This window comes from Nyctereutes procyonoides, unplaced genomic scaffold, assembly GCF_905146905.1.
Source record: "Nyctereutes procyonoides isolate TBG_1078 unplaced genomic scaffold, NYPRO_anot_genome, whole genome shotgun sequence".
In the NCBI taxonomy this organism is placed as follows: Eukaryota; Metazoa; Chordata; class Mammalia; order Carnivora; family Canidae; genus Nyctereutes; species Nyctereutes procyonoides.
Genome location: NW_026575121.1, coordinates 22,122,804 through 22,194,892, shown reverse-complemented (window position 1 = coordinate 22,194,892; position 72,089 = coordinate 22,122,804). Strand labels below are relative to the sequence as shown.

The 72,089-nt window shown below is 36.2% G+C and overlaps 1 long non-coding RNA gene across 1 annotated transcript; it reads right to left on the bottom strand.

Moving 5' to 3' along the window:
* Positions 1–18,096: 18,096 nt before the first annotated feature.
* Positions 18,097–53,647, bottom strand: LOC129516652 (uncharacterized). The gene is made up of 3 exons (XR_008665816.1): positions 53,526–53,647; positions 35,188–35,369; positions 18,097–18,467 (listed from the first exon to the last, which is right to left on the bottom strand). It is a non-coding gene; the product is annotated as an uncharacterized LOC129516652 (long non-coding RNA).
* Positions 53,648–72,089: the final 18,442 nt, after the last annotated feature.

Genomic DNA, 72,089 nt, shown 5'->3' with positions numbered 1-72,089 from the left:
TATTATATGCTCGCTCCCGTTCAAAACAATAGATTCGCTTGAAAATTTTGCATCCCAGTTCTTGTCGTTAGGTTTGCTTCATTTTTAGTGCACACCTTTCTCTGTGTTTTTAGTCCTTAACATCAGCACTAGAAACAGCCTATTGTTTTACACGGTAGAAAACAATTGCTTTGCATATAATACTCCTAGATAGAAATAAGCCTTGTTAACAAAAGCATCGTTCACCTAGTTTCTGCCATGTATTCCACTTTCATGTTTATTAGCCATAAGATAAGTAAAATAACAGGAGCAACATTTAAGTGACATACCGTGAGGACACACAACAGAAAGAACATGCCGAGTTTGAAACAATCCCAATGCGATTTCCACTCTGTTCTTTTTGAGCCTTTCACTATCTTCATGATGTCCTGAAATTAAAACTCGGAAACTTGTAGCCTCCTACTAAAATACAATATTTTTGGTTTATTCTCATATTGGCCTCAAGTATTTACTATTCCCTGTCTTCTCCTCATAATAGATGTCAAAATAGCTGATTATTATAAGAAGCTGATCTGTGGCTACTTGGCCATCTTTACCTGCATACACAAGTGCCTGAAGCTGGAGCATCTAGAGGGTAATTAGAGAGAGAAAGCTGGCAAACTTTTAAATTGGTGAACCAAGAAGGGAAAAACTAAATTGTCATTAGTTGCACATAATATATTTCTATTCTTGGTAAATGCAAAAGGACCACTTAAAAACTAATAAAACTAATGAGTATTCAGTGAAATAGCCAGATACAAGAAAACATACCAAAGTAATAGCTTTCTCAAATGCCAGCAATAATCAGTTAGGAACTCATTCACTCACTCACACACACACACACACACACACACACACACAATTTCAAAGAAAAAAAAAACTATTGGATACTTGGGAATGAATTTCAGAAATTAGAGAAACATGTAAATGAACAAAATAACAAATAGTAAAGAAGTATTAAGTTAAATGGCCTAATAAAATGTACTATATTACTGGAAAGGGAGAACCAATAATACAAATATGTTAGTTATCCTGAAATAAACATGTTCTTTCAATGTAATCTCCTTCTAAACAGAAGCAAGAAGTAAATATACATGTACTGACATGAAAGTCCATTCTATGTATATTATTAGTTGAAAAAAAGCAAGATGTAGAATAATATCTGATCTTTTATTAGTCATCTGAAGTTGTAAATATGTAGACTACATAGGATGTACATTCATTTTTCTTCCTTTCTCTGTGTGTGCATTTACTCAGGAATGGAATAATCCACACCAAACTTTTAATATTGGTGATTGCTGAGAAACAGGAGCCAGAAAAACATTTTATATATTATGATCTTCTGTGTTGCTTGAAATTCGTATGATGACCATACTATCTTTAAAAATATGAATAGGGATCCCTGGGTGGCGCAGCGGTTTGGCGCCTGCCTTTGGCCCAGGGCGCGATCCTGGAGACCCGGGATCGAATCCCACATCGGGCTCTCGGTGCATGGAGCCTGCTTCTCCCTCTGCCTGTGTCTCTGCCTCTCTCTCTCTCTCTCTGTGACTATCATGAATAAATAAAAAAATAAAATAAAAAAATAAAAATATGAATAAATCAGCGAAGGAACCAAATGGAAATATGTCATATAAGAGGACATAAAGGAATAATTTTTGGCACCTCTGGTGGCTTCCAAATCTGTTTTGAGAAAGGCAATAAAGAATGCCGAAATGTCCCCCAATGATGGCAACGTCTAAATCCCTGGAATCTGTGCATAGATTACCTTACATAGTAAAGGGGACAGTTAAATGTGATTAATTTTAGGATATCGAGATGGGGAGAGAGGTTATTCTTGATTATCCTAATGGGCCCTGTGTAATCACAAGGGTCTGCACAGGAAGGAGGCAGAGGAAGATTTAACTATAGAGAGAAGGCAATGTGAAGACAGAAGCAGACATTAGTGAAGCAGCCATGAGCCAAAGAATGTCAGCAACCTCCAAAATCAGGAAGAACTAAGGACAGGTTCTCTCATGGAGGCTCCAGCAGGAATAAGCACTGCCAATACCTTGATGTTAGCCCTGTAGGGCTTATTTTGAACTTCTAGCCTCCAGAACCGATACAATATATTTGTACTATTTTAAGCCACTAAGTATGTGTAATTTGTCATAGAAGCGACAAGAAAATGAACGCAAGGGAAAAAATGTACTGAGTCAAATCCGGTACATGGTTAGGGTAACCAGGTAACTTGCATGGCCAAAAACCTATAAATTGATGAGCTTGAGTAAATTTGGTGATGCTGAGCAAGAGGGAAAAAAGAATGAAAATGAGAATCACTATGGTAAGGGTAGAACAAGCATTTAAATAAGCAGAAAAGTTAAATGAAAATCTGGGATAAGACCGAGTCAAAGTGAAAGACCAAGACGGTTATCAGGTCAATCAGTCAGGAGATGAATGAACAAGTATTGAGTGTTACTATACTTCAGACTTGGGTTGGAAATGTGAGAAATGTATGTGCCTTTACAGAGTTGCCAGTTAGAAAAAGACAAACCATTGAATGATTTTAGACAGTTGTGCAATATGATCACTTAATTTGTAGAATGATTACTTTGGCACGATTGAGGGAGACTGGCTTGGAAAAACAATATTAACCACAAGAAGAACAGGAGCCTATGATCCATGTGGAAGCTACGGGAAAAGGCTAGACCAGAAGTAAGAAAAGATTAGGCCAGAGTACCCATAGCAGTTAAAGGTCAAGGATGAACTGTGCCCATCATATCTTGTCTGGACCCCAAAGGCCTCTCAAGAGATGAGAAAGGGGGCCTGGAGTTACAGATGTCCCCAAAAGAATACTTTTATCCTTCTAAACAGAACATTACACCAAATGAGAGAAAAAAAATTTGTATTGAACACATCTGAGTCAAACAAGAATTCTTTGCCAAACTAATGCCACTTCATTTCTGATCATTCTTGTAACAATCATTGATCTACTTCTAACGCTCATAATGGAGAGATGAAGAAAAATGCACACACACGTACACACAAATGCACACGTTTGTTTTGTACAAAGTTAGGCATTCTATTAAGGTTTTTAAAAATAATATCTACTTATTCAATGTCCACATTTGTTTTCATCCTGTAGTATTGGTTTTAAAATATAAACTTTTGTGATGAGGGTGGTGTGGTCTTGTTAATCTGTTCCAAAGCCATTTCAGTGTCAGGCACACATTATACACTAATTGGATTCCTGATGCATCTTTAAAAACTAATTTCAAAACACTAAGTAATCAGAGGCTTTGTCTTCAACACAAGACATTGCATCAGCAAAAAGTGTTTATTACTCAGCCACCTGTGTTTGCACAAAGCAATTTAAGCAGACACAGTCCCTGCCCTGAGGAACTGTCTAAAGCCAGTGCCATTTTAACATTCAAAGACATCAGACAACTACACTAATGACAAACACAAGCTACTAATGTTATTAAAATATAAAAGAATCCACTTCATAATGTTACTTGAATTAAAGAATGAACTAGTGTTTTATTTGGGGAAAAGTGACATGGGAACTTGCTAAATACTCAGTAAATATTTGTTGAATAGTGCATATAACAATCTTATTTCGATTCAAGAGATGGAAAAAAAATTAAAATGCCAAAGTGTTTTCTTGATTAGACTATATTATAAGTGGCATAGTCTATATGAAGTGGTCTTTCAATAACTTACCTGAAAACCAGGTTTTATATACCTTTCTGCAAATATTAATGTATCGATTTCACCATTGTGTCTGGCATATGATATAGGTCTTAGAGAAATGCTGAGGATGCCTAATAATGAATAGCATACAATAATATCAGGACCAATTTTCTACAAGCAGAAAAGTTCCTGTTTATTCCTTCTTATTCCTTATTCCTTTAAGGCCTGCTATTTGATATTTGTGGAACATTCATTATTAATACCCTTCAATAGGAAGAATTGTTAGATCATCCTGGTTTTCCTTACAATACTTTCCCATAATACAGATTATCCCTCTTTGCTTCATATAAGGAAGTAACAAATGTTTCTTCAGAACAAAGAGAGAGATTAAATGAATTTCCAGCCGAGTCTATTTTGTGAACTCATTGTATGCAGATGTACCACACAACTCTAGGGGAGCACCACTGACATGGAAAAAGGAATACAGCTGGAAATCATACCCTCTGAGCTGTGCATCTTGGTGGTCCTGAATGAGCTAAGGTGCAGACATCACCCTCAGTGTAGACGATGACTTTTCTCACAAGATGATGTGCGTAGGAATCGTGCCCTGTTAAAGCAATCTCTTCACTGGGACACTCAGTCTCTCTTCTATTAATGTTTTTCAAAATACAGCCTTCCTGGCCTCCTTCCAGTGGAGAAAAAGCAGATTAACAAATAAACAGCAACAATAAAATATTTATGGCATCCTCATGAATCTATTCTAGGGAAAAGGAATTTTTTTCCATCAAGCCATGGAACAACTTTATTCTATAAAGTTCTGAAACTGGAATTCATCGAATTAAATTCACTTGGTCTAATCAATTTTAAAATATTGATAATCTATAATTATATTTGCTCGGTATTACATAGGAGGTTTAGAAAAATATCATAAGCATAGTTTCTGCCTTTAAAGAGTTTCCTGGGAAAATAAGAATTACAAAGTACATAGAGTGAGTTTCATCGTCAGATCTTTCACTATCAAGACACTTGGGGAAAATTCTCATAGGACACATAAGAGAGAATTTTGTAAAATCAATTATATCATCTTAAGTTTGTATCATATATTTTTAAAGTATATTAGATATATATAAGAGATAGATAGATAGATCCATCTGCTTTGCACAATGCCAGGGAAACAGAATCAATACTAGTAACTACAAATAAATAAATCAGAATCAGTAAAAGTTTCATTTGACACCTACTGTAGTAGGCTGAATAATGGTCCCAAAATATATTGTCATAATCCTCAGAACCTGTAAATATTACCTTATTTGGAAAAAACATCTTGACAGGATCTTGAAATGGGGAGATTATCCTGGTTTATTTGGATGAGACCTAAGTGTAATCACTTGCATCTACATAAGAAGGAGGCAGAGGGAGAGAAGAATGAGAAAATGGGATGTGAAGACAAAATAGATACTGGAAGATGTTATGCTGCTGAATTGAAAGATGGCGAAAGAGGCATGAGTCAAGGAGTACTGCCCTAGAAGCTGGAAATCGCAAGGAAACATTTTCTCCCTTAAACCCTCTAGAGGGTACACAGCCCTGCTGGTACCTAGATTCTTACCCAGTGAGACAGCTTTGGACTTCTGACCAAAAAGACAGAAGATAACAAGTGTTGGTGAAGATGTGGAAAGTAGGAAATCCTAGTGCGCTGTTGGTGAGAAAGGGCAGCCATTATAGAAAATAGTATGAAAATCCCTGAAAAAAATAAAACGAGATCTACCATATGATCCAGCAGCCTCACTTCTGGGTATATATCTAAAGGAAAGGAAACCAGGATCTTTCATAGATACCTGCACTGTCATGTTCATCTGCAGCATTATTCACAAGGGCCAAGCTATGAAAACAACAGGAGCGGCCGTCAATGGATGAATGCATAAGAAGATATGAAGTATATGTAACATGGAATATTGTTTAGCACGGGGAAAGAGGGAAATCCTGCCATTTGTGAAGACATGGAGGGACCCTAAGGGTATTGTCTTAGGTGAAATCAGCCTGACAGAGAAAGTCAGATACTATATGATATTCACTTATATGGGGGATCTAAAGAACTGAACTCACAGAAACAGAGTAGTATGGTGGTTGCCAGGAGCTGGGGTATTGGGGAAATTGGGAGGTGTGGGTCAAAGTGGGTCTACTTCTAGTTGAAGATGATTAAATTCTGGGGATCTAATGTTCAGCATGATGATTATACTTAACAATAGTACATTGTATACTTCAAAGTTACTAAAGGAGTAGATCTTAAATGTATTTACTAAAAAAAAAAAACATGTTAATTAAGTGAGGTGATGGACCTATGAACTAACTCTATTGCTGTGGTAATTAGCTCACAAAATATAACTGTATCAAATCATTACATTGTGCACCTGAAACTCTCACAATGTTTATGTCAATCATATCTCAATAAAGCTGGGAAAAAATAGAGATTCTAAACAGGTTTGTGTATACTTTAAGGTGGAAAGATAAAGATGATCCCAGTCTAAAGAAGTCAAGCTATGAAGAGAAGTAATGGGTTTTAAGAGAAAGATGAATTAACTTAAAACTTGTCTGGTATCGAACTCCAATTAAAAAAAATACAAAAAAAAAAGAGAAACGAAACAAAAATGTAAAAGCTGTATAATTTAAAAGAACTCACTTTTTAAGATCTGACATAGGTAATAAAATATAAATGTATTTAGTTACAGTAAAAAAAAAAAAAACTTGTGTGGTATTTCTCTTCTAAAGGGTAGAACATAAGTTCTAAGGGGTATCCTGGGTTTTTAGAGGCCTCCCTGCTGCTCAAATTTTATCACCATAACACCCCTCAAAAACACCAGCACAACACAAAAAGTTTCTTATCCTTGATATGCAAATGGATCTTCAAGATCAGTATTCACTCCAAAATAGACTAGCCCTTTAAACAATTCCTACATAGTTTTTCTTGAATTGCCAGTGAAGTTATAATACCTAGTAGCACAAGACTATTTGTGTTAATTGCCCCTTCTTACATCTAAGCATTGCTGTTAAAACCATTTCACCACCCCCACCCTCACATTCTAAACTGTAATTTCTGGCATTTGTATGTAACTTGTAATTGAGAAATATGCCAGATACAGATTCAGAGGTTGGGATTTACTAGCAGTTTAACTATCTACCCAGGTGCAAACCTAGCAATAGATTTTATCTCTCTCTTTTTTTTTTTTTTTGGAGGGGGTGGTCAACTTAGTTGTTTATTTGCCTGTACAACACAACAGAGGCTTGAATTTTAAACTAAATTCAGATCCCTAAACATTCCTTAAAATGTCTTTAAAATGATAGCACTATAATCCAGCATTGGGGGAAAAAAATCATACACAGAAAATTGCCTGTCACACACCAGGCAATGTAATCAAAGTTGGTAGAAATTGCCAAATTTCTCAGTATAGAATAAATCTTTTCAAAATCTGGACTTCACAGGGAATGGATTCATACATGATGAAGAACTATGACACAGATGCCAACAGCTATCTCAAAAAAAGCATCTGGCAGAATTGAGAGAAGGCTATTTAATTTTCAACAATATTTAAATCAATTATAATTAAAAAACAAAACAAGAATTTAGCCAAATAAGAAGTGCAGACAGAATCATGCTACTGTTTCATACTATTGGAAATCATATATTGAGGATTAAGGATACTTATATAATGAGGTTTACACATATACACATAGTAGAAACGTGGTCACATTGCTCTGATGATTGTCAATTGTCTGAGGTGATTCACAAAAATCTTTTTTACCCTGAAATTGAACTAGGTATAAGCTCAAATTGCAATTGTGACATTTAAGAGGGACAATAGGAATTTGAAAAGATAACATTATTTATTTTTGATTCATTAAATGTTCTGTCTTAAACAGAGTACATTATTCAAAACAGGATTGTGTATAACTAGATGATGTATTGGCTTCACAAAAACATGACAGTAAAATCATGATTAAAAGCTCTAGTTAGATCTCACCAGTGTTTCAAGGATTTAGGACCCATAACTCAGTGGGGTCATTCTAGTGTTGTTAGAAAAATTAGTGAAAGCTTGTCAAAAGAATACGGGTGAAAAGAGTCAGGAGTATGACATTCAACCATTGCTCTTCATATTGACAACCTTTAGGAATTAAGTTTTAATTTATTAAAGAATAATGAATTTCCATTAGAGTTATCAATTGATAAGTGGCCTTATGATTCTGAATGCTACGCTTGCACCCTGTAGGATACTGAATTTGAGAGCTCTTAGCTTAACTCTTCAAATAATACCGTATTTGAAGATACTCTTGGAAAGTTGAGCACATTTACTAAAATATGTACCTTTTCAGAAAAAGGTACACTAAGGTGGTTCCCCCCTCCTCGATATTTGAAAATTAAACATTGTCCGTAGACTGTATCCATTCCATCTGGCTATTTATTAATCTGAACAGTAATACTTTTAATCTTTGCACTTTATAAACATGTAAAATATTGAGTTGTGAAAGAAAGAAGCCGCACTTTGGAATGACAGCTATTTGGGCCTGTGCAAGACTGTTTCAAATAATCTGCAATAGAGGTTTCATATTAGTTACCATGAACTCTTAAAAAAAGAATTGTTAGGGCATCCATTCTAGTGTGACTAAGAACAAATGATTCACTTGGTTTTTCATATCAAAGAACAGTAACAACAACAACAACAAAGGAACAGTAACACTTTGTTTGGCTACTTAGTGTCTCATGCTGTTTTACTTTGACAATATGACTTCTTTGAAGCTGAGTACCTACTACTTACTGTTGCTCAATTTCCCTTTATCACCAAAAACAAGTGCCCAGGCATGAGGCAAGTCAGATAAGCATCAGCATTCACAATCTATAGTCCCAAACTCTAAACCCAAAGTTCAACTGAAGCAAAGTGTATGGACAGCTATGCCAGCAGTTCTCTGCTATGCCACAACAACACTGATCAAATGTCTAGTGTTACAGTTTAAGTTGGTATTTCTTGTCCATGAGAACCTTATCATCTCTCTTGGCCCCTCCTCTCCATCCTTTCTATAATAATAATTTCAAAAATCTGTATTTTCCTGAGTAGCTTGAAAAATACCTACAAATCTTCAGTAGTAGTCTTATAATCCTGATTTTATGCACTGCGAAGCTGCAGAAACATCTTGCTTTTCCTGGTGTATGATTCTTCTACCAAAGAGCACTCTGCACAGCCCTTGTATTTTCTTTTTCCTTTTTTATAAAAATGTTTTCTTTTTATCAAAGTAGTAAATATCCATAGGCTTAATAACAGAGATCTATGAAAACTTTTATAAAAAATAAATTTGTGGTTCACACTCATCTGTCATGGCTATTCCCCAGAGGTAGCAAATTTCATATTTACTGTTTGTTCTATGATTTTATCCATATTTCTTATTTTTTAGTCTTAGATACTATTTATCTAATACTTTAAGATAATTTTTATATATTATTATCTATTAAATTCTATCTACAGATGTTAGAGTGTTTATCTCTTTTAAATTCAAACAGCCACCAGAAACCTCATCTTCTCAATCTAACTATAACAAAAATTTTGGTTATATTATTTTCCATGATGGCCATTAGCATTATCCTTTAATTGTTGACTACTATTTATTAGTATTATGTTATTAATTAGTATTTCCTTTCTTGTATAATTTTTCCCTTCATAATTAATAGTATAGTTATTTTTTATTGGTGAGGATTTTTTTTATACTTTTCCTTAATTCATCCCCAAACTCTCCCATAGAAATAAATATCTCCTTTAATACAGCCAAACACATCAAAATTTCTACTCGTTTCTTTTTTCTTTTTTTTTTTTTTTTTAGAGAAAGTTTCACTGGAATCCGCCTGCTCCAATGAGTCGTTTCCATTATGTACCTGCTGCATGACTCTCATTTTGGGCATTTCATTGGTGCCGGTCTCCATTTCTCAAATCAACAGTTCTTCACAAATGTTTCACATTCCTTGGCTCTCAGTTCCTATTTAAGACTGAAGCACAAATAATCCCATGCATTGGAGTTCATTAATGGATGATCATTACCCTCTAATGATCAGGCAAGGGTCCATCAGCCTAGTTGACTGTGTGTAGATCTTTCCTCTTTCCAGGTTTTCATTTTTCACAGAGAAATTATCCAGTCTCAAAATGACTTGCTTCCAGTACAGAAGCAAGGTCAAGAAAGAGGTGCAAAGTACCCTGTTAGGTAAGTAGACTTCCACTTTCTGCTATTTCTGGGTGTACCGCTCTGTCTCAGTATCTCCAGAGAGGAAATGTACAGAGTTCTCGTCCGTGTTGTCTGACTCTGCAGGATGGATGAGAGGATCTTGGATAAGATCTTTTAAGATAGTCTTTCAAACAGTAGTCTGACTTTCAACCACAGCAGCACCTCTTTGTTATAACCCACTCCCATTCCAGAGATTTTCCCTAACTAAGCCACATCTTGACTATCTTCCTGAAAGCTTTGGTATTAGTTTTCTCATTTCTGCTGAGCTTTACCCACATTTTAGGTTCAAAACCTCTGTTGACAAATATGTCCTATTATCTTCTTAACTCTCTTTTCTTGGGGCGTATGTGTTTATGATTTTTAAAAATCTTTCATTGTTATATTGCCAGAGTTTCCAGGGAACACGGAAATAAAAGCATGTGCTCAGCCCACCTGTTTAACTGGCTCTCTGCTGCTTTTTTAAATCAATTTCTCATTAGTGAAAATTTCCCTCTAACTGTTGTCCTCAGTACATTGCAATGCTCTTCATTTCTTTCTTATTATAAAGCCGTGGAGGTTTCATCTCCTAGGAGATGTGCGGTACTTCTATGCAGTTTCATCGTCTTCAAGACCAATCACCTGGCTGACTATTAGGTAGTCTGAGATTAGCAACGTTTCTGCCTCCAGCCATCCAAACGGGAACTTTAGGCAAAGGCAGAAATCATCCTTATATATACGTCCATTGAAAACAATTCTTTCTGTGAGTCTGCAATGGCTTAAAGTTGAGTCCCTCCATAGACTATTTTTTATGGAACTCTTGCTTCCCTAACCCATTCTCTGTTGAGTCTCTGTTGGCACTTGCTTTCTTTCAATAGGCACAAATTTGCACCTCTCTTTTTCTCTTTGAGAATCCTGAGCTGACACTTTTTAGGAATAAGAAGATACTCATAGTACTATAGTGAGCTGCAAAAATGTATTAGCTGAAAACATGGCATCAGAATCCCTCCTTGAAATATAATAATCATTGCTGAACAAATCACACTGCTGAAACTATATAGGGAAATTGGAGATTTCAAGCTCAGATTGTGAGGAAAAAGCAACAGTATAAACTAAACTGCTCTGCATGAGTCAGAGAGGAATTTCTTTTGCACCTGACTAACCAAGGAAATGGAATCCTAGGAGATGGGAAGTTTGGGAAAGGAGTCAACAAGACTGTGGTTATTTTGTATTAATTTGAACATAAACAAGGTCATAAACTCTATCCCTGCGTTCTTTGGAAAGGAAAGAAAAATGGAATCAGGAAAAAGCACAAATGGGACTTAAATTACATCGTTAGTGTTTTATTTCTTAAGGAGAAACCTGAATTAAACATGGCAAAATGGTAGACTATTAGATCATGTAGTAGGCATGAAAGTATTCATGATGTGTCCTTCTGTGCCTTTATGTATGCTTGAAATACCTCATAATTTAAGAAAGGCAACAAAAAATATGACTAGTACCTCTGAATTGGAAAATCAGATCCATTTTACAACTTAGGGAACCAGGCCTATGGTTGAAAATTTAAAAATGTCAGCCTGATCAGAATTTTCCCAGATCATGAGACCTAGATCTAGGACTCAATCCAACATCTGTCTAAAGTTGACCTTTTATCTGAGAGGCAAATTAAGGAGGAAAAGAATATAGGAAAGTAGAAGAGAAGTAGCAGTCATCTTCTATCATAAAACAAAACAAAAAAAACAGCAGAATTATCAAAGATGAAATAGATATTAAAGAACTAACAAAAATATAATGTTCCTTTCTTGGTGCATGTTACTCTAAACAGGCAGATTTCCAGACTCTGTTGCATTTGCTTCATCCTCTACTTGATGGTCTACTTTTTTGTTATTTTGTTTTCTATGTCATGCCTTATTTCTTTATCTATTTATTTGCATGTCTTATTTCCTTATTAAGACTATTAAGTTAAAACATTATCAATTATTATCATTTCTGACTTCTCATCATTAGCACACAATTTTCTGAACTTAATTGGGGTTCAAGGATTTTTTATTATTTTTTTAAACATGGGATCCCTCTCATCATCCCACAGTTCTAGTACCTTATGGAACACACCTTAAAAATGATAAATGAGATAATTCCCTAAGGCACATTCAAGGGCTAATATTAGATGATTCCATCATTTCCTTGAAATATTGCCCCTTCCTGTGCTGGTGGTGGATGTTCTGCTGTAGCTTATTAAACAGCAGATGCTTAGGTATCCTGCTGTCATCCAGGGAGCAGGTTTATTTTGTAGCAAGTGACACTTCCAGATGGTGAACTGGATGCAATCTAGCAAGCTGTTGATGAAAAGGCTCAGGAAGTAGTGTAAGGCATTTGTGGGCAGTCCAAATTTCATTCAAAATTAGATATGAACACCATGTTTTACCCATTCAAGTGGTTTGGAGCTTAATGTCAGGGTTCAGCTTTGTCCGTTAAGCTCATAAAGGTCATGCTTCATCATTAAACTCAATACATTTCCTTCATTAGTGAGTTATCTTAGTGCAGATTTTGTAAAGAGTTGTCATTTCTGTCTTACAAATAAAAAATTGCCACATCTAGTATACTAATAGACAAATGACCTTCTCTCTTAGCTAATCCACATGAGTATTTTATCTACTCTGCAAAGCAAGGTGGATTTTTTGGTATGTCTTACTTTTATTTTCACATATTTTCAAATAAAATGAGTTATTATTAACTTTTTCTCAGCTGATTTTTCATTTTAAAATGATCATTCAAGAATGATCAAGGGCATTTAAATTACATAATTTAGGTGTCTTAAGTTGTAGACCTAAAGCAATAGAGAACTTTAAGTAAAGCATAAAAACTCCTAACTGAAGGAAACACTGAATAAGTGAGATCACTACATCATACATAAAACACATAAGAACATATTTTAGAATTTATTTGAGTTATTCTGAAACAAAGTCTGTGGCATTAGTGTAGGTTTCTTCTTCCCTCCTGGCTTCACAGGAAGAATATTCTCTAGTTGTCTCATAGTAATTGCTTTTCTAAATGATTTATATTGCGTTATGCCCAGTTATATTGTTCTAGTTTTCATAAATCCAGTAGGGTTCAGATAAAAGAAAGTAGCTAATTCGGCTTAAGAATTTACCTTTGTAAATATCATGATTCAGATATATAATATCATCCACATGCAAAGTGGCTTATTTCCAGATAAATAAGCCATGAAAAATTAGCTCTGAGTCTACACAGAAGCAAGAGAAAAATGTACAAACTTATTAGAACATCTGTATTAGTTATATATTATCATATAGCAATTTCCTCCAAGTATAGCTGCTAAGCAATGAACATTTTATTATTTCACAGTTTTTGTCTTTGCTGGTCAGGATTCTGGCCATGGTCCAGTGTGAGCTTTTGGCTTAGAGTCTTACGAGGTTGAAGTCAAAAGTGTTGGGAGTGGCTGCAGCCTCCTCTTAAGGCCCTTGTAGTTATTGTCTGAACATGGCTTCTCTCTGTAGAGTTGCCTCCAGACAAGGCTACTGCCTTCTCCCAGGGTTAGTGATCCAAGAGAGACTAAGAAACTGTAACCAATAGAAAAGTCAGAAGCTTTTTATGACCTAATCTTGGAATCTCATCATTTCTGCCATATTCTGTTCCTTAAAAGAGAATCTTAAATCCTGATTGCACTCAGGAAGAATAGATTACATAAGAGCATGGGTCATTGCTCTTGTGTTGGTTCTTGTCCAAAACCATAATATGTTTTGGATCTTAAATGACTGAAATAAATACTATTTTGAATGACTTGAAGTGTTTTTAATACATAAGATCCTCTGGGACACATGGGTGGCTCAGTGGTTTAGCGTTTGCCTTTGGCTCAGGGCATGATCCTGGAGTCCCAGGATGGAGTCCCACATTGGGTTCCATGTGGGGAGCCTGCTTCTTCCTCTGCTTATGTCTCTGTCTCTCTCTCTATCTCAAATAAATAAATAAATAAATAAATAAATAAATAAATAAATATCTTTAAAAAAATACATAAGATCCTAATTGGATGTAATTGAGGCATACAGGTCTTAAGAACAGGATTTTTTTTTTAAGATTTTATCTATTTATTCATGAGAGACGCAGAGAGAGAGCCAGAGACACAGGCAAAGGGAGAAGAAGGATCCATGGAGGAAGTCTGACATGGGACTTGATTCCAGATCCCGGGATCACACCCTGAGCCAAGGCAGATGCTCAACTGCTGAGCCACCCAGGCGTCCCAAGAACAGGAATTAATACCCAAGGAAGTCTAAAAAACCAAAAGTCTCTTGAGATAATTTTCCATTCTTCTTGTAAGCAAACCTAACTGTAATGCTACTAGAGAATTGGCTTCACATAACACTGGGAAGAGTAGATTGTTTCATCTGTGAGATTTATTTGACTCCAAAGGGAAATATTTATGTATGTGAACATTATATATGGACATAAATCTTTATGGTAAGTTATAGAAATTCTATTTGATAAAGTGCCTTTGTAATTGTCCATTACTTTTAATGCACAGAAGCAAAATAAACTTAATTATTCTAACAGTGTGAGAGACTAAAGCTTTTTTTGAACAGATGTTTTATATTTCATTATTGAATGCATTGTTCCTAACAATTTAATGATTTACATCAGTATTATCTTATTATACTTAATTTTATTTATGGTAGAAAAAAAAAACATTTTTTTGTTGTTGAACAAGGAACAATGATAAAATAGGAGATTTTAACCTACTTCTGATACATAAAATATCAACAACGAGCTGACGATCAGAAAGATACCCCTCTTTTCCTCCCTTTGATCATATTTTCTCTATTAGTTTTAAAATTTCCACTGAAACTACAATTTACATTTTATGCCATTCAAAGGGATTAATATAAAGCCATCCACCTGCAAGAGAAGCTTCAGGTCATTTATTAATTCTTATATTTCAGTTAATAAAATCTATGCTATGAAAGAATTCTAAATATTAATTCATAAGAAATATGTAGAAAATATTAGTTGCTTTACAAAGTCATTTTCCAAAATCAATACAGCCTCCCACATTAGATTGACACTCGCCCCTTTTCAAGTAATCCTAATTACCATCACATATCTAAACATTGGAAAAGTAACCTATTTCAGATCAATATTTCACGATAGATACTTTTAATGATAGCAATCCATATTGCACAGCTTTTGTTTGTTAAGCTGACACAGAAAATTAGCTCTGCTTTTTCTTGCTTATGATTTGCACTTGCACATGAACCAGATGGCAATACGAATCAGATAAAAGAATAATAAGCATAAGCTAGAGAAATCGAGATTGGTTGAAACAACAGATCATTTCAAAGATATAAAAACTCTGATGGTTAAATCCTTTTCCTTTTGCTCCTTGCATGAGCTGTCTAATGCATTTATTTCCATCTACTTTTATTGGAGAATCTGTCCATTAAATTAAACCACGGAAATGCAGGGCAGATGAGTCTTCGTTCGGGGAACTAATAAGCCTACAAAGTCACGAGCAGTACATCAGATGAGCTGTACTTTTTCACCTTTCTTACACACCTGGGAGGCATTATACAATTTTTCCTCTGAAAGGGACTTTTTTCCTTGTGCAGAGGAAATACTTTTCTTACACAGTCTCTAAATAATGAGCCACTTTAAGGTAACTGTGTGGAGAGACTTGCGTAACAGAAGTACATCACAGGATGTGTGCCATATGAAACCCAAGCTTATTACTTTGATGTACCAAATGATGCCACAACTCAAAAATTCCTAAAGATCTATCTGTTTGGCATGCAATGAAGTAAGTGACAAGTAAAGATGTTCTAATACAGCCCTGCTGTCTCCATGTCAAGGCCTGCATGAAACAGAAACCTGCTTCTCATGAAAAAAAAAAAAATCTAGTGAGGTACTTGCATGAGTGTGGATCCTTGTGAGATTATAAATAGGTGCTTACTGCATAAGAGGTTAGCTTTAACAGCACATTAAATGCAGTTAATAAGAGAACTATTCTGACAATGGATAAAAAGAACCTCTAAGAGGTTGAGCTAGTGGGTAAAGAGGGTAAGAGATGAAAATTTAAGAAAACAACAGCTTCTCAAAGTAAATGAGTATTAATGAAGTAAGTTGAGATTATTTTTTTTAAAGATTTGATTTTTAAATAATCTTTACACCCAATGTGGGGCTCGAACTCACAACCCTGAGATCAGGAGTCACATGTTCTACTGACTTAGCCAGCCAGGTGCCCCCATAAGCTGATATTTAAATATGCATAATACAGCCTATCTGCATTTATCAAATACTGATACCATACAAGTGGGAGAATTATGTGGAAATCTTTTAAAGTATTTTTTCATTATCTTCAAATTGTTCAAATGTACATTTTGATAAATTAGCTATTTATTTCAAATGAAAAAATCATCTCAATTCTGGGAGTCAGAAGAAATGTGTGTGTGTGTTAAAAAATAAACATTTTCAGGTAAGAACTAAGAAATTTTAATTGCTAAAATGCCATTTGCTAACAATACCCGATTTTTGTGGTACTGTTTGAATTGATGACTTCACACGATTATATGAAATGATTCTAATATTTTTCAGTAAGTTGAAGTGAATAAATAAAGCAAGTTGAAATAACTAAAGGGGCAGGGTAAGGTATGCACGAATATTTCACCAGCTATTGTTGGTGTCTTTTGTGCAAATTGTAGGTTAAATTCTGACAGGCTGGAGAAAGAAAGCCAATAGGAAATTGAATTCATGCAACTTTAGTCTCTATATTTTCAACTTCAGATAACATTTCTTATATGAGAACTGACTTCTATTTATACTTTTAATAATGATCATTTTAAAGCACCTATGAAAAAGTAATATTGATGAATATCATCCTGAATTGAGAAAAAGGGTTGAATGGAGTCAACAAACACTTGATAGAATTAAAGATCTGTATTTTTCCAAAAGTAATTAGCTTAAAAACAAATTTCAAAATTCTGTTAATGACTAATAGGTTAAAAATTGAAATTTGTTCCCCAGAGACAAATAGAACCAATGGTACTTAGCATCCTGAGTTTAGTGTGAAGTAGGTAAAAATAAAAACCTCTGTTATTCATTTTTAAATTTTTTGAATATTTTATTTATTTATTCATGAGAGACACAGAGAGAGAGGCAGAGACACAGGCAGAGGGAGAAGCAGGCTCCCTGTGGTTAGCCCGATGCGGGACTCAATCCCAGGACCCTGAGATCACAACCTAAGCCAAAGGCAGAAGCTCAACCACTAAGCCACCCAGGTGCCCCATCAGTTTTTAATGTTTTTGAAGTCACAGCTTTATTAATGAAAATTTTGGAAGTGTCATTTTACCTATCAGTTTGTAAAGCAAAATTGAACGCTGTTTGGATTATGTTAATAATTGGCCCAGTCTCACATAATAATCCATTCACTGCCTGCACTTTCTAAATTTTGGTCAGTATGACATATAGGTGCAATGTCCTTGGAAAATATAGGACCAAAATTGGGAAGAAGGAACTACCTGAATAGCATCCCAGACCTTTCAGTAAATTACCACATGTAGAGAAATAGGTGGTGGTATGGAAGTTTAATCACTGGCTGCTGAAGAGTGAGTAATATATTTACTTATTCACCAATTCCACTTCCAAAGAACACGTGGGGTATGTTTTGAGGCATGTATCACCTGTTAGTGTGCTTCAGAAAATAGATTAACTGGTGGGGAGTTTATAAAATGAAAGCACAACAAAAAACAGAACAGATCTAACCAACTGCTTTAATGGAGTTCAATTCTTCTATTTCAATGAAGATATTTTGAATTTCTTAAAGTTGATAATGTCATTTAAGAGTTTTTTTCTTCCACTTAAAAAAAAAAGCGAAGTAGTCACATGGCCATAGCTACAGCCTTAATATTTAAGGACTCACAGATGTATCCAGTAAGTGAGATAGAGGAATTGATTGATTTGTATTTATGGATATCCCCAAATCCCAAATCACTCAGAACAGAATGTAGCAGTGGCAGGAAAGTTGTTCTGAATTTCAAAACTTCTACATAACTGCTATATTTTCTTCTTCTAATAGTGTTTGTATATGTTACTTAGGCCTAATACATTTCATTGAAAATTATCTTTTTTTTTTTTTTTTTTTTTTGCCTCACTGAGAGAAAACAAATCTCTGGACAAAGCTCTCTGTTGTTATTTTGTCCCAATAAAAATCATGAAAAAAGGTGCCCAGTATGAAGCCTCTTTATATATGAAAAGATAAATAACTACATTTGTATAAAAATTAAACTGCTAACATATTAATTGCTGTATAAGGTCAGCTATTATAAAAAAACAAAATTAAAAACACAGTGTTATACATGGAAAGAGTATATATATTTTCTCTCTCATCATAGTCTGGAGATTAGTGGCAGGTTCAGATGATTCTGCTCCAGGAAGTAAACCAAGTTCCAGTTTCATTTCACATTTCTGCTTTGCCATTGCCAACGTGTTCTTCTCTTCTGTATTGTTGAGTGTAAGTCAACGCTCTTCTATACTGTGGCCTGTGGAGAGAGAAAAGGCCATTCAAATAAATTTCATTTAACAAGTGAGTTGGATGTTCACTCATTCTCACATTCTACTGAAGAAAGAAATGTTATAACTAACTGCAAGAGAGATTGGAAAATGTCTCAACAGTCATGTGCTCAGCAAAAATCTACTGTAATAGAAGAATGGATTTGGAGCAGTGGTGAATAAGTGGACCCAAATGCATGGGTCCTTCCTTATTCCCATATGCAGTTCATTTCACAATTTATCACATCTGGCTCAGTTTAGAATGTCTTAGTGAAGCCTAGTCATCTCCATTAAGCCTAAATATGACACTTTGCAACCTGATAATCTATAAACTAATAGAAAATTTGTATGACTACCTCTCACCCAAAATGTAGTAGCATGATCTATCAGTCTGCTATATGCAAATAACTGGCTTTGGTAACCCAGACATTTGGTTTGGTTTCGTTAGCAATAAAATTCTCTCAAAAAACTTGAGATTGTCATCGTATTTTGTTTCAGTCAGGTTTTTTGGTTGTTTTTGTTTTTGTTTTTTTCAAGTGACCATTCCCAAAGATTTCTTCTAAACATATACCTCAAGCCTACCAGTTCTTCTCTTTACTGGTTGTGGGCTTGACTTATCCACTCTCCAATGATGTGAAGGCATCTAAATGGAAGGTAGCTTGAAAGGATGCAGTTGGATGATAAGACAACACCTCCGTCTGAGCTTTATCACAGACTCCTTATTCTGCCTAAAGAGATTAGTTTGGAGTCTGGAGATATAGGTTGCAAGTGACAATCTCATCTTCTGCTATTTAGGATAAAAAAGCAGTTGGTATTTTAATACTTTTAGGGCCCAAAATAACGCTTGCTCAGTCAATATGATTGCTGATTGTAGGCAGAGATTGCGTCTTAGCAGTGCTATATTTTCTTCTATATAGAATTGCAAAACTTATCATTTCTTGTCTGATCTCAGCTCTCTTTACCAGTAATTTTGCTAAAACAACAGAACAGCCAAACACATCATTTGTCTGAGTTTTTAAAACAAATTCCAGTAAAGCTACAGATTTATAAGCATATGGTCTGCCATTGAAATTATCACAGGTGATAGCTTTACAAGTATTTCGCTGTGTCCCAATAGAAGTTGTCATCTTTGCAGCCAGAAAACTCATGTCGTCCCTTTTCACCTTCTTACAGTGATGCCTTGCCATGTGATTTAGTTTTTGTCTAGTAGCACCTCACTTCCAGATATTCTTATTGTACTTTGAAGGACAAAGTTGATTATAAATAAACAACAGAATACATTAGTTCAAACAGGGGTTATTGTTCTCAGATATGCAGTTCGAGAGGGGTTCAGACTGAAAAGCATCATGCCTCTGTGAAGTCCTTTTTTGAGGAAACCCAGGTTCTTTCCATTTGTTGCCCTTTCTTCCCCTGCAGAATCGAGCCCATCTACATGTCTGAACGAAGCTTTTCAAGCCATTTCTCATCCCCTGGACTATCTCCTTGGGTGCAGCTACTTCCTTTTGAGCAATCAGTCAAATGTTACACAGATTACATCCACTATCCATAGCCCATGAGAGAGAACATGTTCTCTTGGCTACACTTACCTGCAGAGAACCCTCCAGACAGTTTACTTGTCAGTGAGGGACTTGTAAAAGGGACTTTTTGGAGTGTGGTCAGCAGATGTATTTCAGCTGTTAGGTTTTTCAAATGTTGCCCCTGTTGCAAAGAGTGATTTTGTCTAAGGACAGCCCCATCCATGACAACCTGTATGCAGACTAGTCCATGTGGGGATACAGAGTTGGGCTCCCTCACCAAAATTGAGGTCAACTTGGAAAGCCTATTCAATTTTCAAAGCTGTCCATGGGCTCAGGTAAAGCTGCACCGAAGCATGGCTTCTCTTTCTGACCACCATTTTTCCTTCTTTGTTTCCACAGGTATTGATCCCAGGGACCCACCTCAAAAAACATCCTGCGCACTAAACTCCATCTGAGAGCCAGTTTCCTGATGAACCCAATAATCAACAATGGCAAAGTATTTCATTTGGTTAATGTATATATAAATTTATCTTTCTATAATTTAGCTAGCCACACCAAGGCAAATATAATAGATGTCCCCATGCATATCTTCCACCTGTTTCAAACTTTCCATCAATAAAGGAATTTTTCTCAAATAACGAAGTTATTCTCTCTTTGTCCTTATGACTACAGTATGAAATGAATAAGGAGAATGAGGAAAATATGTGGCTTTAATTATTTTAGAGTATATCACCATGGCTCCTTAACAACATATTTACTAAATCTGTATTCAAAAGCTAATACCTGGTAGGAGTAACCAGACAGCCTTTTGTCACTTCATTCCAAATTCATGTCAGTTTAGTAGGCAATGGTAATACTCTGACCCTCTCTGCTTCTATTTGTAAGTACTAGTTTTTGTTTAAATGGTTCATGCCAAAGCCAATACATCATATATCACTAGAGACTAAATAAGGAAAGCTTTGTCAGCCTCATAAACGATGCTTGTAAAAGAAAGAAATGCACACAGAGGAAAGAACATGAGGTCTATGAGGGTTCACAAGACAAGGAGGATTTAGCTTGCTCTTTCCTCTTCTTAGGACAAATGATGAGGGGAGAACTAAAGAGGTTGCCAGCAGACAGGGAAGTGACATTCCCTCTGACCAGGGGAAAGATGTTCCCAGAGCAGGGGAACAACAAAGGTGAGTAAATTCCTGCTAGTTGGACGATAAGACTTCATTCTGAATAGCCTATGCCATATCTATCCTGCCATTACATTTTTTTGAGGCAAATGAAGTCCAAAATTTTAATGCATTCTACATTACATAAATTACCATAGTGTGTTTTGCTGTTTTGACCTTTTCAGCATTCCTTCCATAATTTGATTGGGCAGCTATTATACTTGCTTTCTGTTTACAACATTTAACCTGAAAGGAAGAGAGATATTGAGCCAAACAAGGAAAATACTAAAATAACACAGAGACTTAATTAGAGGTATAATGTGCTGCAAGTCAGAGGACCAAAATGCCAGCAAGTCTGGAACTGCCTTGTGAATTTCTTGACTGACAGAGGCAACAAGGGGAGTGAAAGTGATCAGTAAAGTGAGGACAACCAAAACCAATTATTGGTCTTATTCAAAGGTCATTTACGTTAAAATTTTCTCTAATATATTAGATGCAATAATAAAAATGTTTTAAAAATAAATTCACAGTTGAAGAATGTGAAACGTACTGAGCTTATGATAAAATAGCTTTAGATAAGTAAGATTTGGCAGAAGAAATCTAATACATCAGGTAACATTTCTTGAGGGCCTAGAATGTATGACACGTTGTGTTAGGAACTGAGTACAAACTAATATAATACATATTTCTTTTTTGTTTTAAGATTTTATTTATTTATTTATTTATTTGACAGAGAAAGACCACAAGCAGGGGGAAGGGAAGAGGGAGAGAGATAAGCAGGCTCTTCTCTGTACAGGGACCCTGATGAGGGGCTCGATCCCAGGACCCCAGGATCATGACCTGAGCTGAAGGCAGACGTTCAACCACCTGAGCCACCCAGGAACCCCATAATACATATTTCAAACAGCATACGATCTCCACCTGAAATTTCAGACAATGAATGTGAACTGACACAATCCATACAACTGAGTGATTTTCCCCAAGAGTATTCAGCAACCTGAATGAAGAACTAGTGACAATGGACAGTCAGATTGATTGAGGGTTGAACTTTGCCAGTCCATGTAACAGAAAGATTAAGGAACAAGGAAGTTGAGGTTGTCTGTAAGATGGTGATTTTAGGGAGTTCTAAGAGTATGATGAATGGGATATAGTATGTGAAGCAGGGAAAGAAAGACACAGTTGACAGTAAGGAGAATATACAGTGTTGTAAAGGAGGAAGCAGAGATCAGTTTGGAAATAAGTGTAATAGAAATGCCGAGAAAACAGTACCCACAATTCTGATGTTGAGCAAGAAAGACAGGGATGTGAGGCATGGTAGTAGTAGCTGACTTTACCTTTGTGAGTATAACAGAGAAAGAATTCTGAGAAAGGTCACTACATCAGAGTATGTAAATCTTAATTTTTGAAAGACAATTTAAACAAACTAATAAGAAAACTGTCTTTAACCCATCCCAATGCCCTAATTATATTCTATATTTTATTTAGTTAATTTATTTTTTTAATTTGTTATAATCCACTAGATGTGCAATGCCTGCCATTGTGAAATGACTCTAAAAGTTTAAAAATGATTATAAAATTAGCTCCCCCAAATATAGCAATCCCCATTCATTGGAATTAGTATTACTTTGTAGCCCGAGTCTAGATACAAAAGTGGTATATGGTTGAATGACTTTAGATTTCTTTAGTTGATGGTATTTCTAAATCGTTGATTTATGATTCTCATATAAATCAACATAGGCACATTCTTTGAAAATAAGATATGAGGTCAGCCCCAGTGGTGCAGAGGTTTAGCGCAGCCTGTAGCTGAGGGTGTGATCCTGGAGACCTGGGATCGAGTCCCATGTCAGACTCCCTCTATGGAGCCTGATTCTCCCTCTGCCTATGTCTCTGTCTCTCTCTCTCTCTGTGTTTCTATGAATAAATAAAAAGAAAGATATGAATTAAATCATTAATATTCTTTAGATTTGCCTGCCAGAAATTTGTTTTCTAAACTTCTAAAAATAATACAAAACATATTCTACTATTTCATATTATTGCATGCTAGTAGTGCAAATACTCTGGAAAGGCTTTCTACAAAATAAATAACTAAATACATATATGCATACATACACACAAAAACACAAATTCATAATTAAAACTTATCATATTCTAGAAGGCTTTCAAGAGGTAAAGGCAATCTCTACAAGTCCTATTTTCATTTTTTTAAACGATTTATTTATTTATTCCTGAAGGACAGAGAGAGATAGAGAGAGAGAGGCAGAGACATAGGCCGAGGGAGAAGCAGGCTCCCCACAGGGAACCCAATGTGGGACTCAATCCGGATTCTGGGATCATGCCCTAAGCCAAAGGCAAATGCGCAACCACTGAGCCACCCAGGTGTCCCCAGCAATAAATATAATTTATTTTCAAAAGAGGGAACTGAGATTTCATCTCTGAGAAGATAGTAGATATACTTTTCGCTATTCCTCCCTCTAATTATATCTAAATTCCTGACGTTGCATATAAAGCAAATGTGAGGATGGGGCACCTGGGTGGCTTAAGTTGGTTAACCATCTGACTCTTGATTTTGGCTTTATGGTCTCAGGGTGGTGAGATTGAGCTCCACACTTAGTGCACAGTTTGCTTGAAAGTCTCTGCCTCTCTCTCTGCCCCCCTCCTGCTCCCATGCTCTCTTTCTCTAAAATAAAATTTAAAAATACAATAAAGCAAACATAAGAATAATCGTTAAATGTAGAGAGAAAAAAGCAAACTAACTAGAGACCAGGGGCCTAAGGAAGAACAAGGCAGTAAGTTCCCTAGGGTTTCTTTTTGCCTCATATATCCAAGATTTGGAGGTGAAGAAGCAACAACCCAGAATGCTAATGGGTGCTGATAAAAAAAAAAAAAAGCCGGCTCTTTCTAGCTAAAAGAGCAAGAAAAGTGCAACATAGCAAGACAATATTGTTAAATGTTGACTGCTCTATACCAACCAATACCAGAAAAATAAAATAAATAAAATAAAATAAAATAAACTGTGGTTCCATCCTTAAGAGCAAAGGTTTAGTCAGGAGTCTAGAATTTCACTTTTACCAGGAACTAATAAGGCACTAACTTCTTGCTAGGGTGATGTCAGAGAAAGCTAAGTAGTGAGCTAGAATTTAGTCTCTTCTTATTCTAACATTCACAACCCTGCCCTCCTGCCCTACCCCACTCCCACCCCCACTTGGCATTGTTAAGGTCCTATTCCTCTTTTACTGCTAGGAAAAGTCAAATGGGAATTATAGAGCTAATAAATACAATATGCAAGATAAAAAAAATTCAATGGATGGTCTCAACAGCAGAATGGAGAGTATAGAGGAAAAATCAGTGAATCTGAACATGGAGAAATTACCCAACTGAAAAAGAGAGAGAAAATGAGGAGAAAAAAAGAAAACAATATCAGTGACCTGTGTAACTATAACAAACTATTTAATATTTATGTCAGCAGAATTCCAAAGGCAAGGAGAAGGAAGCTAAAAAAGAAGCTTTCAGGGCTGAAAAGACACTTTTGTTTTGTTTTGTTTTGTTTTGTTTTCCTTTTGGGTCCTTGTAAGAAACCATTGCCTAATCCAAGATAACAGAGATATTCTCCTATGTTTTCTTCACAAGCTTTGTAGTTTCAGCTTTTCTGTTTATGTCTATAATCATGTTTGAATTAGATGTTATGTGTAGTGTGAAGCAGAGATCTAGATTCACTTTTAATAGCTTTTTTCAAATTCTTCCAGCAACATCTGTTAAAAACTCTTTCCTTTTCTCCATTGAATTGCTTGGCTTCTTTGTTCAACAACAGTTACAACTATCTATCTATCTATCTATCTATCTATCTATCTATCTATCTTTGTTTTATTTTTTAAAGATTTTATTTATTTATTCATGAGAGACACACAGAGAGAGGCAAAGACATAGGCAGAGGGAGAAACAGGCTCTCTGCAGGGAGCCCAATGTAGGACTCAATCCCAGGACCCTGGGATCATGACCTGAGCCAAGGACAGATATGCTCAACCACTGAGTCACCCAGGTGCCCCAATTAAATCTATTTATCAACTTTCTATTCTGTTTCTTATATCTATTTTCTTTCCTATAATAACAAATTTTTAAACAATTAATTTTTACAGTAAATATTGAAATAAGATAGCATGAATCTTTCAGCTTTTTTTTAAGATTTTATTTATTTTTTCATGAAAGACATACAGAGAGAGAGAGAGAGAGAGAGAGAGAGAGAGAGGCAGAGACACAGGCAGAGGGAGAAACAGGCTCCATGCAGGGAACCTGATGTGGGACTCAATCCTGGGACTCCAGGATCATGCCCTGGGTGGAAGGCAGGGACAGAACCGCTAAGCCACCCAGGCTGCCTAAATCTTTCAGCTTTTTTAAAAATTCAATATTGTTTATGTTTCTAGGCCTTTTCCATTTTCATAAATATCACTTGTCAGTTTCTCCAGACTTGATGGGGTCTGATTGAAAATATGTTCATTTAAAAATCATTTTGGATTGAATTCTCATCTTAACAATTTAGTGTCTTCCAATCCATGAATATTGTATATATCTCCACTTACTTAAGTAGTCTTAATTTTTCAGCATTTTTTTTGATTAGTTGGTTTTGTTTTTTAGTTTTCATTAAGATGGTTCTGCACATTTTTTGTTAAATTTTTCCTAATACTTTAAGGTTTATGATGCTATTGTGTCAGTCAATTATTAAAATAATAACATCAACACAATAATAATAATACTAAAATACTAATTGATATTTAGTTAGACATTTGCTATAGAAATAATTTTTGATAGTGTATTATCTTACTTTCTAACCCTCCATGAGGATGGATTATATGAATAAATTGAGAATAAACACATTTCATTTGCAAATAATGCGATTGAATAAACCAAGACAAATATTCCTAGGAGAACATTGCTTTAGGAAAGCAAAAAAAATAATAAAATTTATAGCAACAGACAAAATTGTATTATGAGAAGGAACTGGCCTATTTAATGGTCAAAAGGCTGGTGTTCTGGCCTATGCTGTTCCACTAATTAGCTATATGACCTTGGGCAAATTATGTAATCTCTTTTGTCTCTTGACTTCAATTTTCCCCATCTGCAAAATAAAAAGGATAAGCTAAATCACCCGTAAGTTACTCTCAGTTTTAAAGGCACTCTCTTTTCAAAGATTGTTCAACCAAAAAATAAATATTGCTATTTAGAAGTTCAGGGAAACTATTGTGTATGTTCCTTTTGTCGAGGTGGAGTGGCATGATGGGAATATTTATGCTCTAGAGGCATCGTTTATGGTTTGAAATGTGTTCCCCCATAAAAGATATATTGAAGTCTTAGCCCCCAATACCTCAGAATATGACCTTATTTGGTTATATAGGTCCAAATAAGGACACATATAGGGTCATTGCAGATGCAATTAGCTTGGTTAACACAAGGTAACATTGGTGTAGGATGGGCCTCTGTTCCAATATGCCTAGTATTCTTACAACAAGACAGTTGTGTACCCAGAGGCCCACAGGGAGAATGTCAAGTGATGAGAGAGGCAGAGATTGGAAAATTAGGTAGTTGCAAGCCACAGAACATGAGGATTCTCAGCAAACCAACAGCTAGGAAGAGGCCAGGAAGAATTCCACTACAGATTTCAGACAGAACAGAACCCAACTGACATAATGATTTTGGACTTCTAGCCTCCAGAGCTTCTAGTTTTCAGAACTCTGAGAAAATCAAACCAACTTGTTTGTGTTAGTCATGGCCACTCTAGAAAACGAATACATACGGAATGCAGATTTTAAAAGTGACTTGAATACTTTCTCACCATAGCAAGCATTCAACAATTCATTCCTTATAATTTATATCACTGGTATTTGAACTGTTGAAGAAGTTTTGTAAAATGTAGATTCCTTAGCCACCCCAATTTTATGAGTTAAAATTTCTGGGAGCGTGTTTTATGAATTTATACTTTTAATTTGTTCCTATGGTGATCTTTGTAGATCTGTTTTGGGGAGCCACTTATTTAAGTAAGAATGGTTTCATTGTTTATCTAAAGAAGTCTTAGATCTGTAATATGGAGTAATTGCTTTCAAACTTAAAACACTCTTCACAGTTAGAATTGGTGTCTGGAGCTTGTTATCCCTTTAAAAGAAAATCTATCTTCCCCCCTGAAAAGTAGTTTGTATACATATTTTGTAAATTGGGGTTTTCAACCAAAACTCCAAAGTTTGCATATCAAATAATAACCTTAAAAAAAAGTCTCAAAGTGTCTGATGGTCTCTCAGGGAAACCATAAGTAGTTCATTCAAAAAGACTATGAAATAATTTTGGTTACATGCATTTCAGAAATTTAAATTTGCAGCTTCATTGATATTCTCTCAGAAATATTGTTGTTGTCACAATAATCTTTATATTTTTAAGTTTTTTATTATACTCTAAATTTGTGTGTGTGTGTCTTATTTCACTTTCATTATCAGGTTAGTAACTAGTTCCATTTCAGGTAATGATTGGGGGTGAGTTTACTGTAGTCAGTTATAAATTATGTTTTTAGAATTTGTATTTTTATTGAATTATGGAAAAGCACATAAACAGCATGAACCCAAAAGCAACTTATGAAAAGATAAAAGTTAGTGATAAAAACAGTCATATAAATATTACAATCAAGACTTGTCATAAATAAGTAGTGAGATGGATGCCAATATTGACGTAGATTATGAATCCGTATGAGCTGGAGAAAATAAAACTGAGTATGATCATTTTACACAAATAGAGCAAAATGACTTAGAAGTCATAGGATTGGAAAGTAGATTATATTGTACTAGAAATTCATTAACTCAAGTTTTCAGTATGTTATAATTTATGGAAAATTGTCATTTTCAAAGCAATTTTCAGTTTGGTAGACTAACCACATTTTTTTTCTAGAAGAAGTACTCAATATTCTACTGTATTTTGACAAATTTATCATGATTTAGGTATGAAAGTTATGGATATATAAAAATGTTATCCCTTCAGGAATAAAATGACTTTAGGAAGTCATAAACAATCATTTTAGAAGACATTATTTCAGATAATTAATAATAAACATTATACTTGAAGGTAGTGCAGATTGGGGAGTTAGAAAATTTCTTTATCATTGAAAATATAAATGGTGGGATCCCTGGGTGGCTCAGTGGTTGAGCGTCTGCCTTCAGCTTAAGGCATGAACTGGGATCGAGTCTCACATTGGTCTTCCTGCGTGGAGCCTGCTTCTCCCTAGGCCTATGTCTCTGCCTCTTTCTGTGTCTCTCATGAATAAATAAATAAAATCTTTAAAAATATATATATAAATGGTAGCAGATGTAGCATTTTACATTTTAATTAGACCACTGATGTGTAGGACATGAATCAGCTCTTGGCATATATGATTATTAAGTAGAAGTGTTCAACAATTTACAGATAATTCTCATTATTCCCAGGTTCCATATTTGTGAATTTATCTACTTCCTAAAATTTATTTGTAACCTCAAAATTAATACTTGTGGTGCTTTCATGTTTTTTTTTTTTTTTAGAACATGCTTACAGCAGCAAAACACTTGAGTCACCTGGCGTCTACATTCTCAGCTAAGATGATAGGAGTAGCTGCTCTACCTTCTTGTTTCAGCTGTCATGCAGAGATGACTGGGAAATGGAAATAGTAGCAGGCAGTGAATTCAACTGCAAGAAGCTCCAGATCTGGGATGAGGACTGAATCCTAATTTTGGAACCTGTTAGTGGGGAGGTCTTAGGCAAGTCACTTAACACTCCTGAACCCCATTTTCTCTTTTACACAATAATAAAAAAAAGAGTAAAGAGAGTTGTTTTTAAAAGGGTTTAAGATTATAATCTATGTGAATCACATATATTTATATGTATCTATTTCCCCTGGGGCAGTGGTTCCGTATTTGTGAATTCAGTATTTGGCAACTTTATAGAACATAACTACTGTGCATAATAAGAATTAACTGTACAATGTGTCTCATTGCAAAGCTATATGAAAGGAGAAAAGATTTACATATACAGTATTTTATGAACAATTATATAGATTGTAAAGGTGTGTTATCTGTAGCAAGTATCTTCCAATTTAAATGGATGGTTGAACGCATGAGTTTTTACTTGTTCTCCAAACCCACTAAGAAAACATTTAGGGGATATAATGTAGATATACAGAAGCAAAAGGAGGAGGGAGTGGACAAGATATGTGAACAACTATTTGGAGATTGAATGTATGTAATTCAAGGTAATGGTTTAGAGAAGAAAAAGCTGAAAGTATCAGGAGCAGTAAAGGCAAATGGTCTTCTTCCTGTCAGTAATAGATCCCTTCTGTTCTATCAACAAGATAGAGGGAACTTGAGTACCTGACAGTCTTTAGGAGTAAAATTACTATTCATTTTGGACAGTCTTCCAGTTTGTTGGCTGTCTATGAAAGACAGATGAAGAGCTGCCTGAAACTGATAGTATCTCTAGGTCCCTTTCTCCATTCCAGCAGGAAACAGAAAGTTGATTCTTTTGAGAGACTGAACCGGAATTACTCTGAATAAGAGGAAACAGGGCTTAGCTGAGGGCAGGGGTAAAGCACCACACCAAAATAGCAGATACTAACTAAACATTTTAAAGTTAGAATTGTAAAATCCTAGTCTTTCCCTAGCTCTACATCAGGCTTCCCATCTAAGAAACTGGAAAGACTCCTCTCTGAGGAAATGATAAGCCAAAGAATAAAATTGACAACGATTGATAGGTAAGTATCTTTTAAAAACGTGATAAAGTCTATAATTTTTTAGGAACTCAGTGAACACTAAGCTTTTAGTTAACCTTTTTAATATTTTACTCCTAAATATAAACTGGCAGTCAAGGAAAAAAAAAAACATAAACAGGAGATAAAAAAATCAAACAAAATAGAAAGCAGAACTCAAAATATTAAAAAAAACACAGAAAAGCAACTTTTTAATCTGAAATTAATAAAATCCATATTAGTTACCTAGCGATGATTAATAGAGTATCTTAAAATTTAGTGGCTTAAAATAACAATAAATGAGTGAGGGAATCAAGAGGTATGAATGTACAAACTTCCAGCTATAAAATAAATAAGTCATAGGGATATGATGTACATCATGGTGACTATAGTTAATAATACTGTATTGCACATTTCAAAATAAGAGAGTAAGTATAGTTCTCATAACAAAAAAAAATTTGTATGATGACAATGTTAAATAAACTTTTTTTGTGATGACCATTTCCCAACATATGCAAATATGGAATCATTTTGTTGCACACCTGAAACTAATATAATGGTGTTTGTCAACTCTATCTCAATTAAAACAATAAAACTTCCAGCTGATTTCTAGTTCAAACCAGTAGAGGAAAAAAAAAGGGGGGGGGGGATGCCTGAGTGGCTCAGCGGTTGAGCTTCTACTTTCAGCTCAGGGCATGATCCTGGGTCCAGGGATCCAGTCCCACATTAGTCTCCCTGCGAGGACCCTGCTCTCTGCCTCTCTCTCTGTGTCTCTCATGAATAAAATCTTGAAAAAAAAAAGAACAACCAGTAGAGAGATCAAACACCTGTCTCTTCCTTTTCTCCCTAAATACTAATGAAGTAACATTAAAAAGTCAAAAAGTGTTAAGAATAAGAGGGGATTCTATAATAAAACAGAGAATCTAGTGGAAAAAAAACACATTGGTTATCTTCCATAGTTTCTTTGGGTTAGGAGTTTGGGAGCGGTTTAGCAATGTGGTTCTGGCTCAGGATTTCTCATGGTATAACAGTTAAGATGTCTGAAACTTTAGTCATTCAGAGGCTTGAATGAGGCTGGAAGATTCCTTCAAAAGGTTAGCAGGTTCGTATTAATTTTTGACAAGAAGCCTCAGTTTCTCCCCATGTGCTCTCTCCTGGGGCTACTCAAATGTCCTTATGACTCGGGTGGCTAGTGACCCCCAGAACAAGTGGTCCAAGGGAAGGCAACACAGAAACTACTATATTTCTTATAGGGTAGCCTCAAAAGTCATAAAGTCACTTTCTCAGTATTCTATTCATCATACTGTGTAATCACTATTCATCATGGGAGGAGTCTACACAAGGGTATGGATACCAGAAGACAAGAATCATCAAAGTTCATTTTGGAGAATGTCTACTCCATCATCTATAAGGGAAAAAGTAAATATTAAGTTGGAGGAAAAAGAACAGCATACTCCAAAAAGGAATTTTTCTAAAACTAAAAACAAATCCTTAGAAATTTAGGGACACCTGGGTTCCTCAGTGGTTGAGTATCTGCCTGAGGCTCAGGTCATGATTCTGGGGTCCTGGGATCGAGTCCTGTACTGCGCTCCCTGCAGGGAGCCTGCTTCTCTCTCTCTGCCTATGTCTCTGCCTCTCTCTGTGTCTCATGAATAAATAAATAAAATCTTAAAAAACAAGTAAATAAATACTTAGAAATTTAAATTTTGATGTCAAATATTAAGGATCCAATGGAAACTTTAAAATAAATTCCAGAAATTAATTTTTTTTAATGTCCAGATGTTAGAACTAAAAGACAAAGAATTGGTAAATTTGAAAGACATAAGTATTGTGACAAATTTTCTAGAAAGCTGCCTAGCAAGAATTCCTTCCATCGCTGTATATTCATGAAACTCCTCCTGTCATATTAGGGAGTCCGTTTCCACTCATTTTCAATCCAGGCTGGCTCTGGAATCTGCTTTAATCAATAGAATTTGGGAGCAGGAAGATTAAAGGAAGGAAGGAGTGGGGGAAAGATCCATTTCCAAGCTGGCCACTGATTTTCAATTAATAGCATTCAGTTGCTTGTTTATGTAAGACATTCTGAAAGAGGGTATGAAACTACCACATCAGTATATGAAAATATCCCATGGTGTTCAATATTGGGAAAAGTAAGAGCCAGTATTTATCTACTAACTCCTTCTCACATCCTATCTTTCAGGGCTTGAAGTTCACCTCATGAAGTATGAATTTTGCTACCATTCTAGGTTCTTACTGATACCAATGGACAGTAGCTACTGGGGAAGTCAGATTACCCACCACCAGCACTGCCCCCCACAAGAGAGGTTCTTTATTTGACCCTGGAATCCGTGAGCTGTGAGAATACCTAGGTGTTCCCTAAGACAAGACCTGGCACTGCAGATGCTCTGCTGTCTCCATAGCAGGTGCACTGAAGGTCAGGTTGTCATTTCAAGGACTCCCAAGACAGCTAGTTGTGTTAGGAGATTAGAGGACAATAGTGGCAGCTAAGGGTCTCCATTTTGTAAGCATCGAAATTTGAGAGGCAAATGGGACTTAGCAAATGTGTTGGGAGAGCACATAAATTGGGTTTCATACAGTCCCTCCACTGTACCACTCAGATTTGCTCACATTCTCCATTAACAATCCGAAAGTAAGATTGCCACACAACTTCATCGAGAATGGAGGTACAAATCCAATCATCCAGTAACTTATTGCTTGTTGCAGAATTCTTAAAAGTATTTCAGAGGGTTAGCAAACCATGTTTGAGTCTCCATCGCTGCAGCTACTCCCAAGATTTAACTGATATTTCTCTTCCAAAGTCTAGATTCACCACCCCCTTCTGCTTTGACCACTACCTTGTGTAGTGAAGTAATGAAGTGACTGAGATCATGTCTTGAAGGTTCTGAATATAACATTCTTGCTTGTATCTGGCTGAATTTGCTGCATCTACGCAACAAGTTATGTCAAGTCAAAATTCATTCATTCCATACATCTTCCTTTCTGTGCCCATTGTGCAAAAGTACCCCCAGCTTCTCTTGATACTCAGGGTTAACTCTACCAGGCAATCCAATAATTCTTTCCTTGCCTACTAATCCTGGAATAAGGAGCCTAAAATGGCTTAGTGATAATCTGCAACTTTCACTTCAGTGAAGCTTCCTCTGGTGGAAGTTACTTCCATAGTAAACATAACCTCTATTTCAGCATAGCTTCCAGCTATGCCGCCATTGCTATTCCATTCATAGGGCCATTCTGCAGGTATTGAAATGTCTGGGGAGTCCTGCTAACATGCACAACATAGGTCATATGTTACCTAGTTTTTGAAAGCCTGTTCTTCAGTAAAAGCACACTGGTGGGCATGAATATGAGAGACCAAATCCTCATACTTTGTGCTTTCTCCCATCCATTTAATTCTTCTTCAGACATCCTTATCCCCAGGCTTCCATTCTTATTTCTTTCCAGTCATTATCCACTACACAGTGTGTTAGGTATATCCATGTATTAAGTGATGTCTCCATACAAAATGGATGCCTGAGTATTTTGCTCACAGGTTTGTCTCCTGGCATGATTTAATTTTACTGGTATCTTTCAGGCTCACCTATAAGTGGGGTTAGAACATAGCAGCAGCTTTTTTCCTGATAGTTCCAACATAGTGTGGTTGCTCATCAGTGAGCCAGGCCTAAATCTTTTCTTACTCTGTCAATTGGTCAAAAGTTATCCTCCATAAGGACATAGTTGTGAGTAGAAGGATAAACATCAGATAAACAGAAGTAAGTGACAAGGGAGTCTGGGCCATCTGTTCATTTAATTTACTTGTGCTTTCTGAATCTGCTTCAGCCTACTCTTAAATGTGTCACTTCTATTAAATATTTGATTGCTATAGCACCTGCCTAACCTTAGGACTAGCTGAATTCAAAACAAGTTACCGCATAGTGGAAAGCTCTAGTTACATAATCTCTTGGTGTTCTTTGGTCATGTCCACAGACAAAAGCGGTTACTTAGATAAAAGTCTCTGGCATGTGCAGACAAACTATACTTTTCAAAGAGGGTAATCCTCCGCCATGGTGTACATGGCTTTCCTCCGGGACTCTTTGTGATTATTCCATATCTAGCACATATTGGTCAATGGATGACATGGCTACAGTAGCAGGACAGTCTGCACTGAAGACTGGATTTCTGAACCTCATTCAATACTGATAGCATTCAGAATCTCCTGATGAATGGTTTGGAGTTATATTCTCAAAGGCTGTGCATGTTGCATCAATAGTGTAAATAGGTTTATCAAGTGCAATGGCTCTTTCTTAACATATATAGCTCTATGAGCAGCAACAACTTGTCTTTTACTTAATGCAGGATATCCTGAATTCCCCAGATCTCTGAACCCCTAAAAATGTCCCTAATCTAAAATGTCTCTGGCTTATATGGATTTATTTCTACCTCCTGGCATTATTTTACGATAATGACTCTCACTTGGATATAGTACACCTACTGAAGCTTTAAAAACAAAACCAGGGATGCCTGAGTGGCTCAGCGGTGGCTTGAGCATCTGCCTTCCACTCAGGGCGTGATCCTGGAGTCCCAGGATCGAGTCCCACATAGGGCTTCCTGCCTGGAGCTTGCTTCTCCCTCTGCCTGTGTCTCTGTCTCTCTCTCTCCATGTCTCTCATGAATAAAGAAATAAAATCTTTAAAGAAAAAAAGTTTAAAAAGAACAAAAATAAAAAAATAAAAACAAAACCAAAAACTTTCTTGCAGTTCTACCAATCCCATAATCAGATCTTTGGTCTGATTTTCAACAGAGTCTATCTAATGACTGCAGAAGATAAGTCTTTTTAAAATCTACCACTGAAGCTCTTTGGCTTTGACAGCCTACCTTAAGTTGACAATTTACTTTTTATAAAGTCTGCAAGCCATTAAAAAGGTCATACCACGTTATTTAATGTTCATTATTGGCCTTGTACTGATCAACTGCACTTGTATACTTACACCTTATGTGAAAACATGACTATGATGTCATTGAGTGCAAAGGGTTATCAGTGCCCCACTTATCACAAGAAAGCCTGGTCCTATTTTATTCAAGTGTTAAGCCTATTGCCTAAAGTCCCCTCCTGCAGTGACATTTTAGGGTGAATGCCCCTCAATTGTTTCAGCCCAAGTTCCTTTGAAACTGTGGCTTTAACTAAGGCTTGTGTACTAATGTTTTGTTGGTGGGTAAAACCCCAGATAGGAGAGGGAGGTAAAAATGAATATGGAACAAGCATGGAGAGAAAGCAAATGCAAGATTTGTCACTCACCTGGTCCAGCCATACAAGGTGTCGTCCGTGGGTGGACTTGGACTTCGGAGCTACTCCAACTCCCACTGTAGTGGAAATAATGGAGACTGACCACTCCTTAACCCAGGAGAGAGATGGGACAGCCAGCAGTGGTTAGAGGTAGAGTGATGAGACAATGGAGGTTGCTGTGGCCACATCCTTCACTGGTTAAACAACAGAGAAGGAAAGTGGGAATTAGTGAATGGAGGTAGGTGTGTAAATTGGTCCTGATAACGTAAATTGTAAAGTCGAAGCATAAATTCTGAACATTGTTTTTGGAATTTTATTTTGTTTTTTAGATTATTCATGTGGATTGTTAGTAATTAGTATTGTTTTCTTCAGGTATTCTGAAGGTACCAGACATTTGAAACATTTTCCTTTTATCCTTACTATAAGTAGCCTACAAATCTCTAATTCAGAGATGCCATAACTGAAACTAAGTGAGATGAAATAATGTCCAATTATCAGATAGTATTTGTGCTTCCAACCTAATTCTGAGTCTAAATCCCATATCTGATTTTTCCTATACTGTGGCAACTCAGTAAAAATAATAATAATAATAATAATAATAATAATAATAATTTTTTAAATTAAAAATTGCTGTTTTTCCATTGCTTTATAACAAAAAAAAGAAAAATCATGAATATCTATTTTGTCCCCTTTAAGACTTGTAAAATAAATATAGTATGAATTATTACTCTTACCCTACAATCAAGAAGCCCAAAACTCCAAGAAGGTAGACATCGTACCTAAGCTCACATTCCCAGAGAGCACAAGGTTATGAAAATTCTTCTATCACTAGTCTGAAAATTCAATAAGCCACCACAAGGACTGCAGGAAACAAGGAAACATTTTTAAAATGGGGCTCAACTTTACAATACAGGCCGCATCTATCAATGTCCATTATGCCGCACTTTTGCCTGCTAATTTGGTTATTTTTTCCCTTCGGAAAAGGAAGATAAAACTATGAAGAACAGCCATGATATAGACCTTCACTCAGAAAGCATGTCTCCTGATAAAAAAGCACAGAAAAATACAGTAACTCGTGATGTATGAGAAGAGAGAAGTTCCACAAATCTTTTGCAATAATTAATCTGTTTTCTTTTTCTGCATTGATAGACCATTCAAGAAGTAATAGGATGGTCTGTGCCAAAAATATAGGTGCTTTTCAGATTCATAGTGAGGTTCTCAAGTATGAATATGTGGTGCAGAAGCAGATAAACCTGGGATCTAAAACTTTGTACAGTCGTTTAGTAACTATGAGACCCAGGTGAAGCTAATGGGTCTTTCCCAGATCAGTTTTCTATTTTGCAAAATGGAGATTTCTAATTGGCAGGTAAAAGGTATGAATTGCAATGAGCTTAGTAGATGCCTACTTCTGGATTCCTTAATATCTGTCAGTCCTGTGGTTTAATTTCACTGTTATAAGTTCTTATTTTATTGTTTGTATACTTCAGAAAAGGTAGGGTGTTTGTTCATTTTACCATCTATCACTCTTACATATTCCCACAAAGTTGGACACTAATGAAGTTAACTCTCAGTTGCTAACTAATTAATCTGAAAATGCTAAATACCCACAGGAATTAAATCTTTGTTTTCATCATGAGTCACTCACTAAAAATGAAGAGCTATTTAAGGTTGTGTAAAACACTGATTAATTATCTATCAGAAATAAGAGTTCAGGGATACTTAAATTCTTTGCATTTCAATAGCAGATGACAGTGTTTAACTTTTATCACCAAACTAAGTCATTTTAGGATTGAGGATGTGAAAAATGAGCTCTCAACTGGGAGAGAGGGGTAACATGACACGAGAGAATGACCCTATTCCCCATTTTTGTGACAGCATGTGAAGCGTGTTGCTGTGAACAAACAAAATCACATATGGGAAGAGGCAACAGCTGTCTCCATAAAGTCTTTGGCCTCCTGCTGCCCTCCGTCCTAGAGGCAGACGAGGTGGTTGACGGCTGCCCACCATGCTATACTTTATTGCTTCGTTGACTGTGTTGCAAATGCTGACAACAGTTTACCAGCCGCAAAGAAATTATTTGATTTACTCAAGTTCTTTCGCTACCATTCCAGAGTCTTGCATGTCCTTGGTTAAATGGTGCCCTTGTAAAATTGCGAGGCAAAAAATAAACTGTTTTCCCCTTAACCAAATAGATATAGTGCTGTGATGTGAAATTACTGAAAAAAAAATGCGATTTGGGGAAATTACAGTTCCTTGTTTAGTATGTATTTTGCATGCCCTACAGCCTTCCCTAACCAGTAGCTCCCAATTTCATTTAAATTGTAATGATTTCCTTTAAGGACAATTAAGTTGCCTAAGAGCAGTGCATGCATACTAATGTGGCAGAGGCAAGGCTCAGTGTAGGAGAGAGTAATAACTGTTTATTAATATGATAATTAAGTGTTAATGCTTAGCAACCTAATGATATCTGTTAAATAACTTACATTTTGGAACCAAATCCTGGCAAATGGAATTCTATTAAAAATAACAAAATGCAGTGAATATAAAAATAAATGATGCTAATCTGCCATTAAATCACATATATTTTCTGATTTGCATCTCATATGAGAGAAGGCCCCTATTCTCTCTTTTCTACCAAATATGTGAAACCAGTGTAATTATCCATGCCCATTTTAGAGTTTTTTGGCTTGTGGATGTTTATATATATTCAAAAGGAAGGAGAAGTAATAAGAAGTAGAGATGAAGACGAATACCATTTTAAAATATTCTTTTCAAAACTATCCTCTTAGAAGTATGCATTTAGATTTTTAAGAAATTCTAAAATAAGGAAATAAAACATCCAAAATGTGATATTCAAAATTTTAACACTTTCTATGGGTCCTACTTCTCCAGTCTCAAATTATCTTTCATTTTTTCATAGTCTATTCCATAAATAATGAGTATTTCCAATATCCCCAATATTATCTGAATTATTTTCTCTTTTTGAAACTCACTTTTAAATTTTAAAATGCATATTTATAATTCTTCATTATCATGACACTTTTAGTGACATATGTATTTGAGAATGTAACTAGCTATCCATTCTTAAGTGAACAGTTTTAATCAATGGGAAATATTGGGAGAACAACTAGAAATTGCCATTGTTCTTGCAAAATGGGTAACAGGGAAAATTTGTTCTACAAGTGTAGGTCACTTCTGTATAATGAAATGAACAAATCTCTTATGAGTTGCTTCCTTTTGGAATTGTCAAACTACTTCCTAGTTAGAAATGAGACACAACAGTATCTTATACATTGAGTGATTTTTGGTCTTCGATCTGCAGTCTGAACCCAACAACCAAAGAATACCATCCAATACCACATTCCTGAAATTTCATTTTCTTTTTCTTTTTTTTATTTTTTTTCATTTCCTCAGACTGCACTCTCTCTTTCACTGCTGTCACATACAAATTGACTATGTAAAGTCCTTTGAAAGAAAACAAAAAGCCTGGTGAGCTTCTTTCCAGAGAGTGACATGTATGAATGTTGATAGAAGAAGTCAAATGCTTTAGCGGATCAAATAAAAAATGAGAACTAGAAACACTCATCGGATTTAATCATGAGGAACTCTTGATTACTTTTAAAAGGGAAGTAATCTTACAGTATTAAGAGCTAGGTCAGGTTGCAGTGGTCTGAAGTGTGAACTGGATTACATTAAATCCATTAAATCACAAAAAAAAATAAAACAAAAAATAATTTTCAGATGGTAGCTACACTCATAGATGTCAGCTACACTTGTAAGTGTAGCGTAATGTATAAAGTTGTCCAATCACTATGTGGTACACCTGAAATTAATGTAACATTGTGTATCAATTATACTTTAATTTAAAAAATATAATATTCAAAAAGCTTGGCTATTAAAGGGAGGGAAAGGTAGAGGACATTAGCTAGAGAAAGAATATAAAATTGAGAACTATTTTTAAAGATAGAGTATATGTTTACTTAAATGTGTTTAGATGTTAAAGAAATATTCTGAAGAAATTGGCTGAAATTAACAGGAAAGGAGTAAAAAATAATCTAACAAATTCTCTGAAAAAGTAGGAGGAGATGAGACCCAGAGCACAAAGGTAGATATTGCCCCTGAATCCTACCCAGTGCACCTAAGTCTCTCAAATTGCAAAAAAGGAGGTGAAGTGGTTGTATTTGTATTGTGAAGGCAGGAATCTCTTACTAAATCACCTCTAATATCTCAGCGAAATAAAACAAAAAGCACTGCTATCCAACCTTTTCTTTACTACATATAGTTTTATGTTTGGTGTATTACTCTTCACAATATTCAATAGCGGAGTTTTCAAAATCTGGGTTTCACAGCACACCTGTCATTATTTTCTTTTAGTCCGTAGACCTCTCAACCTCAGAGGTTGTAGTGGATCTAGTTAGTCTTCTTATTTCCAACTTCTGGCTCAAGTTATTGTCTTGTGTCTCTCTTTGGATCTCTAGGGAAGTGAGGAATTCTTTGCTTTTTGGCCCCAGGTCCATCCCTTTGGCTTCTGGTCAAAATTAGACTGGCATACTGTCTACCTCTTTGCAAACTTGGCTGATATCCATAATGTTAACAGGAGAAGGCCTCTGTCTGTTGGCTAACTCTTCTATTCAGACAGGGGCAAAGTCCCACTCCCTCCATTAAAGCAAACTAGATATTCTGTTTTTCTACTTTTTCTGCCTGACTTTGACTATTTGTATCCTATCTTTTATAAAGTGTACTAAGGAAAAAAAAATGCAAACAGAATAAGAAGAGCGTTTTTGTTCTAAGTGCCAGTTAGTTATTTATGTTGAGGAGTTTGGACTTTCATTAATATTCCAAGAGCTTGGAAGTCTCTTGTGATCTAATACATGTCTCCTGAGCAACAAGTAAAAGAATAGGATCCACAGCTCTAGACGAAGAGATTAATAGTTTGATAAATTTGGAGTTAAAATGACTTCTTATTTGATATTATGATTGAATAGAGTAGAACTTGTATATTAGGGCTAGCCATGTGAAAGCAGTAAAAATTACACATTACAGTGAACATGTTTCCAAGGAATGTTGTGGATGGGGTCAAATTCAGGTCAGGAAAAGCTAGAACATTTAGAGCTCTGAATGGAAATATAGCACACTACCAAATCTTCTGTTAACCTAATGAACATACACATGTCAATGGTTTGGGGATAGGTAGATTGGTATCTAACAGTGAGTTTACTAAGAAATTCTAAGTGTGCCTAAGAAATTTATCCCTCAATGCCAGATGTTTGCATTTATTGTATTTTTGCTTAATCAGATTTCCTAATGCTACTGTGTCGGAGTGCTAATACGAAATCATGCCTTGTCCAATGAGGTAAATTACTTTAGATAGACCTAAAATTGTAAAGGAGATCATAAGACACAAAACCAAAAAGAAGCATGCTAGTGAAGGCATTATGAATGCTTTATTTTTACAAAGAAACAAAGGCAATAAACTATTGATTTCAAGATGTCAAATTGTGCTCACATATTTATCTTTCTTCCCTTTAGGTATAATAGGAATTATCAAGTAAACACAATAAATTTTAAAACTGGGCTCAGAAAGAACGATGCTATCAACAGAACAAAATTTGGATTAATTTTATAATAGACAAATCAAACGGGATTGGACTAAGAAAAAAGCCAATTAGTTTCAAAGAGGCTTTGATTAAACATATCAAAGGAGAGACAAACAAAACAGGTAGACTTGTTTCCCACTTCAAAAAAATCACCAATTTGGATTATGAAGTCAGTGTTCTGTGTGAGCGTGTGCTCTTGCACCTATCCTTATGTATGTGCACGGCTGTGTGTGCTTAGTGGTTGGTAGGAATTGAAGGAGTGTGAAAACTTCATTAGGACCAAAGCTGATTGTGTCTTAGAGTTGTAGGGATCACTTGGGGGCAAGTCAAGTAGATAGTCCAAGATGGAGAATCCAGTATGGAAAGGTAGGAAAGCGATTCTCCAAGTGAGCATGATATTGTGACTACCACCATAAATACCAAAAGAAGAAAAACTTTCAATGAAGCAGTGAAATCTCCAAATGAGACAAGTTTCCTCATCACCTCCTTCCCTATGTCCTGCTCATAATTGTGCTTAGATTGAAAGGCATTCTCCATACCTCACAGGCAGAAGATGAAAGACTAGGGGTTGAACAGTAGACAGGGGTTTGATCAAAGATGTAAGGAACCCCTTTAGCATCCTTCCTCAAGAGCAAGCAGGTACTGCACGCAGCCCCAGGGAAAGTGCAGAAGTGAGTTTTGCCCACCAGTTTCCATTAGCTGAAGTTTCTGGGGCACCCTAAAACTCATTCTGAGAAGTCTTCAAGCATAGGAAGAGAATTCAAGTGATGATCAGCCGAAGAATTCATGATGTTGCTTGTGTTCTTGATACCAAAACCAAAAGCCAACAAAACAAGAGTAATCTAGTGCCACAGTCCAAACTCATAAATGGCACATCCTCGGAACCCATCATAATAAAACTAGAAATTAGCAACAAAATGCAAATCAAACAAAACAGCTTAGTGCTCAGAAATTTAACACTTCTTAATAAATCTGGGATCAAAAGCCAATTCAAAGTTAAACCACAGAGGTACTCTACAAGGGGACTACAGTAGAAATGAGAGCTAATCTAACCTTCTAAATCCCAGAGGGGCATTGGGCTGGAGTAAGAAGCAAATCCGAGAGAACTAGTTGAAGGTCTATAAAAAGGAACAATTGTTCCCAACACCTGTCACCTTCTCACCAATACACATAGTGTAACTTCTGGCAAAAGGACAAGTGGTTGTTCTCTAAGAAATTGAAATAGTAATAAGGTGACAAGGGTGAGAGCAAAGTTGTTGTTTTTTCTTTTTTTTTTTATAAGATTTTATTTATTTTAGAAAGAGAAAGAGAGCATGATATGGGTGGGGGTGGGGCGAGCACAGGGAGAGGGACAGGCAGGCTCAGTGCTGAGCACAGAGCCCGGCTCAGGGCTCCATTTCACGACCCTGAGATCATGACCTGAGCCAAAATCAGGAGCTGGAAGCTTAACTGACTGAGCCATCCAGGCACCCTGAGAGCAAAGGTTTTTAATGGAGTGTTAAAGCCTCACACTAAAACCTTCTCTGTTCTGGGGATTTAGAGTCCTTGCCTGACAGCTAGCTACTTCTCTGTAAGCTACCACCTGAAAGGTGAAGACTGCCAGTCAATCCCAACATTTCCCCATACATCAGGGTCCCTGCAGACTTCCTAGTGAGGGAAGGTGAAAAATCATCCTGTATATATTACAGAAGAAAAAACCCATACCACCCTCCCAGGGCTTAATTATCAAATAAAATGGACAAACAGAAATTACCAGACGATATATAATGAACACCGGTAGCATGAAAGACAAAAGGGTATTCTCAGAAAAACATATAAATCAAAAAAAGATATTTTATGCTATCTCATTAGTATATCCAGAGGATTAGGGGCAAAAATTTACATGTTTAACACAAAAATAGAATACCAAGGGGGGAAAAAAGGAAAGATCAGAGAACAAACAAAAACCATTACGAGAATATGGATTTTGTGTGAAAAACATGAGATTTATTATTTAATCCATTCAGCAATTACTTATGGAGTATCGGCTGTGTCTAAGTATGTCAGGCACTTTCTCCCCATGCTCTCACATCTGAAAATTGTTTGGCAGAAGAATCTTGCCGAAAATTCAGGCTTAAAATGCCATTATCACTGAGAAATGAGAGAAAAATTTTAAAATGCAAATAATATGCAATTTAAAAAAAATCAAAATTTTAGATGAGAGAAGCTGGATACTAGAAGGCATGGACTGGGCAAAATCCTGAGAAATGAACCAAAAAAAGATACCAGATGTTGAAGAAATCTGCCTACACCAAGCTGCTTGTGGCCCAGCTGTGAACGATTAGTTGTTAGGCCAATGGGTAGGTGCTCCTGGTAAGTTTTCTCACACCTGGATAGTATTTCCTAAATACCTCCTCCAGGCCTCCAAGAAGGATGCACTGAACCAGAATCTCCAGGGGTGGGGCTCTTGTAACAACTAGCTTCCAACCAGGAACTGAGAAAAGGAAAGGAAGTGGAAGTGGATGGGTGGGTTTGCAGGCACTGGGAAATGATATCTTGGCTCCAGAAAGGGAAAGCTCAGTTCCTGGAAAGCTCGAATCCCTGAGGACTAGGGGAGCTTCAGGCATCAGTGCTTCCTCGGTGAGGTTAGTAGGCTCGTCTCTTTCTGCCTTACTTCTTTTGCCTTGTTTTATAGTATTTCTCTAAATTGGAATGCACACTCTCTGAAAGGAAAGAACTGATTGGTATGACGGTGGAGTGCTTGCCTTGTTTTTCTAAGCCTCAGTCTTATTTGGAATGGAGATACTAACTCCTATTACACACGCTACCATTAATATTTACTAAAATGGTAATATAAGGAATACCTGGCATGGTGCACCATGCATACTGGGAATTCGCTAAAAGAGACCCGTGAAAGCTAGTAAATTTGCAGCTGCTAATGACAAATATTTGAGTCATTTTCATGATTTTATGAATATTAATCTTGTTGTCTTTCTCCTGAAAATATTTGAGGATGTGATTATCAGTAGAACTGCTACAACTGCTGTTTTTACTACTAGTTTACAACTCTTCAGTCAGTTGTCAATGCGGCTAAATTTTATAGGACAAAATGCTTAAGATAGTACATAACCATAATTAGGGAAATTGTTCTTTAATTCACAGGAGAAACTGTGAGGGATGGTTGACAAAACTTAGAATGTACAGAAACCACCAGGAATATTTGGTGAAGAACACAGTTCCCTCTCTCAGAGTTTCTGATTTGGGTCTTGGAGTAATTCCTGCAGAACCCACAGTTCCCCAGTCCTGTACCTGGGAAGTCAGTCCTTGCTTATGAATTGTTGAGAAATTAAAATATCTTCGTCTGTCTGAGTCAGCTATTTCTGGTTGAGCCATTTATTACATCTTAAACTATTAATAGAGTTTAATATCCCCATCTTTACTCTTATTTTAATTCAAGAGGAAGAGAGTTCTGTAGGGAAGTCAATTAAACGACTCATTACTATAAATATGATGAAGGTAGAAAAATTTTATATTACCATAATCCTGTAAGGTACTTGCAGGCAGATTTAAGAGAAAGCTTACCAGAATATTTATGGTGTGTTCAACTTCACAGGTGTAAACTGTGAGTAAATCTGTGGTTGGGTGTATTTGATTAGTGCTCCTGCTCTGGCTGTGATGGCTCAATACACAAAAATGGGCTGGAATAAATTGAGGTGAGAAAAGGGTTGACTGCAGTCAAATGGACCTTTCAGGTTCTTGTTTGGGGCTCTCTAAAAGCAAAGTTATTTACTTTAACTTTCAATTGGTTGTTTTCCTATCCAGAAACCATTAGTTCATTTCTTTATTCAATAAATAACTACTGTAAGTGCCTACCATGTACCAACGAATATGTGAAATTAATTTATTTGATTCTTATACCGGGGCTTTTAGTGAAAATTTACAGAGTTCAATACTGTCGTGACTTAAAAGAATAACACTGTTATCAGAGGACAAAACTCAGGATGGACCCACTTCCATTTAAAACCTATTTCAAATTCTCTTTGCAAGTCTGTCCCCAGGGGAAGGAGGTGAGTAAGAGTTCCAGATTTTTGCATTTATGAACCTCAGCCAGTTACATGTAAATCACCCATTCATCAGCACATAGAGCCATGCAGATGATTTCATCCTAATCTAGTCTGATTTGTTTATCAAAGGATCCACCACATTTTAAAGCCTAAGCATTATTTTTGTTCTCCACAGGTCACTTTATGGAGGGCTCCACAAAAAACTAAGTCTCCTCAAACATGTCCATTATTATTTACCAAAAGAAAAAAAAATATTTCAGAACATTTTGACCTAGGAAATATTTATTTCCTCTTTATTTTTCCAAAATATGTCTGGAATTACCAAGATAAGATTTAACTTTGGCAAAAATGTAAATCAATACTAAGTAAAATTATATATGATTGGTAAGCTTATTTGACTAACACATTTGAAAAGATTGTCAGATCTTTAAAAATCATTTCATACTGGATTGAATATAAAATATATGGGCATTTCTTTAAAAAAATTCAGGGTTATGCTTCTGTCAGAAATATTTTACCATTATTTCTATAGGAAAACCAGGTTTGATTTATATCATTTTAACTTAAACAATGAGTCTGTAACACACCGTATGTGTCAACTATTCTTGCCTCTGCTTCTTCCCGCCTCTTGTGGTAAATCAAACTCAAGTTGACGTTTTTTTCCGAAGATATCAACATTACAAGAACTACATCTGTGGAAAACAAAGGAAACGTGGAAATAACCTGAAAAGATTACAATAGCTGTCTGAATGCAGCGAGGTGCAAGTAATAAACCTGGTTGGAAGGAAATAAAACTGATGGGATATAGAGATAGTAATCTGTTAATGAAAAAATAAGCTCAAGGAAGATCTAGGAGAGATAATGGAAAATGGAGTGAATAAGTCTTTGCAGACAGAAAACCATTCTGATGACAAGTTGATTCTAATAATTAGAAATTTTGGCACTGAAAAAAAGCAATCAGATACAAACAAGGCAATGACTGTGGCTTGAGGGTTGGGATCTGCTTGTGGAGTAAATACTGGCCCCTACAAGATCACCTTCTTGGTTATAGAATAGTCTAACTACTTTACTTCAGTGAGTCTAGGATTAAAAACAGGAAAGCATTCATGGGAAGAATGTGAAGAATATACACATTTTATAGATAACCAAATGGGTAAGAACTGTTCCAAAAAAAGAAATTCTCCAAACCAAAATAATAAATGATGGAAGGGTGAAGGGCATAATGAAAATACGGTAATATGGGGATCCCTGGGTGGCGCAGCGGTTTGGCGCCTGCCTTTGGCCCAGGGCGCGATCCTGGAGATCCGGGATGGAATCCCGCATCGGGCTCCCTGCATGGAGCCTGCTTCTCCCTCTGCCTGTGTCTCTGCCTCTCTCTCTCTCTCTCTCTCTCTCTCTCTCTCTCTCTCTCTCTCTGTGACTATCATAAATAAATAAAAAAATTAAAAAAAATAAATAAATTCAAGTTAGTTAATACATAGTATAGTATTGGTTGCAGGAATAGAATTTAGCAATTCATCAGTTGTGTATTAACACCCAGTGCTCATCCCATCAAGTGCCTTCCTTAATGCTTATCACCCACTTAGCCCATTCCCCCACAGCTCCCCTTCAGCAGCCCTCAGTTTGTTCTCTTAAGAGTCTCTTCTGGTTTGCCTTCCTCTCTGTTTTTATCTTATTTTATTTTTCCTTCCCTTCCCCTATGTTAATCTGTTTTGTTTTTTAAATTCCACTTATGAGTGAAATCCTATGATATTTGTGTTTCTCTGACTTATACCACTTAGCATAATAACACTCTAGTTCCATCCACGTTGCAGATGGCAAGCTTTCATTCTTTTTGATGGCTGAGTAATTCCCTCTAGATTTTGAGGTGAAGATATTTTCCCCATTTATATATCTATTGGTAGTTAAGACTTAATAAATTACTCCCTTTCCTTCCTACTTCTGCAGTAATGGAGAGACCTGAAACCGGAGTGTTCAAAGTGAACAAGCTGTCATGAACAGAAGTGCTGGAGAAAGCAGTTCGCAGGGAACCTAAACCACCTGATGTGCAGTCCTGACACAGCCCTCTTGATAAATGAATTGGTAGAGCAGAAATGTTAGTATAATCCACTGTCTGGCTTGGACACTGGATGGAGAGGGAAGGAAAGTAGACCTTTATACTTTGGAACTTCTAGAAAACCAGACTCCAAGAAACAGACTAGAATGGTGGTTATCAGGTAGGGTAAAGGGGACAATGTTGAGCAAAGAATACAAACTTCTAGTAGGAGATAAGTTCTGGGAATCTAGTATATAGAATGATAATTATACTTAATACTATATTTTATATACTTGTAAGTTGCTTAAAAATAGATTTTAAATGTTTTCACAAAAAAATGGTAGTAATGTGATGTGGATATCAGCTAATGCTATGGTGGTGATCATTTTGCAATATATAAATCAAATCAACAGTTGTATGCCCTTAAACTTACACCATGCTATAGGTCAATTCCATCTCGATAAAGCCAGAGAAAAGCTTAGGAAACTTTTTTAAAAAGGTTTTATTTATTGGAACACCTATGTGGCTCAGAGGTTGAGCATCTTCCTTCGGCTCAGGACGTGATCCTGGAGTTCTGGGATCGAGTCCTGCATCCGGGCTCCCTGCATGGAGCCTGCTTCTTCTCCCTCTGCCTCTCTCATGAATAAATAAATAAAATCTTAAAACAGAAAAAAAATGTATTTATTTAGAGAGAGAGCCTGTAGACAAGGGCAGGTGGAGGGTGGCGGAGGAAGAGGAAGAGAAAGACTCTCAAGCTGACTCAATGCTGGGCAGAGAGCCCGACGTGGAGCTTGATCTCACCACCCTGAGACCATGACCTGAGCTGAAATCAAGAGTCAAACGCGTAACCAACTGAGCCACCCAGGCACTCCAAGAACCATTTTGCTTCTATAGAACATACTTGCAAAACAATGGATTACTGTGTTTTTAGACAAGCATTTAGCATGAACTTTTTCTCAGGAGAATAGTTCTCTTACTCCTACCAGTAAAATAAAATACCATCATGTGCATCTTTAGGTCTACGACAAAAGTAACCTACATGAATTAGAGCAGGTAGAGACATAAAGGAGAACAGATGGGTGCAGTGGGCACGAGTGACTTGCTTGCCTATGAGCCACTACCTTTTATTGTGGTAACAGCCCCTCAAATTTTCCTTCCCCTACTCTCTCCATAGGATTTAGACTTCTGCTCCTGTCCATTTCCCCTAGATTCCAGCAGTGGGCAGATGACCCAGAACTGGTAAAGTGGGGAGGAGGTTGATTCCCCCTAGCTGGAGGGATGGGCAGAGAGGACATGACAGATCAATAGAATCCATACAGAACTATTTAGAGAGAAGTTACATGTCAGGGCAAAACAGAATCCTGCTGGACCTACAGTCAGGACAACTTCGAGGCTGAGACTTTTTTTGTTAAACAAATTACCTTTCTTTCTTTTTTGACAAAGCCAGTTGGAGTTAATTTTTTTTTTCAACTTTTTCCTTAAAATCTAGAAAAGGGGAGGTCAGACCTTTGGAATCGTGTATTTTTTACTGTAATCAAAAGCATCTGATATGCATGTGGTAAGTAACCTTAGGGTGGCTGTAATAATTCTGGTATTAGTAGTATTCACAGGCTGCTATAATCCCTTCCTCTGAGTGTGGGCTGATCCAGTAAAACTCTTAAAATGAATAGAAGGCAAAAGTGATGGATTATCTCTCCCAGAATGAATTTGTGAAGAGTTGCGGCTTTTGTCTTGGCGTGCCCTTCCCTAATCTCTGTAATCTCTGTCTCAGCTCTCTCACTCTGAGACAAACCAGCTGCAGTGTTTGAACTGCTCAGGGGGGAGGTCCTTGTAGGGGGTGGTGGAAACTGATGCCTCCTACCAATATGCAGGAAGGACCTAAGACTATAGTCACATGAGAGAGCTTGGAAGGGGCTCCTTCCTGAGTTCAGACTATAGAGGATGGTAGCCTCAGCTTGTACCTTGATTTTGGACTTAAGAGACACAGTGAACCCAAGGACCCAGCCAAAATGCATGGAAATTTCTGAACCTGTGGAACTATCAAGGAACTATGATCTAACAGATGTTTTTTTAAGCTGCTAAATTCATTGATAATTTGTCATGTACTGATAGGTAACCAATAGAACAGAGTTAACCCCCAAATAGATTAACAAGATATTCTTTGAAAAAACTCCTTAATTGCAATAATGTGTCAATAATAATTTATTAGTGGAATTTAAGTTATTAAATTGATGTATCCTTTCTGGTATAATATAAACACTTTGAACAGATTTTTAAAAAGAAAGGCACACTGCAGAGTGGAGATTGCCAGTAATTTTTATTCCCCTTGCCTTCAGCTTCTTGTACACCAGCATGTTACTGGCAGGTAGAGTGACCATGTTCATGGTTTTTCTGTCTCTGGCCAATAAGTTTCCAACCATCTCATGAGTTTCTACCCTTAGTTTGATTAATGCTGGTGTGTTTTTTGTTGTTGTTGTTGTTGTTGTTTTTGCTACTTTTACTTTTTGTTCTTTTGCTTGTTTGCCTTATTAGGTGTGGAGAGTGGGAATGTTACAACACTATTTATTCCACCATCTTTTCTGTGTCAGCTTTATTTGATTCATTCTATTGTGCTCACTCAGGATACTGTTTAGTTTTTGAGGCATGTGAAATCTCTCACCCTATAACTTTAAGGAAAAAAAATATATATATATATTTATAGTATTCTAGCTGTGGTGGAAGTTATGAAAAGAACTTATACAGATTATTGTCAGAAGATTGTCAATTAACTTTTAAAATTCAAGTTTCTTTTCTCTTACTGGATTAAAAACTCCTTGTGGGCAGAGATCATGTATTATTCTTGAGCCTCAAATGTACATGGCGATAGAAGTATAGGGGGTCAAGAATTAAAGAAAATAAAGAGGGATGAGAAATTGAGTTCAGGTAAAAACGAAGGAGAAAGGAACATGGTGAATATGCTAAATTTTATGAAATAGAAATATTTGGTACATAAGAACAGGCTAGACTATCATGGGAATCAATTGAAAGTGAAAAAGGACACTCCATTTAAAGTCGCAGTCCTGGGACGCCTGGGTGGTTCAGCGGTTGAGCATCTGCCTTCAGCTCAGGGTGTGATCCTGGAGTTCCGGGATCAAGTCCCACCATCAGGCTCCTGCAGGGAGCCTCCCTGTTTCTGCCTCTCTGTCTCTCATGAATAAATAAATAAATCTTTAAAAAAAAATAAAGTCTCAGCCTTTATTACAGATCAGTTCAACAGTATTCAAATACATAAACATGACTAAACATGTAAATTGTAGTCAAAATAGACAGGAAAACAAATAGCACATTTTATTAACTTCCATCAGTGATGCATAAAATAATTGAATAATTGCCCTTGTAGATAAGTATTTTCACTAAATAATTCAACTCCCATGCTTTCATGAAAGAACAAACCAAATGCCAGTGAAAATATATCTTAATACCAAAAGCTAGACCTCTGGCCAGTGTTACTAGTTGATACACATTATTTGTGACGGGTATGGTTTAATTAACACTAAGACTCAAGGATCAACTGAGTTGTATGATCTACTTTACCAAACCAAACATATCCAAAGTAACAGATTAATCAAAAGAAATATTTTATTAATGCTGTCATGACTTTCTTGGGGCTGCTTTTTCTCCAGAAAACTAAAGATGCTAGGTTAAAAAAAAAAAAAAAAAAAAAAGAGGGATGTACTTGTCCTTTAGTGGTGGATATACCGGGAAAGGTGTCAGGAAGGTTAAAAAACAAAACAAAAACAAAAACAAAAAAACAAAAAAACTTGTCCTTGCACCTAACTGAATTAAGTATTCAGTAGGGTTATAGTCAACTTTATGAAATAGGACAGAGAATATTAAATAATTCCTGTGGAAAGTGCTATCAGGAAAATGAGTTTTACTCAAACCACTTTCTCTATCCTCTTATTCTAAACTAACAAATTTCTGTTTTCTCTTCACATAAATGTAATTCTCCTTCATGTGTGCTAGATATCTATATTACTAGCATAGTTAAGTGCCACTTGAGAAAGGATAACTGAGATGCCATCCTTGGTCCCTAAGGTCTTGGCTACTAGAAAGGAGTGATACTGATAGTAAACGTATCACTATTAAGCCTCACAAAGTTAGTATGTATGAATGTGTATATATACACAAACATACTCTATACATCAAAAAGCAGGCTATATGTAGTGTTGCACTTTCACTAATTTTCAATACCCCCTACCATACCTAAAGTGGATTTTCCAGAGTCCATGAAATATACTACAGTGTGTGGGTACATTTTTAATTCTCCTTAGAGAAGACTTGACCTCTTTGTGCTCAAGATTAGGTGAACTTTAGAATTAGAGTGCTAGGGATGATGCAAGCAGTGTGATTGTTCAATAGAAAATACGTGGTATCATCATTGGTATGTCATTAGAAATTCAAGCTTGTGGCTCAGTTGTTTTACTAGTGTCAAAACCTTATATAAAATTTATCTGATGGGGGGATCTCTGGGTGGCTCAGCAGTTCAGTGCCTGTCTTCAGCCCAGGGCATGATCCTGGGGTCCCGGGATCGAGTCCCACATCGGGCTCCCTGTGTGGAGCCTGCTTCTCCCTTTGCCTGTGTCTTTGCCTCTCTCTCTTTCTGTGTCTTTCATGAATAAATAATTGGAATCTTTAAAAAAAATTATCTGGTGGGATGCTTGGGTGGCTCAGTGATTGAGTGTCTACCTTTGGCTCAGGGTGTGAGCCCAGAGTTCCAGGACAGAGTCCCACATCCCGGCTCCCTCCAGGAGCCTGCTTCTCCCTCTACCTATGTCTCTGCCTCTCTCTCTCTCTCTCTCTGTGTGTGTGTCTCTGATGAATAAATAAATAAAACCTTTTAAAAATTCATCTAGTCATAAAGTATACTGAGAACTGATATTTGTAAAGACTCATTCCAGAAGTATATCAAAGCAGACTAGAAACAGGCCATATAATTTGGCTAGATCCGTGTGACCTCAGACAATGGTAGGTAATGTTTTCTATGATAGGTAGGCGAGTCAGTTTCCACAGTTCAGGTAGAGCCCCAGTGCTATAGGTTTGAGGGGTAGAGAGAAGCTTTAACCAGGCAACACACTTTAGGACTGATTATATCTTGAAATGAAACTAGAATTCTAGGACAAAATCCAGTTATACTTACAGAGCCACCACCGCAAAGGAAGTAGAAAACTGACTTGAGAGCACACTGACTCCTACATGTTCATCTGTGGGTGTGGGGTTCTAATCTAGTTTGTGGTGAACCAGGAAGACTAAAGGATCCACGAGGAATGCGTCAGTCAAGACCACAGAGGTGGAGCAAATGGTAGTCCCATATGAGGAAGTTTTAGAAAGGTATGGCGAGAGAAAGTAAGCCTAAAAATCTGAAAAGTGGGGGGGTGACCAGTATTCATCATTTGCTTTTGCATGGGCTAAGGGCCAACATAAAGAGCTGAAAACAAGAGAAATGGCAGTAGTTCCCAGATTTAATAGAAATGTTAAAGGAAAAATGTGGAACAACTATTTTTAAACAACTTTCAAATCAGTTCTATGAAACTTGACATGTATTTAAACCAAGAATAAATTTAAAATGTAATAGCCAAAAATCACGATGTACTTTGTTATTATTACAGACTTGGAGAGAATATGCTAATTGCGATGTGGCAGGAGGAACTTGTGATGCACAAGAGGAGATCCTGTGACCTGGCCATGTAGGCAAATTTAGGGCTGTCTCCAACGTTTAAGTTGCAGTTAGAAAAAAAGACTGATGAATATTTAATATAGAAAAACAAGTGTTGGGGATCCCCGGTGGCTCCGGGGTTTGGTGCCTGTCTTTGGCCCAGGGCGTGATCCTGGGATCGAGTCCCACATGGGGCTCCTTGCATGGAGCCTGCTTCTCCCTCTGCCTGTGTCTCTGCCTCTCTCTCTCTCTCTCTCTCTCTCTCTCTCTCTCTCTCTCTCATAATGAATAAAATCTTAAAAAAAAAAAAGAAAAACAAAAGTTGTTTGTAAGCAGTAGCTGGCCTAGAACTATTTAGCAACTATAGGTTTTATTTTAATTTTCATTACAAATTAGCCATCGAAATATCTTTTTTTCTACCCCAATAAGAAGGCTAATCTTTAGTATTTATCACTAACACCAGCCTTGCTCATTTTTAGCTATATTCACTTTCTTAAGGAAATCTCAGCTTTGTAGTCATTAGTGATCATTATCCTTAAATGAAAATGTACTGGAAATAACTTTTATATCATTCTTATTGGGTAATTTAAGGGAGAAAATGGGAATATTAATGTTGAAAATGTACAGTGTAATAGCTAAAAAGCCTGTTGAAGAGAATAACAAGGATTACCCGGAAAGAAGTATCCTTGTCTGATGCTTCACATAGGGTCTCTATTATTTCATTCCCATTACCCGAAAAAACTCCTCCTTGCTTTCCAAAACAAAGAGAAAGAATGCCAGCCAATACAACCTAACACCAAGCTGGTGCTTTTAGCTCCCTATACTTGAAGTACCAGCTTTCTTTCACTGCCCGAATTATTCACTAAAACCCTAATTCATGCTTGAATTCTCCATCTTAAAAGATCTGATAATAGAACTTTTAATCTGGACCAAGCATTCATACGCATGAAGCCTACTTACCAGATGCTGCCTTTACTTACCAGCAATAACCAAGTACCCAAGGGTACTCTCACTTTGTATTAACTGTGAGACCCGGGCTTAACAGCAGATGGGACTCAGCAAGTCCAGGCTCAGGCAGTAATGAAAAAACACTGACCAGCCCTGATGATAGGAAGAAGGACAAGGCACTCAGTGCTGTCTTCCACTTAGACTCAGGTTTATATAGCACCTATTGAGATTGTTCCACATGCCAATCCAAGCCACCCCCACATCAGCTCACCAGTACCCTCTGATGTCTCCCTGAATAGTCTGTGTTCATGGGAATATTCCATCCATACCTCTCACAGCTGCAATTCCCGAGGCTATATTACGCTTCCACTTACCCATTACATTCCTCTCCTGCTCAGCTTTCCACTCTTGTTGCAAAATCTTAACTTCATTGCACTTCAAAAGTTCTCTGTAATTATAGTCTATAAGAACCTTACATTTACTTTCCTTCTTAAACTGAAACCTGGATTTCCACTAGAAACCTCTGCTTTTTCTGCGGCCTCCATGCATGGAAATCTGTCCTTTACTCTTATATTACTGACCATGAAGCCAGGAGGCAGAGTCCTCATTCTTCCAACCGTGCCTTTTGAAGCTTAATTATTATTTTACCCTCCTAGAGAATCCTCTCCTTCAAATTCCTACCCTCTTGCCCTCCTTTTCATTAATCTATTTTGAAGAGTCACTCATTCACATCATTCAGGAGTTACACTGAACTAAAGACTCTTTAGTCATCTCAACTCTTGCCGCAAGGGTGAGAAATACTCATATAACAATTTGGTTATACATCAGACAACCAAGTATCTTTCTTTTCTTCATTCAGTGACCTCTGTTGCCCCTCAATTTCTGCAGGTAACTCCCAAGAGCACACCTTAAACTTCTAAAAACTTAGTTCTTACTCTAATTTTTCGCTACAACTTTCTATTCCTTTCATAACATCACTTCTTAAAAATAGAATACATGATATGTAGATCACTTAAAATATTTTGTGGTGAGGGGGGAGATGAGAAACATCTTAAACTTTGAGGAGGACTTAAATGTCAGAAGGAATTTATTAAAGTTGTAGAGAACAAAAACAATTGAAAAAAATTTTAAAGATTCAATAGAGAAAAAATGTCAAAAGTTATTAGTAAAGTTGAATAAAATAGAAATATTGAGTTTAAGGAAAACATAGAAGGCAGAATTAAAAGGAGATAAAATCCTACGTTAATTTTTTTTAAAAAATAAAAGAGAATATCCTAAATACCAGTAAATCAAAGTCTTAGATAAATGAACAATTTTCTGAATAGCTTATAGAAATGGACTGAGGAAATCAAAACTTGAAAAGCCTATAATTAAGGAAATTGAATTTATAGCTGAATTTATGTCATGGACACAAATATACTAGGCCCAGATACTTAGGTTCTTTATCCTATTGCTGATTTTCAAACTTTTTTTTTTTTTTAAATTTATTCATGACAGACAGAGAGAGAGAGGCAGAGACACAGGCAGAGGGAGAAGCAGGCTCCATTCAGGGAGGCCGATATGGGACTCAATCCCAGGTCTCCAGGATCATGCCCTGGGCTGAAGCCAACACTAAACTGCTGAGCCACCCGGGCTGCCCTGATTTTCAAACTTTTAAACAAGATTTTTCTGAAATAAAATTTTAAGGCTATATATTTCCCCCCTGAATACAGTTTTATTTTTCAGTGAAAAATGTTTCTGGAAAGGTAAAATCCCCATGGTTCACAAACTGAAACTGAAAGCTAGAAAGGTGAGCTTTCCGTGGTCAAGGGGATGTCCTCACCCTAAGTGTGCCAGTTACTGTGACTGCAAAAAAAACTAGTCCAGAACTTAGTGACATTTCTTTAAACAACCACAATTTGACACATGAATCTACTAGTTGGGGGAAATGTCAAAGAATTTGCAGACCTGTTTTAAAACCATCCCAGTAACCAAGAAGCAGTGTTTTTAAAAGATGGAGGTGGAAAGAAGTAAGATGGACACTTAGAACTGAGACTGTCTCAAAAAACAATGGTCCAAAGGGACTCAGAGCATAAAATTTTCACCCTGAATGAAACAGTGGTAGGAAGGATGAGCCCACTAGGAGAACAAAAACATGCCTGTCTTAGCCAGGATTCTGGAGAGAGAAAGTCCCATTCCCCCACTTCAAGATTCATAATTACTGATCCAGCCATTACTTCAGTTTGGTTCTTGCTGAGCCTAAGGTCATAGTGCAACATTGCCAACATATATTGAAAAATAACTGAAATACGGCACCCGGGTGGCTCAGTGGTTGAGTGCCTTTGGCTCAGGTCATGATCCCAGGGTGCTGGGATTGAGTTCCCCCATCAGGCTCCCCCGAGGGAGCCTGCTTCTCCCTCTGCCCATGTCTCTGCCTCTGTCTCTGTGTCTCTCCCAAATAAATAAAATATTTAAAAAAATAAATAACTGAAATATCTTGAAAGCAAGAATTGCCCCCGAATTTTCAAGTGAGTAGTAGAAAGAAAATATACTCACTTTATGAGCTTGATATTGCAACAATAAAGCAGCTTTTGAAGGGGCTGGGGGAGTTAAGAGGGAAATACAAGATCTAACTGATTTTGGTGGAATCATATACTTGCAGCCGGCTTCCTTTGTGATGTGTTTAGGGTGGTACCAGATTCCTGAAACGAAAAGCTAAGAAGGGAGGTGGGGAGGTTTGCAGAAGAGAGAAAAAGGTTACTTTAAAATGGAGCTTCACTGAAGCATTCGTGAAGCCAATTTGATTTTTTCGGTTACCAGCAGAAAGCCAGACTTGTTGGGGCGGTCTGTACCAAGGCCAAGCGATTTAGTCCCAGGCTCCTTGTTAGAAGAGGCGTGGACATGTGACTCTTCTGGTCCAAGTACAGGTTACTGAATCAGGATTCTGAGAAGGCCTTTTTAAAGAGGCCTGACTCAACATGCCCTTTTGTTCTTTTTTCGTCTGCTGCTTGGACCGCCTATGTCATGACTCTTGAAGTCATTTCTTGAGCATGAAGATAAGGTTCACAATTACTCTCTGCGTTAAAAATCTTTTATGTCCTCTTTTTAAACGACATGGATTTATTGTCTTTCCCCCACTCCCCTTCTCCTTGCTCTCTGTGTTTAAAAGTATATAAGAAACATTGCAGAAGTGATTTATGTTCTTCCTATAACAGGAACCCATAACTAGGGCAGTGGCCCTACGTTGTCATCAATGCTTCAGGCACCATCTACCTATGGGGCCTGTGGTTTTTGAAAAGTGACTTTCATCCTCAATTGCAACAGGGCTCTGCACTCCCATGCATCACAAAGACATTCCAGAAGATAAAAGGAGAGGCGGAAACTAAAAGTAAAAGGGGAATGACAGCTAAATCTGTTTCATTTAATCCAAGAATAAAGCACTCTCCTTGGGGTTCTTCCCAGTATTATTCCATTTAGATTTTATTGGCCAAAAGCATATCATTTAGACCACACCTAGGTGGGCAGCAGCCTGGAAAATCTTGTGTTTAGCTGGAAACATTATTAAGTAGAATTGGGTTTCTGTTCCTTTAAAAAAAGGGGTGGGGTGGGGGGGTGGATTGAGGGGACAGCCAGTACTGTCTAGTTACATCCTCTTTCTCTTCAACATTCTCATCTTGTTTGATTCTATGTAGCAAACCAAAGTCATGGGGATATTTAATCTTTAGCCCAAATTAGGCAAACGGATATTTTTCAAATTAGGAAAAAAGTTGTAGAATTTCAGTGATGATTTTAACTATTAGTACATATTGACCATTTGTTCAGTCTTTTAGAGATTACATTAACATATGTGGTAGCATTAAGATTATTATAGTTAATATTGGCAATCGTTCCCAATTTATTAAAAAAAAAAAACAAAAACCTAGTATCACTTTGTCTAACTTCCCAGGGAAAGCTTTTGGTTATTATATTCTTAACCCAAATGTCCTTATTATATTTTCCTCAGGCGTTTAGCCATTTTGTTACATCTTACAGCAGCAATAATTCTCCTTTCCATAAAAAATGGAATTTTACAAGCAGGACAAACGGTTCCATAAATTAAGAGGAATACCTGCCTATGCTGGAACAACGCATTTCTTTCTTATTCACACTTTTGTGATGTATTTGTCTTGGAATCACACTCTCATTTTTCTTAAATTTACAACTCCTTTTTACGGGTTGAAAATCCAGTGAAAAATTGGTTGACACCTCGAATATCAAGAAGCAAGGAATTTATAAGTTAAATGCATATTTCTGATCTGAATGTTTTCTCAAAACCTAGCTCTTCCTAAAGTGTTCCTGAATGTATTTAGTAAGGTTTTTCTCCCAATCCGCTTTCAGTAGTTGAGGTGTATGTAAACACATTTGTACATGGATGTAGTTAGCCATGTAGTTGAGAATTGTTTATTGTTTTTCTGAAACAAAATCTCATTGGTATATTTTTTTCCTTGAAAATTTACTAGTATTAATCCAAATCTACACGTGACAATTGCTAAAGGAAACCAGTCCTGTTGAAGCCATAGTAAAGCAACAATAATTTACATGTTGCATTTTGATTCATATTGCATATGATCGTTTTCTCACATGTTACGGGTGAGGCAACTTTATCAGAACGGGTAAGCACTTTTCATATTTTCACATTTGAATATGTAGTTATAAGTGGAGTCAGGAATATGGAACCCAGGGGCTTTGTGTAAGACAGACACTTAAAAGCCATGCAGATACTGAAAGTGACATTTGTAGAAGTAGGACTTCCTAGCATTGTTACCAGCCCAGTATATAAGTACCTATTAAATTCCAAGAAAAAAAGTATAAAAATTTAAAAATTACTAAACTTTTTCAAAATATATATGGCTTAAGAATTTCAATTTAAGGGGCACCTGGCTGGCTCAGTCGGTAGAGCATGTGGCTCTTGATCTCCAGAGTTGTGAGTTCAAGTCCCACCTTTGATGAGGTTACTTAAAATCTTAAAAATATTTCAGAACCTTTGAGTTGAAATTCTTCAGATATTCTTAGGAAAACTATAAGAGTCAATACTCATTTATTTCTTATAGATGTATAATATCTCTGAACTCTTACAGACTTTCTGCAGATGGATCAGACTTCATTCATAAATATGTATTAAGCTACTATTTCATCTCACATCCCATTGATAAGAGAGAGCTTGGTTCTTGTCTCACCGAGTCAAAGAATGAATCTTGTAGACACAGGAGAGGGAGTAAAGGGATAGAAGTTTATTAAGTAAAGATAGAGAGAAAGCGCTCAGGAGTGAGAGGGGTCCTGACAGGGTTGCCGCTGAGGGCTTGTAGGGTTGGTCTTTTACTGAGAGCCTAATCAGGGAACCTAAATCCTTTTAACATTATCTACTGATATCACCTTTGAGTAAGGACTAGTGATAACATCTTTAATGGCTTACTTCTTTGGGGTCTGGTTATTCTCTGTTGGTCACAGATGATTGTCATAAAAAGACACCCTCCCCGCCCACTCCTAGGGCACGGTGGTCTGGCTTGTTCCTTTATCTCTGGTTTCCTTATACCTCAGCATTTTAGGGATTTTTGTGAATCTGCTTTCATGACCCCCACCTAGTCCTGCCTAGCCCTATTTTTTCCTAACTCATCATGCTTTGGAAAAAAATTTGTTGATTTATAAATTTCAGTTAAAGAAAAAAAAATCCAGGTTGGCAGGGGTGAAAAGTTAAAGCTAAGCTTAGTAATACATTTATACTTCATATGACTTTTTTTTTAAGGTTTTATTTATTTATTTGAAAGAGAGAGTACCCAAGAGAGAGCACAGTGGAGGAGAAAGGGAGAAGGAAAAGCAGATGTCCTGCTGAGCTGAGAGCCTGATGCTGGGTGCAATCCCAGGACCCTGGGATCATGACTTGAGTCAAAGGCCGACCCTTAACTGACTGAGCCACCCAGGTCTCCTGCTTCATCTGAGTTTTGAAAAATAAAATGCATAATGCTTTATTTCTATGTCCAGTTCGGATTAAATAGATCTAGAGTTACAGAGAACTCTTACCAAGTCCTTTCTGTATTGGAGAATCATGAGTCCTCTCGAAGAATTTAAAAGTGTTCATTGAGGAAAAAAAAAAATGTTCACTGGAAACTATGCCAGGTGCTTAAGGCTAACGCAGACACAAGAATAGACGAAACACATGGTGTGACCCTCCAACACTTAAAATCTAGCAGGCTAAAACGTAATACTAATACAAAGCAAAATGAAAGGTGGAATGTTACAAGTGTTCGGGAGAGGAGACAAAAGGAGAAAGAGGGAATGAACATTCTCTTTGGGACTTCAGAAAAGTGCTTTATGTATTATTCTCAAAGGTAGAAATTCCCTTTTATTGTTGAGAAAATATAAAGAGACAATAACTTGTAGGGTCTACATCAATCTTTATCTCTTAGAGACTTTATAGAACAAAGTACTCCCTCTGCCTACCTTCCCCACCCTGTCATACACAGAACTATTTTCATAGTTAGCAAGAAATAAACTTTTGTTAGGTTTTATAACTTAGATTTGAGGTTGTTACTACAGTGTCACCTGTAATAGACCCTCAATCAGAGGCATCTGGATAGTGGAAACAGTTAAGTAAAAATGTTTTGAAGAAGGGATCCCTGGGTGGCGCAGCGGTTTAACGCCTGCCTTTGGCCCAGGGCGCGATCCTGGAGACGCGGGACTCGATCCCGGTGCATGGAGCCTGCTTCTCCCTCTGCCTGTGTCTCTGCCTCTCTCTCTCTCTGTCTCTCTGTGACTATCGTAAATAAAAAAAAAAAAAAAAAAAAAGAGTACATCAAGAGTGTAAAATAGCAACAAATTTAGTTTGGCTGAAGTATGTCACTTGTGTAAGGTAATAATGTGGGATGAGATTATAAAGGCCAGTCACGTCTATGATTTGGGTGTCCTTTAAGGCTGGAAAGAAAGCATCTATCCTCAATTCAGTAGGTGTAATTCAGTACTTAGGCAGCAGGCTTAATATATCCTATGAAGATTGCGTCAACATGCGATGCATAGAATAAAAGTGCTTTATAAACTAGTGAATCTATTATACTAGATTTTGAATCTATTCTCTATATTAAGTGGATATAAACAATCCTTCTCTAAAACGGTTTTTATAAAAGCTACACAATGTGATAAACTGAAAATAGTCACTTTTGGAATAACATTACTTAAAGTAAGCATGTTGGCTGTATCAGACAACTAATGGTGATAATATGAGGAATATAAATATACAGAGACATACCTTTTCAACTAACAGGTAATTTGAAGAAATTCCAGAAGCTGTTTTGGTAAAGATATGGTTGTTTCCCATAAATCATTACTAGGATCGTTAATATAGGGGGAAAAGAGGGGGATTTCCCATAGTTTCGGTCCAATCAATAGTGGCTGGTTACCATCTGTAATGTAACAGATATAAACTGAAGTGACACATGGTATAGATCCTGGGCTAGGAGAAACTCACAGTATTGCAAATAAAAATGGAAGATGTGGAGCTTGGAAGTAAAAACAAAGATGGTGCTCCATGGAGTGTAGCAAAGATCTGGACAGATAAGCAAATGTTCAAACAACAATAGCAAATAGGGATGAGGGCATTTTGAAACTCATTTAGGGCGATAGGGCACACTCAGGAAAAAAAGGTAGCCATCCCTGCCCTAAGTCTCCATATTCTGGGATTGTAGACAAAACTAATCAGTTATTAAAAAACAGAAAATAAAGTTCCATGTCGGTCCATGGAAATACTATGTAAGTGACTAGAAGACCTTGGGGAAAGAAGACAATAGCAGAACTAGTAAAAGTAGAACCTGATACAATGTCAAACATGCATTTTCCTTGGCTCTAGCTCCTCCCCTTTCAATGAGATATATAATCCCTGCAGATTTGAAGTTCTAGATATGCTATAGATTATTCCAAGACCTCTGTAATAAAGAAGTTCATTGTTGAAACAATCTAAATTATAAAAGATGCATATTTTGATATGGTCATTTGGTTCTGCTAGGAATTAGGAAGACAAATTGTAACGCTGATTTTTAAAAAGTGTACTAATTTGTAGATTTTGAAAACTCAATCTTAAGAAACCTTAGGCTCAGAAGATATTAATTTTCTAAGAAGAGATCTTTGTTCACATGCTCTTTAGAATTACCTTTTCTCTTGTAGCTTTATAATTAAGATGTCAGAGTTCCCAAGATGTCCCAAAGTAAAGAAACATATTTTAACTTTAAGTTAAAGAAGCCTATTTCCACACTAGTTTTTTGTTTGTTTCTGTGAAAACAAACCTAGCAACACCCCTTTAGTGCTAGATTAGAATGCTTAAAATAGGACTTCTCAACCTTGGTGCTACTGAAATGTTGAGGCCTACATTCATTTTCTCTTGCTACGTAACAAATGACAAATTAGGCAACTTAAAAACAACACCCATTTATTAACATGCAGTTCTGTAGGTCAAAAGCCCGGTACAGGGTGGAGGGCTTCTCTACTCTGGCTTGGGCTGAGTTCTCATCTGGGGGCTCCATGTCCTTTTCCGAACTCATTCCTGTTATGGAAAGAATTCAGTTTGTTGTGGTTGTGGGATTGAACACCCTGTTTTCTTGCTGGATATCAGCCAGAAACTGCTCTCAGTCCTGAGAAGATGCTTGCAGATCCTTGACCACAGGCCCTTGAATCTCAGCAAAATGAAGAATCTCCATCATATCTGCTTTCCCCTGTGTGACCATCAGGAGAAAACTCTCTGCTTTTAAAGGGTTCTTATGATTAGTGTATTTGATTCGCCTATATCTTGAAGTCGGTTATGCTGTATAACATCACAGGTATGAAATCTCCTCATATTCACAGTTCAGGGTACATATCCTCCAATGGGGTAATAAATCATAAGGGACATCTTAGGATCCTGCCTACCACAGCGTGGGATAACTCTTTGTTGCGGGTGCTCATCTATGCATCGTGGAATATTTAACAGGATATGTGGCCTCTGCCCACTAGGTAATAGTTATACCCTCCACCACATTTGTCTCAATCAAAAATACCTCCAGACCAGCAAAATTATCCTTGGTTATGCTGGTAACTGGCCAAAGGACACTAGCCAAAACCCTATTATGGAACTTAGTGCAAAAATATGCATACTCTTATTTTTTTAAGTCCAGTAAAATATAGATTTTGTTAATAGAATTTATTGGTGCTTATTTTTAAGGCATTTCCTAGCCAACATTTGTATAATAAGCTTTTTATTCATATGGAACTATAGCATTTATTTAGCTTTGCTAGCTAACAACTATGATAAACCAGTTTTAAAAACTTAGGCAGATAGAAGGCAGAGTAGTGGGAACTTAATATTGAGAGAACTCATTATAAAAGTCATAGCTTAGAACGTATTGGCTTTCAAGTTCTAGTTTCCCTTCAATCTGATATGAATTTGTCACCTTTGGAAATTTCTCTACCCTCCTCAGATTTATTTATATCTTCAACATGGAGCATTTTCATGGTTTTAAGTTTCACAGTTTTACAACTAACTCTGTAAAATGGAAGTATCTTTTATTACTTCTAGAAAGTATCTTTTGTGAGTTTCTGGGGACAGCCTCTTCAAATGTTCTCAGATTGCTAAAAACTTTCATGTCCGTTCTCTCATGATATTTTTGAATTTATGGATTTTATAATATTCCTTCTTTTATTTCTCCAGGTTGAAGAATTCAAATTTTTTAAAATCTCAACTTATATAGTACTATTTTTTTGCTCCATAATTCATGCATCCTTAACCTTTGGTGAGGAGAGGTGAGAAGGTAGGTTGCTTTTTTTTTTTTTTTTAAAAAAAAGCCTTGTTACTGTCAGTAGTATGGAGAGAAGGGGTATGGGCTGACACTGCCAAAGCAGACTGTAGCTAGTTGTGTGACTTGAGACTACTTAAATTTGGCAGTCCTTACTGTCCTTTTACTAATCTGGGAATATATATCTCTAGGATTATTGAAAAAAAGGTAATTTATGCAAGGGTCTAATATTGTTACTTGGTACTTAGCTCGTAGAAGTACCTAGTAAACAGATTCATTCGTTTAAGAAATAACGTGTTGGAAACTAGTGTATGGTAATGCTGAGTAGGAGTTGAAAACACACACACACACACACACACACACACACACACACACGGCTGGCCCTTGTTCTCATTGTTCTCTAGTAAGTTTTATGCTCATATGAGGATGAGGGAAAGGAAGACAAAGATGTTAAATGATGTTCTTGCTCCCCACTGGTAGGAAAACTGAAATTTTAGAAGCTACCCCACAGGACCAGATACAATGATAATTGCCAATTCCATCTTTTTAAGCTTTAACAAGAACTAGTAAGCAATTGATGAGTAGTTTATATCCTATGATAATTTCTGGGGGTGACTTAACAAAATACATCTAGGCCATACTCCAGAATAATATGATTGATTGAGTTTCTAGTGTGGAATACTATCTGAATGTTCAGAAAGGATCACAGGTAAATTTGAGATATAATTCAACTCCAGCAGGTATGTCTGTGTGGCCAAGAATTATGACTATGTATAGCATCATTCATTGACCAATTGTGTATCACTGCCTTAGTTTTATTACATGGTATGGACTTTCCTCACTGTGTTAATTTCTTGCCTGAAGTGATTTCCAGAAATGCATATAGTATTTCATGTCTGGATGTATCATTTTACAGAAGGGTACAGTATTATTCTATTTTGTGTTTACCATTGCTCAAGGATTCTCAACTTCCCAGCATGTTGTGATATCTTCAAGGTAAAGCTCACAGTAATTAATCCTGGAATATGGCGGATTACTAGAGAATCAAATTAAAAATGAAGTAATTTTTTCTCTACAACCTTAGTGATAGCTACAAATCTAGCAGATTGACTAATTACTTTAGAAATCCTATTAAGTTATTATGACCCCAGACAATTTTTAGAAACCCTTCCATTCACAGCTTTGCATCTGTTTTTAATCTATGGTCATTGGCTTTATGAACAAATAATTGAAAAAAAAATCTATTTCCTCCTTTCCCCTAATCTTTTATTTTTTTAACATTGTATTTAACTTTTCCAAAAAAATTGAATATTATTGGTCTCCTTTTCCAATTATAACAATAAATCTAAATACTCTTCAATTAACCAAAATGATCTTTACTTACGGAAGTTTTGTAACTCTTTCTTAATATATGCAATTCTGTAACTGTCCCCTAATCCTTGCTTTTATCACATCCTAAGTGGAAATAAGTATATAAATGAGACTAGCTGGGCTATAATTCATAGATATCCCAGGAGCCCCTCTCAGGAATAAAAGTCAACTGGTATTCTTTAAGGAACTATTTAATTATATGGTACCATACTTTAATAATTTTACCCTGCCATTTTTTTTTCCAAATTCTTGGTAATTGCTTCTTTAGTAATTCATTTCTCTTTCCCTAAAATGCTGGCTTTTAAGTGTTCACTACAGCTGTGAATAAGATCACTATCTGTTACATGGTGACCAAGGAATATCCAGCACAATGGCTGATGACTGGAGGCATCTTCCTAGCCCAGCCTACATACTTCCCTTCAATTTTCTTGGATGACAGTAGCCCCACATTGAGGTGGAACCCAGCGTGTATAGCATGTGTGTATGTCATTGAGCTTTTTGCTGACCTTTGCATTTGGGCACCAGAACTTGATGGGCATCCAGGATTTGATTTGCTTGGCAAAAGTAGAGAAATGTTACAATTTTTCCATTTCTAGTGTCTTGGAACAGTTAATACCCATTGCAAATGCAATTCTTACTGTTTCTTTGCTGCCTTCTACTATTGTTTCATACAGATTCTAAAATTCACCATTTTCTCTAGAGACTAGAGATCAGGCTCTATATATAATTGAATAGAAACTGGTTGTGATTTGAGCTTTTGTAGTCTTCTACAAGAGATGTATGTGAGACCTTCATTATATAATTGATAGAGTCCTGGAAAGTTAAGAATTCTCAGGTTGGTAAACTTTGCGTATTTTAAAGAAGAAAAGTAAGGCTGTTTGCCTGTGACTATTTGCCAAAGGCACTGAATTTATTTGTTTTTACAAAGGTTATTCGAGGCAAGAATAGTTTAGAATTTTTCTCTTTTAAATATACAAAGTATCTGCTCTATTTTCTAGGATGATGATGAATCGTTTCCAAAAATATATGCATTTGAACTGAAATGTATCATACTTGAAAAAAGCCTAAAGGCAAGTGAAGTTTAGATATTGGAAATTACCAAGTTTCATATGCTAACATATCATCAACTGATATATATATATATATATATATATATATATATATATATATAATGTTAAAAATGTAAATATTAGTAAAAGGTTCTTACTTTCTCATACAGAGGTTCTCTCTCAACTTCTAGGAATATTGTATTTACTTTGACAGCTAAAATCACGACTCATAAAATTAAGTTGACTAGCACAGAAGATAAGACTGATAAAATTAATTTGTAGGGATGAGAGTCACAGAAGTAAGGTGGAAATGTCATTGTCTAAATATTAAATATTTGAATTCTGTCATTAAGCAAAATATAGTAAAGACTTCAATCTACTTATGCTGTTTCATCACAGGATACCATATTTGAATAGCAGATATAATGAAAACATTGAGAAAGAAAAAAGGGGTCATTAAAATACATGTAAAAATGGGAAATAGGTTACAAAAATGAAATATCTGTTATTCAGAACTAGGAGCTTCTATTTTTAGATAGTATTTTGATTTATGGAGCTGTTTTTATTTGACCAACTTTTCAATTCATAAATGTATATATATCTTAGGTATGGTATTGACTTTTTTTTTAATGGAATAACTATTCTAGGAAATTAAAACTTAGAGAGGAAATGACCTATAAATTAACAAATATGATATATTGAGTTGATTGGTAGATTGGTACAGATTGGAAGGAAATCTGTCTTAAAGGAAATAGCCAGCATTTTGCAGTGAGAATGAAATAATTTTGAATCCCTGTTCTGCCACCAACACTAGGTATGAACTTGTGATGGCACTTAGACAGTGTTTTGAGAGGTATATCTGTAAAATGAGATGTAAGTTCCTAGGGGGAAAAAAGGCTTACACAGGAGACGACACTTATAAAGTACTTAGTGGAGTACCTGGCACATAGTAGGCATTCAATAAGTGGATTTTATATGCTGTCTGCTATTGATAACATTAATTTGCTCTAAAGTTGTATTTGTCCCTGGCCCTATGACTTTTATAAAAAAGGGTACAGCTTAAACAAAATAAAACTGTGCATTATGTTCATTTAAAAATTTTAGTTAGGTAATGGACATCAAAATAGGGTAACCAAGAAAAGCTTATTCAAAATGCAGAGTGACACTGATTTAACTACTTTTAACATATCTAAGTCCTATCAACCTTGAATCACACATGCTTTCAAATAAACCAATACTGATTTGAGAAATTTCTAGGGGTCAGGACATCTTCAACTATGTTTTCACAGCTTTCCTGAAAGTGTCCCTTGATATATCCAATAAGTTGCCAGGAAGAAATTACGGAGGTTGAAAATAGGAAAATAGAGTTAATTTCCAGGTTGGAAATAAGGCAATTAAGTGACTTCAGGCCTGCCACTTTGAATACCTCCAGTTCTATCAACAGTCTTTCATCTTGGGACCTTGTTTTACCCTTTTCCTGGAGGCATAGAGAGAAACAGTTGGAATAAAGGACTGTGGTTATCATTGCTGTTTTTGAGGAGAGGTTGGAAATAATGAAACTGAAGGACTAGATCAAAAGAGTATCATAAAAAATGACTAGTTCCTGACCTTTAATTCCATTTTCTAATATAAGTTTGCTGTGGGAGTACTTGGGTATGTTTATATTATTTACACAGTCATTTGTCAAGTACGTAATTATCAAGTGTCTAGTGGATACCCACGACTAGGCCAGGAGATACAGAACATCCAGAAAAATGTGGAATGTTCTCCTCACATTTAGTAAATTAGTTTATCGGGTCAAAGGAAATGTATATTCTGTATTGATAAATAGGAATAAAGGGCATTCAGTGAAATAGAATGAGAAGAACACATGACTAAAGATACTGGTAGGGGCTGGTTGTACAAGAGAGAAAGGGGTCTTTCTGGAAGAAAAGCTATCTTAGTTGAGAGTTCCTTGCTAGGGATGAGTTAAGGAAGTAAAGAGAAAAAAAAAATGCAAACTTACAGTGGAAGAGTGATAGCTCTGATAGAGAGTTGAACTTTAAATATTTAAAATGTACATTCGTAAATAAGAAAAGACAGCTGTTCAGTTAGCAAACTACCCATCACTATTCAGTATAGAATAGTGGGTGTTAGGAGACTGAGTTTGGAGCGAACATAATTTATTCAACTAAAAGTACTGAGTGAATTTGTGCCAGAGACACATCAAATGCAGATGTTGGACTCTTGTACTTTTTACAACCTCTATGTCCCTCTAGGTAGAGAGTGGTTTTGACTGTTTTGCATAGTTTAAAAGAGAAGGTTGTCCACCTGGCATAGTTCAGATGAGCTGAGCAAAGATTCAGACTCAAAAGGCATCAACTCCACTGAACTTTCAGGGGAATATATGCTAATATCAAAGAAAAGTCCTTGCAGGACAGAAATGGGAAGTATAAGTAGTCCTTGGCCTCGTCGTAGAGTTCATTCACATAGTGAAGGAGTGGTTACTCACTGGGCTTCCATGCAGCTGCCTGGCACTGGTGAGAGGTGTGCTTGATCTCCTGAAGCTGGCATTGACTTTTAAATGATTGCCCTGGAATTCCTATCTCAGATGCCACAGACTTGGAGGGTTTAGCTCTCAAATCCAAGCTTTTGGAACTCAGTTTTTGTTTCTCTCAAATTAATGCCTTTGAGATGAATATTAAGCATGTTTTGAAATTCAGTAGATAGGCATTGTCTTTCTATTTTTCCTTTCCCAGAGGCAAGGTGGAAACCAGAATTTCCCAGACTAGAAGATTATCAGGTTTAATGTATATATGTATATAAACAAACATTTTATTTATGTATCTAGATACACAAATACCAAATGTTTATTTTTTATATCTTGAACGTGCTATATCTACTGTTTTCTGAAACACACTTTTTAAAACTTTTTAAAGATTTACTTAGCACGTTTCTGTGAGTAGGGGAGAAGCAGAGGGAGAGAAGCTTCCAGCACATCCCTGCTGAGTGTGAAGCCCAATGAGGGAGTCCAATCACACAACCCATGACATCATAACTCATGAGTACATGACCCATGAGATCACGACCTGAGCCAAAACCAAGAGTCTGACACTCAGTGGACTAAGTCACTGAAGTGCCTTGTGAAACGCCATTTCTAATTGCTCCTTTGTAAGTAAAAGTGTTCAATTTAGAAACACATTGTTTCTTTTGCTAAGTGATAACATTTCATAAGGTAATATATTTTATGTGGAGCCCTAAAATATATTTAACTAGAACATTCCAAACTTACTTGATCATGGAATGAATTTCCTTCTAGATCTGTTTTATTTTCTCGTGAGTGCTGATGAACACCTTATAGGAAATGTTGCTGGATGACATAGAAATTAGATTTTCAATTGACCTTTTTCTTCTTTTTCTCATTTTCTACCTCAACCTAAGCTCAGAGAGGATAGAAACACTCTTATTTATCCTATATTCTCAATATCTAACATGTTATACAAATTACAGTTGGACTCAAACCTGTTCTGTTCAAATTTTCCTCATAATTTTTTTTTCTTGGTAAATGTATCAACATTCATTCCTTGCTAAAGTACAGGTTTGAAATTTGGCTTTTATTGTTATTGCCATGTTAGTATAGCTTTTAATAAAGATGAAGGATAATTAAGTAAAACATGTTTTAAAAGTCTGTAACCACTTAATTAGTAAATATTTTTTATGATCGTGGGATGGGTAAAACTCTTATAGCTATGATGTAAAACTTAGAATTGGAAAGGAACACATAACAGATTTGATTACATTTAGCCTTAAATTCTCTATTAAAATCATAATTAATGTTGAAATGCAAACAGATAAAAATAATCTGAGAATCTTTTCAAAATGCATTAGTTTCTATATTTCAGTAAGAAATATATAATTTGTTAGGAAACAAAATGACATGAACAAGGAACCACTAAAAGAAAAACATGCATCATTTAAAAATCCCAGATTAATGATCCAATAAATGAGAAGTTAACTTGTTTTTGCCTGTGGGATTATGATCAATCTTGTTCATTTTTATCAATGTCAGAAATAATTCAATATATACTATAGATACATTTTTAACTTGATATTGATCTGAAAGGAAATTTGGAAATATTTAACATATGCACCTCCTCTGCCCCAACAATCTCGGTTCTGGATATTTATAGGAAGACAAAAGAAACAAGGATATACGTATTGTGATGGCCAACATAGCAATGAGTTTTGGAGAAAAAGTATCTAAGAATGGTTACATTTCAAAAACCTTCTCACCCATACTGATAAAATTGATCTCTGTATTTCTATACAAAAAATAAATATCAAATTCTTATTTGTGTGCATAAGTATGGTGGGGGTGAGAGAAGAGCCTGAGAGTCTAAAGTTATTGTGCACTAATCTGTTGGTAGCTAAAGTGGGGGAATACAAAAAAGACACTGTAAGAGAAGATATTCACACTCTATATTACACTGTTCTTTAAAAATTTCCTTTTCCCTAAGGAGTTTATATAGCTTTGTAATTTAAGGAGCTATGTCAGCTGAAATGTTTTTATATCTGAATGCCACATTTGGTGGAAAGAGAATATTAAAAGTAAGATTAAATTAAACATGGAATCTAATCACTAATGTGAATAGGTAACTATTCTTTTTGTGTCATACTAAATTAAGTAATCCTGTTACTAACCTGAATTTGTTAAAATGTTTGCAACTCTTGCTTAAGTTGTATGGAGAAAATACTGTATCCCAGCTGTTGAAAGCCTTGTAGGAGAGGTTTGAATTTAAATAGGTTAATTGTATAAATTTAAGATACAAAGTGGTAAAGACAGTGCAGTTTACAAATGATCAGAATTACAAACAGCAAGTATAATTCATACTGATGTGTAAAATATAAAATACTATTGAAATAAAAACAATAAAAATAGTTAAACTGGAAGACAGCAAAATCCATTTAATTATTCAATGTATGTGTCTTTTAAGAGTAAATGAGAACCTTGACAAAATGTCTATGAATCTCATAAAGTCTTAGTAATAAAGCATATTTTTTAAAGATATTATATAGTTTTTCAGTTATATGTAATTTTCTGGATTCCTTTCCAAGCCTTTAAAAAGTTGTTCAGAGAAAAATAAATCATTTGCATGTTGCATGATTTAGACCTCATAAAAAATTAACAGAATGCTGGAAACCTGATTAGTGCATATATTTGTTTTACTGTTGGTAGCTGAGTTTTATTAAGTATGTAATTCTGTTGAAAGAGATACGTTGGTGGCTTGTAGACCTGCTGGCTACTTTATGGCAATGTCACATATGTCTTGAGTTGGAGTTCAACCCTGAAACCTCAGAAAAATAATCAGTAGACATTACAGTAGGCAGATACCAGTTCTTCACATTGTGAGTAAGTGCTCTATAATGCACCGTGGTCTTTTATATTTGTTTAAAGTACATATGATTAAAAAAAAATAAAGTACATATGATTGTTTTTTTTTTTTAAGTAATGAAGTTACAGGGAAAAAAATGGACTTAAAAAGCAGACATTCTAAAAAGTATTTGTGCAATAAGTTTAGAAGACAGATAGGAATGCCCTCAAATCAATTTGAAAACCACCAAAACCCTAATAGAAAATTTTTCAGTGTTTGTGAGGGAGAGAAGAGGAACAGAAGAAGAATGGAGAGAGGCACTGGGTGTTTAGGCAAGCAACTAGGCCAGCAGACAGTGGAAAGAAGGTGATCGTTTTAGTTCTTCAGGTTTAATTTAGTTGTTGGAATGCTCCCCAGGATGCAGATGTGGGGTGGGAATGAAGAAAGTAAGCATTACACATGTTAACTTCCAAGACAAATTGATGAATGAGTCCAAATCAAAACACAGAGGACACATAATCTAGCAAGTCCATAGTTGGTGACCATAGTCTGTACCACAATGAGGTTCAGAATCCTGCCAGTGACAGTATTTGGCTCCTCTGTTGCTCAGTGAATTATGGCTTACTCCAGACAAGGAGGCATAGCAGCAAAGAGAGACCCCAGCACATTAAGAGGAGGGAGTTCAGGATGCCTGCAAGCTAGGACTCTGCATAGGCTGAGACCCTATGGGGAACTATGGGAGAATGAGGAACACAAGTCAGGCAGAGATGGAATCTCAGGAGAGGCTGGGGCTCTAGCAAGTTCATGCTCAGGCCCTACATTGTCATTGAGGACTCCTGGTGAATTCTCCAGTGGGAAGTCCCACATATTGGAGGAGTGGGCTCTCAGTCTACTCCAGGTTATGCCTTAAGAACAGTGTTTATATATAGCCTTTCCAAGACTCTACCAAAGCCCTAGCAACTAAAATCGCAGAATGGAGATTTTTTCTAAAGACTCTTCCTCAAATGGTTTTGCATATGTAGAAAACTACTTGGCCGTGAATTCATTTGTTCAAT